The 72089-nt window shown below is 47.4% G+C and overlaps 1 protein-coding gene across 1 annotated transcript; it reads right to left on the reverse strand.

The window, feature by feature from the left end:
* Positions 1 to 13983: 13983 nt before the first annotated feature.
* On the reverse strand, positions 13984 to 57699 carry Arhgef37 (Rho guanine nucleotide exchange factor 37). The gene is given in 14 exon segments (XM_052742271.1): positions 13984 to 15723; positions 19155 to 19315; positions 20876 to 21071; positions 23863 to 23991; positions 26532 to 26861; positions 27982 to 28092; positions 28730 to 28834; positions 29485 to 29615; positions 31188 to 31320; positions 31322 to 31388; positions 39294 to 39441; positions 42351 to 42474; positions 45041 to 45237; positions 57597 to 57699. Coding segments are annotated over 13 exon segments (2031 nt in total). The 5' UTR covers positions 45227 to 45237; positions 57597 to 57699; the 3' UTR covers positions 13984 to 15513.
* Between the last annotated feature and the right edge of the window lie 14390 nt (positions 57700 to 72089).

Here is a 72089-nt window from a genome sequence, read left to right on the forward strand (position 1 = left end):
ACATTCTCAATGATCTCAAGGATCAGGTGGCCCATCTAAGGGTTGTCCAATTCTGACCATGTGACAGCAGCCTCAACCTCTAACCTTATCACCCATTACAGCCCTCACACACCCATGCCCCTGCCACAAGGAAGCAGCATCAAAGCCACCTGCTGTCTCTGTTGCTTTTTGGTTACCAGGACAGAGCACAAGGACAGATGGACCATCAAAGAGACTTGCAACTCACATGACTGAAATGTCTTGAGTTTTCTGGCATCAGGCTCAGCCGGACCCAGTAGCGTAGGGTCTCTCCGCCTCTTGTAGTAATTCCATTCCTCAACCAGCCTTCTTCCAAGAAGTTTCAAGATGGTCACTAAAAGAACCAGGCTCAAACATGGCAGCTTGAGAAAATGAAACTCCCACTCAAGGCTCTGAGCCCAAGGCCTAGGACATGGCTTTTCACAAGAACAGACCAGGGATGTTGTCCATCACAAATCAAATCTTGCAGAAGAAGTGTCAAACACAGGGACTGGATAGGCCTAAGTCATACAGCCCAGGCACACTCTTCCTTGTAGAAGACCCCCATAAGAGTTATGGGTCCCCATAGGGTCTAGGTTGCTCATACCACAGGGCTTGAGAGTGGAGGTGTGGGTACCTTAAGGGTAGTGCGCCGCATTCCGTCATCAGAAGCAGGGAAACACGTGACAAGTAGCCACAGCACGTGCCTGCCACAGTATTGGCCCTCTTGGCAACCCAGTGACCAGCTATGAATCCAACAGGAAGTGAGCTGTGCAGAGTCAGAAAGAGGCTGGCAGTGTCTGAGGGCAAGGTTTCTTCAGGTTGCCTTATGGGCAGCGTTGGCGGGCTAGGAAGACGGGAGCCGTGGGAGATGGTTGAACACTGACGGTCGATTTTCTTTTCAAGGCCCACAGCTACTGAAGAGGGAATAAAGGAGATCATGCATGTGGCTCTATTACAAGTTGTTGTAACAACCAGCTTAGAGAAGGACTGTGTGGGCTCACAGTTTTAGAGCTATCAGTCTATGATCAAGTGGCCTTATTGCTTTGTGTCTGTGATGACATGTCATGGTAGGGGCATACGACACAGCAAGCCACTCACCCCGGGAAGTAAAAGACAGAGGAAGGGTCTGGAATCACACAGTCTCCTTGAAGGCCACTCCCTGATGACCTAAAGTGGTTCCCACCTCCTACAGCTTCCTCCGTCTCCTAGTAATACTTTCAAAACATTGGCCACAGAATCCTTCGCTCTTCCTAGGAAATTTTCAACGAGAGTGACTAACCCGAGTAACACTAAACACGTCTCGCACCACAGTAGGGCAAAGACCGGAGAAGATGGAGCGCAGCCTTAGGGCAGACACACCCCAGCAATGCTGGTCCTCTTCCTTCTGGAGAAACTCACTTCCTTTAGGTATTTTGCCTTGTTTTAAACTTTCGATTATTATGTTTGTTTGTTGCATGGGTGGATGAGGAAGTGGGTGTGCGGCACAGCTTCTGTGGCGCAGTCAGTGGAACTGAGTCAGCTCTCTCCTTCCCTCACGTGGGGTGCAGGGATCAAATTCAAGTCATCAGACTTGGTGGCAAGCACCCCTACCGACTGAGCCATCTCACTGGCCCCTGGTTCTAATCCGTCCCAGCCGGGAGCAACACTTTTCCGGATGTCCTGTGAAATTTTTGGGAGAAATGCAAAGATCCTATCTGCAGGACACACAATTTACTAGAACCCCAGGTGACAGCCCAATGAGCTGATGTGAAAATAACAACAAAACAAACGAAAACCAGAATTTATTGTGGAGATGAAGGTGAGGGAGGCTGGATCCAACCGGTTCGCAGCAGCAGCAGCAGGCAGCCTGTCTCTGCGTGTGTCTGTCAGCATCCCCTGTGTCTGTCAGCAGCCCCTCCCTCCTGTCCTGATTCGCCTCTGGGTTGGCTCCCTTCTCTGCTGGCTTTTCCAAGCTGACAGCCACCAGCCTAGGACCTCTGAGGGAGGAGGGCGTTTCTCTCTCTCTCTCCCGCTATGACTCATCTCGGGGGGGCTACTGCTACACGCTGGCTCTGGCCTTGGCCTGTCACCTTCATTTCGATTGGCCAACGTCCGGGTCACACTTGTCCCCTCAAGTTTCGGGGGACCAGTGAGGCTCTCCCCTGAAACCTTGTGGATTTAGGGGGAGTTAGGAATGCCTCCCTAAGCAAATGGGTGCTCAGCAGGAAGAAGTGGTTACTAGGCTCACAATATGTATTTCTTTCATTGCCGGTTGATTCTGATCCAGAGGCAAGGTAGAGGATTAGGACATATTGTAGCAATGGAATCTCTTTTTCCCTAGAAAATCTTCAGCAGGAGTAAATAAACTGAATAGACCCCAAAATGGTCTCTACTGTGCTAGAACGGCATCCATCACCTCCCAAGGCACTTAGGTCTCCTTTCCTCTCCTCGCAAGCCTCTGGGGTTGGTCCCCACCCTGCCTAGGAAGCCCATAGCAAGGGAGTAAACAAGGACAGAAGGAGCTGGTGGCTGGCTCAGGGGCACTGCAGACACTCCTGTTGGATGCTTCTGGCTTTGAAAGCCTCGTCTGGCCTCGGGCCAAATAACATTGTGGGCTTTGCGGAAGAGCACTGGGCCCTGGGGCTGCGTGGGCATTGATGACGCTCCAGTCCGCCGGTGACGGAGGAGGAGATGTCAGGACGCACTGCGTCTGCCGGAGCACAAGGAGATGCCACAGGGACGGGCTGGCTGGGGAGACTTGGTGGAGGATGAAGTCAATTTCACACTTTATTAGTCAGCTCAGGGCCGATTGAGGCCATTCTGAGATGAGGCTGAGGCCCCGACTCTCCCTCCTCCCTTACTAGCAAGCAAGGCCTCTGTGGCCTGAAAGTCTTCTTGGTGAAGGAGCGGTAGTATTTCCACTCAAGACCCCCCAGTAGTCAACCATGAACTTGGGCTCCTTCTTACTCTGTAAGAGGGTGCTGAAACAGGAAGAGGCCCAAAAGTCAAGAGAAAATAATGAGGCAGGGTGTGGGTTGGGCTGTAGTACTACTCACTCATTCATTCATTCCTCCACTGAATGCAATGAGTGTGTTTGGGTGCCTACTATGTGCGGCCAATATAGCTTGGTGCTAAATGGTGGGTGGTGGCAATGGTAGAATCTTTACTGGTGCCTTTGTTCATCTACTTAGTAGTGTTTCACCGAGCACCTGCCATGTACCAGACAGGATGCCAGGCACCAGGGCTGCAGCCCGAGCCATCAGACAAACCCTTGCCCTAGCTCTGTGGGAGAGATCCTTAAGGAAAATTTCACCCCAAAAGGAGAAGAGCCCCATAGACACTCACATAGGAAGGATGCCTAAGGCAAGCAAGGAAAGCTTCCTGGAGGAAGTGACAATTACTGAGATTTGAGAGGGGCCTACAGTGAGAAAGCAGGGATACGGATGTTTCACTCTGAAGCACGAGTGTGTGGTGAAGAGGCCAGAAACAGCAGTGTAGACGATTCTGCTCAGCCAAGAATACAGTTCAAGGAAGGAACGAGAATGGAAGCCAGAGCATGCCAACATGGTCAAGAGCCCTGAAAGGATTGATAGTGAATCTGCATATCCGAGGCAGACCTGGTGGTGGTCCTCTGAAGACCAGAAGGTAGGCAGAGGGACCAGAACTGGGAAATACACACAGGCCGTGTGGGAGTCTGAGGGAGTCCTAATGAAACCCAACCTTAGAGTGTGGGGAAAGAAAGGTAGGTGCTTTGGTGCTCTATTGGGGGGATGTCATCCTCTGGGGAATCTCTCTAAGGGTACAGTGGACAGACTGAAGTTGGAGTCAGATGGAAAGTATATTCAAATCCTGCACTATTCTTGACTACTAGATGGCCTTCGACATGTCCCTGGCCTCTAGGACTCCTTCACAGTTTGGGACTCTTCATACTCATCAAATGGGACAACAGTGCATTGAAAGCTGTGGAGACCCATATGTCAGGGACATGAGGATGCCAGGGAAGAAACTGAGACCAAAGCTAAGCCCACAGGAAAGGCTCCCCATGTGATCAGTCTACTTTCGAACCTCATCAAAGCCAACACTACCACAGACCAGAGCTGAGAGCCCAGTTCTGGGCTTCTTTCCACGACTTTCTGGTCACTTGATTGCCTCAAGTCTCAGTTTTCTCACCTTTATTTTTTTTTAAGATTTATTTATTTATTATGTATACAGTGTTCTGCCTGCATGTCTGCCTGCATGCCAGAAGAGGGCACCAGATCTCATTATAGATGGTTGTGAGCCACCATGTGGTTGCTGGGACTTGAACTCGGGACCTCAGGAAGAGCAGCCAGTGCTCTGAGCCATCTCTCCAGCCCCCAGTTTTCTCATCTTTAAATGGGAGCTAGCAATTCCTATATGACACTGATATCATGGAGACTGAGATGCGTATGAGGTGCTCAGCACAACACTTGGATATGGTAGATGTTAAATCAACATTAACAATTTTAGTTAACACTCCCCCACGTCATCCTCACCCACCAAAGCCACCCAAGCACTTGCTTTGTGGCAGACCCTATGCTGGGTGCAAGAGATGAATAAAAAAATAATAATAAGTACCTGTTAATATTTTAAGGACTCATGAGAGAGAAAAAGAGAGTCGTAACACCCCGAGACTAGCTCAAATTACATAAGAGAAAGCCAGGCTCAGAGGAGGTAAAGAACTTACTCTGAAGTCATGGGGTGGGTTAGGGGAACTTAGATTTGACCTATGGTCTGGCTCCAAGCCCACACACCATCCTGCCCCTTGAGGCTCTGAACCCACTATGAAGCTCGTCCTTCTGCTGAGGCTACTTTACCCAACTGCCGTGAAAGACCTCCTTGGTTACTCACTCTGTAGACCAGGCTGGCCTCGGACTCAGAGATCTGCCTGCCTCTGCCTCCCAGCATGCGCCACCACTGCCTGGATCTCCTTGGATAAAGCAACAGTGAGTGCGTGGAGTGGCCAAGAGCCCTGGCAATGACAAGCAGACTCCCGAGGCTCAGTCCTGGCTTAGCATCTCTGGCACGGAGTGTGCTATTTAAAGTCTCCAGTCCTTAGTTCTCCCTCTGGAGGGAGTGTGCAGTAGCACCCTGAGTATCATTGTGAGGTAACAGCATAAGTGAGTTTGTGCATCTGAAGCACTTGGTTCAGCACTTGGAATGTACAAACACTCAAGAAATTGGAGAGATTTGTTTTTTTTTAATCAACCAGGTGATTTATTGATACCTGAAAAACAAACCACAGGCAAGCCGGGAGCAAGCTAACTTGAGACTTAGATGACGTCAGAGTCCAGCAGTGACTCTGCTTACCTCTCATCCCTTTCACCTTCTTGTTTCATGCCAACTTCTTTCCCTTGGGTGCATGGCCCCAAGACATGGCCCCACAGGCCTTGAGTAGGGTTGTCATTTAAAATACAAGGCACCTAGGTGTAGGCTTAAATGTCAAATAAACGATGGATAATTTTTCAGTCGAAGCCTACATGCCCGATTATTTGAATTTGGCATTGAATAAGAGATAATGCTCCTACTTTCAGGGAACCTGTTTTCTAACAGAGAAGTCACACAACAAACTAATGACAACTACTAGCAAATTAAAAAAAAATAGTCTGTTCTGTATTGATAGTTCATGGGTAGGGAAGGCAGGACATTCAGACTCAGTAATCAGTCTGACCGCCAGACACCTGCTACTTTCCCTATCCCTGAAAAAGTGCCCCAGGGTCACAGTGTCCGCCACCTCAGTATCACTTTATGAGGGAGGAGTGTGTGAGGGAAGGGACAGCTAATGGAAAGGTCCTGAGTCAGAGCTGGACTTGGAGTGACCAGGACCACAGAAGCGTGAGCAAGAACAGAACGGTACGAGTGGGATGACACTGTGGGGTGGGCATGTTGTGCACATGGCGTAGGATGACCCTCCGGTGACAGCCTTGTGGATCCGAGGAAAGAGTTTGGATTTTATTCAGTTTCAGCAGAGGCGCGGCAGTCTCTAACTCACTTTTCGGAAGAAAGCAGTCTGGTGACTCTCTGAAGAGTTGAGTTGTAAGTGAAGGACATGATGAGGCAGAGGCCATCAGGGACCACTACACAAGTCCAGGAAGAAGGTGTTGGAGAAAGCCGTGGAGAGTGAGCAGGTGGAAAGGTCATGGGATGATCTCTGGAGGTTTTGAAGGTAGAGCCGAAAGGACTCACTGAAGAACTGAGTAGAGAGAACTAACATGGAGAGGCACCAGGAGCATGTGCCTGGTTAGTGGCTTGGACAGTTTCCTGAGGAGAGGACTGTGCAGCTTGGGGGCCCTGGTGTGGGAGAGGCATCTCTAAATGTTGTAATTTTCAGAGGGCTAAAGGAGTCGGACACCCTCTGGGTGGAGAAAGTTAAAGAATTATAATTCAGTATTCAACTTTAGTAAATAAGTATTATAGGCATGTTTCAGTAAGTTATGAAAAATATCTTCACAATATGAACTATAGAAGTAAATGCAGATATGGTGATTTTGACTGCGGTTCTCATGAGGATGGGGGGGGGGGGAACTAGAGGGGACGCATGGCCCTGAAGGGATGTGCCACACTTGGGAATCTCTAGCCTAGAAGATGAGGCGAAGAGTATATGGGGGCAAAGGACAGATGTGTAGATGTTGAGATTTTTCCAAGTGTGTGTGTGTGTGTTTATTTCACAGTTACTGTTCTAGCCCACAGATTTTAAGAAGACATTTTAAAAAGTGAAATAAAAACATTAAGAAATTTGAAAAATAAATCAGAGCCCCCCCAAAAAAAGTAGGGGAAAGGAAGGACTTTCCTATTGTTCGAATCTTAGATGCTCTTTTAATTAAAAAAAAAACCCAAGCCGGGTGGTGGTGGTGCACGCCTTTAATCTCAGCACTCGGGAGGCAGAGGCAGGTGCATCTCTGTGAGTTTAACGCCAGCCTGGGCTACAGAGTGAATTCCAGGAAAGGCTCCAAAGCTACACAGAGAAACCCTATCTCAAAAGAAAAAAAAAAAAAGCAGAGCCAGATATCAAGGTGAAAGTTGAAAGATTAGAGAAGCAGAGCAGCCAGCCACTAGTTCTTACCTCTAGGAAATCCTCAGCCCAAAGAGAGTGAGTTCCTGTTTCCTCACGCCTTATATATCTTTCTCTGCCCAGACATCACTTCCTGGGATTAAAGGCATGTGTGCTTCCCAGCACTGGGATGAAAGGTGTGTGCTGTCACTGCCTGGCTCTGTTTCCAGTGTGGCCTGGAACTCACGGAGATCCAGATGATCTCTGCCTCTCGAGTGATAGGATTAAGGGTGTGTGCCACCACTGTCTGGCCTGTCTATGTCTAATCTAGTGGCTGGCTCTGTCCTCTGATCCTCAGGCAAGTTTATTAGGGTACACAATATATCACCACACTCTCCCTGCCATCTTCCACAACAGCAAAACTGTCTACAACTGCACCGTCCGCAGCTTGAGGAGGCCCTTCAAAGGCCGAAACAACCCAAGATGGCTGACTAGAGTCACAGAGCATTTGAGGACAGGGCACACGTACTTCCCAGGAGAACGACCCTTGGCTTCTGAGGACTTCTACATTCATGCAGCATTTCAGCATAGCAGAGTGAGTGGTCAGGAGCAGGGGCATCAGGGGAAAGGTGTCAAGGTTAGTTTGAAGCACAGTGTGGGGATCCTGAGCCTGTGACTCTTGGAGGGGAAGCTGGAGAGGGCTTGGTGACCGGGGAGTGACCAGGGAATATTAAGCCCTAAGCATAGAAGACACACTGCCCAGGACTACCATGCTTTATTCCGTTTTAACACCTCAGCAACCTTGTGACTTATCTACACAGAGGAAAATGAGGTTTTTAAAGGAGATTAAGTGACTTGTTTCAAAGAGGTTACTCAGCCCACAACTGTGGGTCGGGGTTTGAGCACAAGCATCTTGCATAGAAAGAAAAAAAAAATCAGGGTTCCTGCTGGCTCCATTTCTTTATTCCCATACTATTTCCCCTAGCCAGCTTCCTTGGCTCTGAAAACCAACCTGTCTCCAAATGCAAGGGTTTGGGGGGCAGCTCCAGGCTGGTCTCCAGGGACAATACAAAGTCCTTTGCACAGAGAGTAGGACCCCAGCCTTGGATCCCTTTCTCAATACTATCTCCTGACATTACGGTGGCATCAATAAGTTGCCTCTGTCCCCTATAGCCTTTGGTTTGAACTGGGGCCCAAAGCCCGGAACCCTGCTGCCCATGCTGAAACCTGGTTTTGACCTCTGTCTTGTTTGGACGCCATGGGATGCCTGTCCCCAAATGTCCCATTGCAGCTGCGTCCGCTGGACACCTGCTGCTCCCCATCCCTGGGGAGAGTGCCCAAAGGTCACAGTGTCCTCCTGCTCTTCCTGCTCTTTCTCCTGACCCAACCCTTCTTGCTCTGGCAACTGGATCTGTATGCTTGGGCTTGGCCCTGCCTCAGGGGAGAGGCCCAGAGCCCAATCCCAAGGCCTGTCTCTTGGGGTACCTACAGAAAGAACTCCACAGTGGCTGGCTGCCATGGTTGCTGTTGAGGTCTGTTTGTTAGTTTGTTTTAAGACTGTTGCTCTATGTGACAGGCCCCGGATTAATCAGATAACGGAGATTCCCTTATGTAACCTCCCCAGACCCTTGTGAGTGATGAGGAAAAGTTAGTTAAGGCTACTACCATGCTGGCCTGCTCTGATACTCTATTGATGGGTCCAGGAGCCAGAGACCCTGAATCAAGACAAGCAGGCCCTTCTCTGGTCAGAAGCCTGCCATACTTCCTTTCTCTCAGACCTGGGGTTCGCTGCTCCTCCTGAGACACAATGGCCTCGGACTCTTGTCCCTCCTGTCTCTTTCCTCCAGAGCGTGGCCTCACCCACAGTTCTGCCCTGACACCGTGGCCCATAGATCTTCTCATGTCTCTCTGCTCTGGGCTCTGCAGTGATAGGCCCAGCTAAGACGGGACCAGCTCAGCAGATTCCTCCAGCCGCTACGCAGCTGTCTGTGGCTGAAGACACTTCAGTAGCTCCAGGTGAAGAGGGATGATGCTCCCTTGGCCCCGGACAGTGCAGGCAGAGCTGGTGAAGGTCCCCTAGTGTCCCTCCTAGGCTGGGCTAATCTGAGAGGCCTAAGTAGTTGAAGACCCAGCCTCTCCTTGAACCTGGGCTTCTGTGATATATCAGTCTAGGCAGAAACCAGAAACTACTCTGTTGTGTCTTTCAGTTAGGAGGAATTTATCATAGGCAGTGGATTTTACAGGGGAAAGATACACTCCAGGGATTAGCAAGAGCGTGGCATTTGAGCGCCTGGACTGAGGAGCCTTGAGAAGAGAGTCCCTCTGGTAGTGCAGGATTTGGAGTCACCCAGCAGACACTGGAAGCGTAGCCAGGCCTGTTCAGAGTGACTAGGGACCATGAGACAGGACCACCCTCCAGCAGGTAAGAGGAGATGGGCAGGGGTGACCTTGGCTCCTCCCACTGGCCAGGGCCTCCTGCGGATCCAATCTACCAGCTGAGCAGAGGGCAAAGGAGCCTTGGAAAGGTTTCCTGCAGTTCACATCTGCCAGGGCAGGACACCAGACGGGAGCAAGCTTCTCAGCAAGCATGGCTGCGCTTTCCGTGTTCCCTCTGCCTGAGCCCCCCGGGAATCAGGGATGGCCCCCCCAGCCTGCAGCCACTGTGAAGCGTTCATTCAGATGCCACTCAGGCTCCAAAGAGACCCAGATCCCTGAGGACCCATGACACGCACACAGAGGGGGGCTTCTACCTGGGGTGTGGCCGTTCCTCCCTACCATGGCACATACAGGAGGCAGACAGGCTCTACAGCCTTTACAAGTGTCCTCCATCTCCCCCACAACAATGACAATTATGTTGTTGAGCACAGACGAGCCAAGTGCTGGGCAAGGGGATTGATCAGTGTGGCATTCACTTTCTCAGGGAATCTTGGTGACTGTGAATCTCTGTGGCCCCTGCTGGTAATTGCAAGGAGCTGACAGAAACTTGACATCAGGAATAATCGTAACAGGAATGACATCAAGGGAAATCATACTTCCCAGAGATCCGAGGGAGAGAAATTCATGCCCAGTGAAGTCAAGACACGAAACTATTTCTTCAGAGAAAATTCTCCACCCAGGGCAGTCAACCCACATTCAGGCACAGGTACAAAGGTGGGCCTGTTGTAGACCACATAAAGATTTCCATATGAAAAGGAGGACAAGGCTGGGCATGGCCACGCATGCCTGGAATCCCAGCACTTCAGAGGCTGAGGAGGGAACATTGCCGCAAGCGTGGGGCCAGCCTGGGTTACAACAAAATGAAACAGGCAAAAATACCAAGAGCCAAACAAAACCTCCGGCTTCTGGCTTCTTTCGAAAAGTCAGCCAGTCTGAAGCCACCAGTGACAGGCAGATGTAGTAGCCGTTGGCTCGGAGCCAGGAAGCGGCAGCCCTTCAGAAGCGGTGGGCACGCTCCAATCCAATGCAGTCCCCACTATTCCCTAATGTCCCTCTTCCAGCCTTCCTCTCTGCCTCGTTTGCCCAGCTAACTGCATAGGCATTTCAGTTTGACCCCAAAGGTGCCCCTCCAAAAACACCTCCATGGATGAATGGAAGAGCCCTGCTGCCCCCTGGTGGTCACAATTCACACATTTCCTCTATTAGCATCAATACCGCGACACTGGTCACACTCTTTGTGTCTCATTCAATTTTTTGTTGTTGTTGTTTTTCAAGATACTCCTTTAATTCTTTAAATTTTTTTTAGATTTATCTATTTTATTCTATGCGTGTGAGTGTTTTGTCTGCACGTATATGTGTATCACCTGTGTGCCCTCAGAGGTCAGAAGAGGGTGTCAGATTTCCTGGAACTAGAGTTACAGACAGTTGTGAGTTGCCATGTAGGTGCTGGCAATCAAACTCAGGTCCTGTGCAAGAACAAGTGTCCTTAACTGCTGAGACATCTCTCAGACTCTTGTTTAATTCTTTTTTGTTTGTTTGGTTTGGTTTGGGTTTTTTTTGAGACAGGGTTTCTCTGTGTAGCCCTGGCTGCTGTCCTGGAACTCACTCGGTAGACCAGGCTGGCCTCGAACTCCCAGAGATCCACCTGCCTCTGCCTCCTGAGTGATGGGATCAAAGATGTGCATCACCACCCCTTAGCTCTGATGTTTCCCTCTCTTAACAGCTATCAATTTCAAATAGCTTCTTGGTTAGGGGTGGGACTTGGTGCCCACTTCCGCTCCTCCATGCCGGGATTTTGTCTGGCTTGAGTTTGTTTAGGTCTCGTGCATACTGTCACAGTCTCTGTGAGTTTGTGTGCACATCTGCCCTGATGTGTCTGCGTTGGGCTTCCTAAGACCAGGCTTCCTCTACCTGGAGACAACCTCTTGCCTACTTCGTTTCCCAATCCTACTTCCCTACAAGATCCCGAATCTACCCCCATCTCTTCCAGCAAGTTCCTCATGACCACCTCAGCTTTCTCAAATCTCCCCCTTGTCTGAGCACCTCTAAGCCTGGTGCAAGCAAGTTCTATGATGCCAATAGCACTATGAGCCCTGCAGGGCCAGAAAGCTGCATGACCTCAGTATACCTCCAGCCTGGAGGGGAATTTCATAAAGTCAGAGTTTCAATGTTCCCGCACCTTCGGTGACATTTATCAATGCAATATGTATTGGACACCTCTAACTTGGGGCTCATGACAGAGGCTTAGAAGGTTCTCGAAGGAGGTAGCACGCCCTGTCCTTGTAGAGTGTAATCATTTATGGGCACATCAGGCACCTAACCAGAGCCAGGTGATTTCCCAAAGACTGCAGCCCTGGGCACTTCACTCCTCTCCTTCAACTGCTTCAGTGGCTCCCATGCGCAATCTGAAGCTCTCTACCTTGCTGGTTTGACTAACGCGTCTCTCCTTCTCAAGGTTTACTTATTTATTACGTATACAGTGTTCTGTCTGCATGCCGGAGGAGGGCATCAGAGCTCATTATCGATGGTCGTTAGCCGCCATGTGGTTGCTGGAAATTGAACTCAGGACCTCTAGGAGAGCAGTCAGATCTCATTATCGATGATCACGAGCCGCCATGTGGTTGCTAGGAATTGAATCCAGGACCACTAGGAGAGCAGTCAGTCAATGCTCTTAACCTCTGAGCCATCTCTCCAACCCCCGACGAACGTGTCTCTTACTGCCTCTGCCACACCCTTACATCCCTGCATTCTGGCTCCGTAGTATTTCAGGTCTGTGATCTGCTGTTGCCTCTAGCTTTTGCATTTGCCCTCCTGACCACCTAAGCTCTGACGGTCACCTCAGACGTCCATTGGGTCAGAGGTCATATATCATTTCCTTTAGGAAGCTTTCCTTGGTCACCAAGTCCAGGTCAGAGTTCAACACCTCCCTTGGGCTTCCTATCCTGACACCTATACTCAGAACTGAATGTTGACTTGTCTACCTCCCTGCCCAGACTGTGGGTTCAGAAATGACACAGCTCATCTGTCTGATGTCTTGCTATATACCTGGCATCTATGCCCAAATCTTAGAGGCACCAAGGGTGTGCCGTCGACACTCAAGTAAACACATGAGTGAACAAGGTGCCATTTTCAAATCTAGCAAGACCGGTGGATGAATGGTGTACCAGCCAACAGCAGGAGTCACAGAAAGTCCTTTATTGCTGGTAGTTCACATCATGCTCATCACGTTTATCAAGAATTCATTCATCTCCCCTTGGATGATACAATCTTCTCCTTGTATCCTGAACTACATTGGTGCTCCAAGGGTTAACAAGTTCTGACTTCACTCGGAGAAGCAAGGATACCGTGTGAACTATCCTTCAACTCCTGGGAGTTTTGTTCCATTCTTAGGCAACTGCCTTCGTGAGTCTGCACGTGACAGCCCAAGAGTGAAATAAATAAGACACAGTGCAATGGCTCTAGGCATTGGGGGTAAAAAGGCACATTACACAGAGTCCCCTGGAGAAAATCCAGGCCACGCTCCATCTTCTCGGCATGCCTTCGCTCACTCTCCAGTGACTTTTAATCTCACCCCTGGTCTGAGAAACCATAACCCACATTTCCTGAATCCATTTTTATTTCCCCTTCATGAGATAGCCTTGGTTCTAAGTGTATTTCATTTTTCTCCCTTATGCCTACAAGAACATCCAATTTCGCTCAGGTCCCTTTTAATGGCACTTAATAAATACATATTCTGGGACCTGACAGAACAGGCTGTCCTATTTCAAACGGCCTCTAAAGCTTCCTGTTTAGACAGCTAGCGCAAAGCTCAGCTGGAGCACAACCTCACACCCTTTCCTACCTCTGCCCCCAGGCCTACCTGGTTACCTCTGTGTGTCTAGGGCAGAGGTTTTTGAGGTGGCTGCATGTGAGATTCACCTGGTTACCTTCCTGAAGCCCAAAGCCACAGCCACGCCCAGGTCAAAGACAGCAGCTTTCTCTGGGCGGGCTCCCGGTCTGCCACAGTTTAGAGCTACCTAGGTAATTGCAGTGAGCAGCCATGCTAAGAACCCCAAGCGAGAGGCTCCATGCACAATGAGCTGTCAGGAGGAATGTGTGGTAGCCGCAAGCACAGCCCCTGCTTTGTCAACTGTTTGTGCTTCCTATTTTTATCAGGAGGCTGAGAAGGAAACGGAAAGGAAAAGTGAACAGAGAGCATCTTTGTGCGAACCTGAGACTGGGAAAGGGACCAGGGAGTCTTGCTCTTGCTTCTTACAGCGTCTTCGTGCTTTAACAAGCCCAGAGGAGGCACATTACAGACCGTCCGACACAGACAAGGACGTCTTTCTCAAGAGCCCTTCAGAAGTCAGCACGAACAAACAGGCACTTGAGCTGTAAAGCAGATGTAGTCTTGACAACACTGAAATGGTCGCCCGTTTTACACTGTCTCAAGAGGGTTGATTCCAAATTGGTCAGCTGTACAAAGGTCACAGTGGGTCACCTCCCTCCCTCCCTCCCTTCCTCCCTCCCTCCCTCCCTCCCTCTCCCTCCCTCCCTCCCTCTCCCTCTCTCTCTCTCTCTCTCTCTCTCTCTCTCTCTCTCTCTCTCTCTCTCTCTCGGGATCTTCCAACGACTCTTGGCCTAAAGCAACAGCCTAGGGATATTACCCAGTAGTGACTACACCCAACACGGCCCCAGTGGGTCCGCCATCCTGGAACAGGATCTCCTTTTTTGTGGGGGATTCTGTTTCCAGATTTGAGAAATGCCTTGCTCACCACGTACTCGGCACTGGGACTAGAGCTACCTAGACTGTTGTCCTGTCGTGTGCCAGGCGACAGCCAGCTACAGACAATGGCTGTGTGTTTGTCATGGTCCCATGAGATCATAGCACCTAGTGATGTCATAAGTTTGCTAGCTCACACACTCCATGATGTTCACAGAAACAAAATCCCCTCATAGGGCATGTCTCAAAGTGTTCATTCATGCTGACTGGACCTGAGACAGAGCCTGGGGTGAAGAGAAAGGGCACTGTTGGCATAGACATGAGAGGGGGCAAACATGACTGCTCCACTCTAACCCAGGCCAGCCAATGGCCGGGCCATCCTGACACTGCTAACCATATTGGTATTGGTGTCACACTTCCTGGTTGACAAGGGGCCTCCGCATCCTCAGCCTCGTGCCATCCTTACTGCATCCTATGACTTAGTTCTTTCTAGGTGGAAAACTGCAGTTACGTCCTATGTCTAAGGCCCCGCATCCACTAACCTCAGCCCTCTGCTGCCTCCAGAGCCTCAGAGGCAAACCTAGGCCACCTGGGCTCCCCCCACTCCTCTTCAATCCAGAACTGGAAAACCAATCTATTCCTCACCTACCCAGCCCAACAGGCCAGTAGTCACCCATCTCACAGGGCTTCCTCCATGAGTGACTGCCAAGTCCCTTTTTCTCCCAGTCCCAAGGAAACAGCAGTAGACTACACCATTGCCTCACACAGCCAGCTAATCCACCTCAAACCCCGCTCTTCCCTGGAACTGCCTCTGGGTTTGTACACACATTCCGGAACTGTGCATAGGTCATACCCATTCCCAGAGCCGGCGGAGATCGATCGCCTGGGCCCAGGGCTTCCCATTGAGCAGGATTCTCCACAGTTCGCTGTCTGCAGCAGCTCAAGTCAAGGCAACAAGAAAGAAGAGGTGACTAGCTAGCAATGGCAGCTCCCAGCAGAGCTGTGGGAAGCATGCCACCGGGCCAGGCAGCTCTTCTTCAGGGATGCCCCAGCCTGCAACAACCTGACACACGGGCAACATTCATCTTAGACACAAAGGAGGCGAGAGGCACAGGTGGGACCAGCTTTGAGCTGTGGCAAGCCCTAGCTCATTGGCGGTGGCATTGAGATAGATGGCCTCCTTGTGTAGACAGGATAATGCTGGCACCACCCACTGTGGCCACCCACACCAGACATTCTGTAAGGCCCAGTCACCACTTCCTGCTGCCTTCTGAATGCCCTTCTCGCCTCTCCCATTCCCACCGTGCTTTGCGTCATGCCCGCTAGGTCACCCAGCCTTGACGCCTCTCCCTTTCGTCGGGAATGGGGGGGGCCCAAAGAGGGCATGCTAGGAGGGCAGACTCCAGCCCCAGGGAGTTGGGCTCGGGGTCCTGGCCAGAAAGTTGGAAGGCACATATCCCCTCTGTCCATTCGCTTCCACCAGGCTCCATTCTGGGTTCCCCTTCTTGTCCCAGGCTTCTAGGATGGTTACAGGCTGGCCTGCCTGTAGGCTCAGTTCATGGGTGCTTCTGGCCACAAAAGGGTACGCTGCTACCACCTGAAACACACGGGAGTGACCGGGAAACATTCAGGGTGGTAGATAGGGAAGCTCAAACCATCAGGGGTGTCCCACTCTCTCATACACACTCTAGTCTCTATTGCTGGTCATACATCACTTCCCAAGCACATTCTTAGCACTAAAGACCCTATGCCTGCCAGCACTCTGGCTGATAATTACTATGTGGCCGCCACTGGTCTAGCACTTTTCTAGGCTTTGGTTTTTACAATTACATCCCTGTATTTGCCCCCATTTTTTTTCCCCAGAAATTGAGGCTTAGAGAAGTCAGGGAATTCCTCACCAATTACAACAATCACAAAGCTATAAGGTCAGGCCTGCTTGATTTCAGAACAGGGGCTTCTCCCCCCACCCCCCAGACAGGGTTTATCTGTGTAACAGCCCTGGCTGTCCTGAAACTCCCTTTGTAGCCCAGGCTGGCCTCAAACTCTCGGAGATCCTCCTGCCTCTGCCTCCCGAGTGCTGGGATTAAAGGATCAAAGGTGTGTACCACCACCTGCCGGCAGAACAGGTATCCTTGAACCCCTGCAGCCACATCAGTGGGTAGCCTCAGCAGCCTCTCCCTACCCACATCTAGGGAGGTTCCCAGATCCAGCCCAGTTTCTAACCTAGGAGTAGTGAGGTTTGGGAGACATGGCTCCTTTTTCGGGCAAAGCATTGAAGAGGGAAAAAACAGTAAGAAGGGAGGGCATTCAACAAACCACTGCCTGACTTCTCTGTACCTCATTGCATCATCTCCAAGTGTCGACAACAGCATCCTACCCTCTGGGTTATTGAGGAAGCAGAATGGATGAGTGCCTGAGCAGGCTTTTCACAGTGCCTGCTACAGAATAAGGAGGGGCCCAGTCAATGCAGCTTCCTTTAACTCTTCACCATTAGCGTGACTGATGATGGCCAAGCCTCAGAACAATAAGCATCATGGGAAGGTACCCTAAGAGTCCCACGGAGAATCCAGAAAGGGAGGAAGGGCCAGATGGACCACTGAGATCCTAGGCAGAGCTTCCTGGAGATTCCATCCATATCTACCAGAGCTGGACGACTGGATGATGGCAGCTACCTCACTTTCCTTGGTGGGGGAGGGGCGCTGAGTAGGCTAGTCAGGTCCCTAGTGAGATTCTCGGGGGATTCTTTGCTGTCCTCGGTGCACTATGTCTGGCTGACACTGAAGGAGGTAGGTATGGTGGGAGCTGTGGACCTCCCCAGACACTGGCTCTCAGCTCCACAGTGCCCTGACCCAAGGCATCCCGTACCTGTCCTCAGCACCTCTGGACCCACCCCTCTCTGTCCAAAGTCTTTCTGTCACTCATTTCTCACCTTTGTGGCTCTCCCTTGACTGCTAAAAGCAGACCCTGTGAATGTCTACAACGGGACCCATTTGGCTTTACTGGTCTGCCCAGTCCTCCCAAGACACCCTAAGGGGCTGCTTGAGGGGGTCAAGGACCCTGGCCCTGCAAAGCCAAACCCTGCAGTACACTGGGGACTGAGCACCAGGGCCTCGGTAGCCTCTTCCTCCCCAGATCTGAAGGGCTATTCTGCTCAGGCCAAGCACTCTGCCACTGATCTGTACCTCTACCACACATCTTTCTATTTTTTCCTTCTTTCCTTTTGATGGCATTCATATACCATCATAGCCATCCCTGGAAAGTATGCAGTTCTGTAGCTTTTAGTATATTCACAGATACATGCAACCATCACCACTGTATCATTTCAAAATACATCACTCCCCTCATCTCAGCCTCTGCCAACAAAAAACCTACTTTCTAGCCAGGCAGTGGTGGGGCACGCCTTTAATCCCAGCACTCAGGAGGCAGAGGCAGGAGGATCTCTGTGAGTTTGAGGCCAGCTTGGTCTACAAAGCGAGTTCCAGAACAGCCAGGGATGTGACACAGAGAAGCCCTGTCTCGAAAAACAACACACACACACACACACACACACACACACACACACACACACCAAAAAAACAAAAACAAAAACAAAAAAAAACACCAAAACTTTCTTTCTTTCTCCACCAATTTCCCTAGTTTGAACATTCATTTGAATCATAGGATCCTACCCATGTGTTTCGGCCTTTCTTTCACTTAGCATGCTCATCCTTGTCGTAACATGCCAATACTGACCCACTTTGTTCATTTTTATCTCAATATACTAGTCCACAGTGCCATAGACCCCCTACCCTCCAGTAATAAGAGCTATTGTCTTCATCAGAGCAGCTGTAATGACTTGCAAGAGGCACACAAGTTCATAGGAGTGTGAGGAAGGACCCTGGAGCCTCCTCTGAGATTCCAGTGACTTTCCCCCTGTACCTCACGGCCATTTGGATGTGACTCTGCCCTAACTGCACATGGTGTCACGGTGTCTGGAGGTGCTAAAGTATGTAGATATCGGACAGTTAACTGAAGGGGGGATTCCACCTCTACAGCTTTGGGGAAGTCATCATCTACAGTGGGGTGAGACTTTCCAGCTGCTTTGGGGTCACCCACGTTCCTAAGAGTAACAGCTCATCCATCTCCTATAAGTAAGCCCAGTAAAGTCACAGTTCCTCACTTTGGACTTTGGTGGGACTAGACTTTGGTTGGCCAATGAGGAGGGAGTACACTTTTGCTGGCATCTCCCCAGGGAAAGAGTTCCAAAAACACATGACTCTATCATAGCTGGTTTACCTGGTTATATCGATGGATGCTTGGGTTCTTAGGAATAATGCTTCCACGAACAAGTGTGTCTGTGCTCCCCACTGCTTTCATGTGGAAGACTGACACCTTCTTCAAGGACCACAGGGTCCTGCTAGCCTGGCCCTGCAGTCTTCGCAGGGAGCACCTCACTACATCCTGTCCTCTCTATACCCCCAGGCTCTGGTTTCATCAATTCCTCGCCTATCACTGGGCCTCCTCATGTACTGTGTGTGCTCTCTGAGAACTCATACCCCAGGCACCCCACCTGACCCCCTTTATCCAGTTAACTCCTCTGTACCCTTCCTAGGTGAGGCAAACACATTCTTCTTAGGAAGGCCTCTCTGTGCCTGGAACTCTGGGGAACCTTGCATTTACTCACACCGATGATAATCGAATCACTGTTTCCCTGAGGGTTGGAAGCTGGAGCAGGACCATGACTCCTGGTCTATCACTCTCACTTTCATTTAGTACCACACCTGGCAAGTGCTGAGTGAATGGAGGACTCCCCTCTGCTAGGCTGATGGAGGTGATGGATTAACTCCCTGGTATTTACATGGGAAGTCCCTCTCTCTGGGTCCCACCCCTGGCCAGGATAAGAACTTATCACTGTTATCACCAGCCACGGCTTGACCTCACAAGGAGGTGGGCCCACAGGGAGCAGGCCCCGTAACTGTAGAGAAAAAAATCCGAGCCCTCGTCTAAGCAGATGAGGGAGGCAAGCCCTCAGCCCTCTTCCAGACTCACCTGGGTTGTGAGCGGGACAGTGGGGACAGAGGGTTGGGTGGGCTCTGCAGTGGGAAGACAGGGGTCTTCACGTATGTCTGTCTGGCCCCTGGGCTCCTTCTCACTGGGAATGATATGGTGGTATGGCTGAAGTTTTCCTGCTGGTACGTACCCCCGATGACCTAGGAAACATGCAGAGGGTTCAATATCTGCCAGTCAGCCCCCTATGCTTAGTAAATGTGAGTGCCTGGCTTCCCAGCATTAAAGGGATAGTACAAGGTCATCCAGGAACCCTGCGAGTTCCCTCCCACCCCACCCCACCCCCCACTCTGTTTTCACTGTTCCTAGCTGCTGCTTGCTCATCGCCAGTGACAGAGGCTCTCTCCACTGGGACAGCCAGCCAACAGGATTTGAAGCATCTGACAGATGAAATTCATCCTTGGGCTGGTATGACAGCTGTTTCCCATTGGTGGCGCTACTGCTATGGCCCTCTCGTGGCCGCCCGGAGCAAGGCTGTTTCCCCAGCTCTCCTCAGGACCAGGACTGCCTTCCACTGGTGATGCCGTCCTTCTGAATTCCTTCTGGCCAGCACCTACCCTGGCACTGGCCAGATGCTGCCATCATGAGTGTCCATTGCTTCCCGCTTCCCAGATGGTTACAGTCTTCACACCAATCTGAGGTCAGGCTGTGACACTGTCACCGCCTCTGTCTCTTGCTCATGCAGCTGAGCTCAGAGAAGCTCCACGCTCCTTGAGCTCACCCAATTAGGAGAGCCCCAGGCCTCCCTCGAATACTCCTTGTCGTGTTTCTCCACCGACGTGGTTTTCAATTGTAGCATTTCCTATTTTATTTATTTCTTAAAATTATTATTATTATTATTATTATTATTATTATTATTATTATTGTAGACAAGGTCTTACTGTACAGTTCCCAGATCTCTCTACATGGCTAGGCTGGCCTTGAACTTGCGGTCAGTCTCCTGCTTCTGCCTCCCAAATGCTGGGATTGTAGGTCCGCCCCACCACACATTGCTCGACCCAATTTTTAAAAAACTGGCTTGCTTTTTAAAGCTTGGCCTTATGCCATACGATAATAGCAATGTAATCAGGAGTTTATGGACTAGCTGCGTTTTTTTTTATAACACACATGAAAGTACTTAAGTAACTATTATATCACCGTGAAGCCGTGAAACGACTGCCTGTGGGTCTCCGACAATAATCCTGTGCAACCCCCACATTTAAAATACGCCGCTGGGCTATTCTGTTATCCTGGGCTCACAGGACAACTTCCCTTCATCCCAGTTACACATGACCCCCAGGCCTTAGTGGCACATGCCAAGGCCATGACCAGTAGAGCTATCTTACTGTCTGAGTCCTATTTCAGATTCTAAGAGTGTGGCTGCAATCCAAGCACGCCTTCTCAGCACACAGCTGTATTTTTCAAGGTACTGTTTGAGTCCCTTCCACACATTGCATCACCCAATAGTTTGTAGGTTCTCGAAGGCTTGTCTTGCTTGCACAGCACCCACGAACTGGACGGGAGAGGCTACCCCTGATTCTTATCGACATTTCATGCACCACCGAGTCACGGTAAGCTGACTGAGCTACTGCGTCTGTCGCTGAGCTCATCCCTCCTGGATCTGCACAGCCAGATCGGCACACAAGAGCATCCATGCCTCCCGACCAGCTTCTGGCAGCTGGCTTTCTCAAACGGAGATGAAGGGGTTACAGAGGCCCACATACCCGCTGAGTCCACCAGCCAGCGACTGTGGTTGCCTTTGGTATCCTTGTTTTGTAGAAGGGCCACGATGTGGCCCCGTGGTAGCGTCAGGTCCAGAGTCGCAGCTCCACTGATGTTGCTCGTCACCTGGTATAGCTTCCCGGGGCCGTATCTGGTCAGGAGAGCCTGAAGCTGGTGTTCAGAGCCTGGGAGGAGCGGCTGGGAGGACAGAGACAGGCACAGGAGCTTGAGTTTAGTGTCAAGGCTGCATGAGCTGTAGACTGGTGGCTGTGGAGCCCCCATGGGACTGGACTAGGCCCTCTGGATACGGAAGACAGTTGTTTGGCTCAAACTGTTTGGGGGGCACTCAGACAGGGGGATCGGGACCCGTTCCTGGTGCATGGGCAGGCTTTTAGGAGCCCAGTGCCGGTGGTGTGACGCCTTGTGCAGCCTTGGTGCAGTGGGGAGGGGCTTGGACCTGCCTCGGCCCAGTGTGCTGGGCTCTGCTGACTCCTCATGGGAGACCTCGATTTGAGGGATGTAGGGATGCGGGGTGGCTTGGGAGGGAGGGCTGGGGGGTGTGAGGAGGGAGGAAATGGGATCTGTGGGTGGTATGTAGAGTGAATAGAAAATTTCTTAATAAAGAAAAACGAAAAGTGTCAAGGCCGGTGTCACCATGAGCTGAGAGCTGGGAATCCTGTCCAGCCCTGGCGCTGTCACCGAAGGGGCCACTGATGGGGACAACTGTGCCCTCTACCACACGGCTGGCTCTCAGCTTCCAATGGCGTTTTAGAAGAAACTTCCAATTAATTTAAGTGTGGATATCTGCCAGTTACAGGACTGGTAGGATTGGGCCCTAAATTCTGTGCATAGCCCCCAAGCTAAGTCATTCCACAGGAAATGTCTTATCCAGGTCTTTGCGCCACACCAGGTTGTGGGCTTCATGGTATGCCCGGCCTTAGCCATCTGGCATCTTCAGAGGCCAATACAAGACCATACTAGCCGCTGGCACACCATGGATGAAGGACAGCTAGCTGTGACTCGGGGAGCTTCCACTCCACAAGTATTGGGCACCTACTGTGTGCAAGGCACCAGAGTAGATTTTGTACAGCAAAGACACTGTACAGCGGCGCAGCAAGGACGCTGTACACCGGCGCAGTGAGGACACTGTACACCAGAGCAGCGAGGATGCTGTACAGCGGTGCAGTGAGGACACTGTACACCAGTGTAGTGAGGACACTGTACAGCGGTGTAGCGAGGACAGACAGTAGAGTTCTGCTCAGACAGAAGTTACCATCTAGCTGGGGAGAGAGATTTGGGAGTGAGGATTTCAGTTCATTCCCAAGCTGCATTTCCTTTGTTTTTCCACTCACTATCTTCATCAAAAGTACTATCAAGAAGGGGTTCAGGTGTGATTATCCCCTTTTGTTTACTTTTTTTTTTTTTTTTTTTTTTTGGTTTTTCAAGACAGGGTTTCTCTGTGTACCTTTGCGCCTTTCCTGGGACTCACTTGGTAGCCCAGGCTGGCCTCGAACTCACAGAGATCCGCCTGGCTCTGCCTCCCAAGTGCTGGGATTAAAGGCGTGTGCCACCACCGCCCAGCTGATTATCCCCTTTTGTAAAACCAAGGAGAAACCAAATGTGTGAATATATACATCTACCATATTCTCTACTTACACTGTATGTATGCACTGCTTTGCATATGGCTATTTTGGAGTAGGGAGGTGTCGGGTATAGGGCAAGTAGATATCCATGTCCACCAGACACATCTGGGCATAGACCCTCGTCCTAGTGTTGATGAAGAGTCAGCATTAAGAACCAGGATGCACGCCTTTAATCCCAGCACTTGGGAGGCAGAGGCAGGCGGATCTGAGTTCTGGGACAGCCTGGTTTACAGAGTGAGATCTGTCTCAAAGGCCAACAAAAAACAGTCACTACAAATCACAAAACCAGGGACATAAGACTTGGTGCCTTCTTTCTCAAATCCATCCAGTCCCAACCAGTTCAGAGTAGAGCAGCTCCCGGGAGTCCCCAGAGAAGGTACACAAAGATAACCAGGACTGCCCCTGTCCAGGGCCACCCAATTTCTGTCTGCTTTTATGCTTGCAGTCAGAAAAGGGAAGAATTCAGAGGTCTGTGGTGCCGGGAGGGAGGATGGGCGAGGGCTGTCCCTCCCTACAAACTGCAACACAGGGGACCACGCGTTTCTTCCTTTTACTTTGCTTTCATGTGACTTGTAATTGTTTTCTACAGCAAGGACAAATTGCTTTTCCAACAAGCAAGATTTTAAGAGGAAAGAGAAAGAAGTCACGTCCCCTCCCTTTCCGCCTGGTTGCAGGGCCGGTGGCCTCCTTGAGAGAACTCCACTGGCCTCACTGAGGAATGAGGATGGAACAGGGAGGTTCAGGAGGGAGCCTCCCCCAAGTGGCTGCCCTCAGCCCCCTACACTGTACCCTCTGCCTTCTGACAGCCATGAAGCCCGTCTTTACCTACCCCACTCTGCTAGGCCCTTCCCTGGCTTCTCTGCACCCTGGAGCCTCTGGTCCCTTTTGGGGAGTCATGGTGCTGGCGTGGGATTTCACATTTCGTATGTGACTAAATGCACTTTCAGTCTTCTCAAATACAGATGTTGCCAGACTCCTGGAGCCCTATCCCAGCTGTCTTGTTCTAAGCCCTAGCGATGTAGCAAGTTCGAGGCCAGCTCGAGGGATATGGAAATCTATCCTTAAAGAATAATCAACAGAACGTAAAATAACACGCAATAGCACAGGCTGCCTAGGTATGCTGTTCAAGCGGATTGGAAGATAGCCTCTGTGTGTGTGTGTGTGTGTGTGTGTGTGTGTGTGTGTGTGTGTGTGTGTGTTGAAATATGGGTTTTATTTTCACAAAAGGAGAGACAAGAAGAAATGTTTCCATGTGTAACAGGGGAAAGAAATAAGAGAAAAGAGGGATGATGCTTCACCCACTACGTCATGAGAACAGCTGATGTCAAGAGATGAGAGACACTCACCTGAGTGGTGGGGGGCGGCAGCACCTTCTCAAAGTTCTCTTGAAAGAGGCGGAGCTGGCTGCTGGTCTGGCCTAGTGAGTCCTCCAGCAGCTTCTGGAAGTCCGGCTCCGAGACATGGTGGTGAGGCAGCTGGGTGGGAAGACATTGTCAGCAGAGCCTCTGCAGGAGAAGGGGCCAAGGGATCCCTGGACACCTACCCTCTAGTCCCAGACGTCTGGCTGCTGTTTTTGTCTGCCTACCAACCCCCTTTCCATGAAGAAAGCATCTCTCCATGGGGTGGAGTACCTCTGCCGTCATGACAGGCTAGTCTTGGGTCTGGCATCCCGTCCCCTAGTCCCCTAAGCCACTGAGATTAGATCAAGGGAGAACAATGGACTTGGGCCAGGCCCCTTCTGTCGGAGGCAGTGTGTGAAGGCTCAGAACATGGGTGTTACTCTTCCTTCGGATTCCAAGGGGTAAAGGTACGGGCTTGGAGTCTTTCCCATCTTCTACCACACAGAATCAAAGCCTGCCTGAAAACCAGCCGAGCCAGAGAGGAAAACAGGCAGGAGAGGGAGAGAAAGGCAGAGTCCTGACATTACAGGTCGACAAGTGGCTGTGGTTGAACCCTCACGCTTCCTGGGTTCAGGTCATTCTGTTCTCTCTGCTTCAGCTACTTTGGCATGGCTTATATTGCTTATAACCCAGGGAGTTCTGAGTTCTCCCATGAGGTCTCCACCCTGTTAAGGCTCTCCCACATTCTCATCAGACAGCTCAAGAGTGAGACTCCACAGCCAACAGACGTGTCCAGCCCTCTGGGTTATTGCCAGACTCGCTGCTTTTACTTGTGACACAGAACCTGTCTCCTGGGCTGCAGAGAGAGGACTGCTTTTACCACGCAGGCCTTGCACCACAGGAGTGAGGCCAGGTGAGTGACCCACTGGACACATTCAAGGGAGGTTTGGCAGCAATCCTAGGCGGGCCCAGGCCGTCCATAGCACAGACCAATCAGGAGACACCGCCACCCACCGCTCCCCACCCCCATCCCCCACCACCACACACTTCCTATGGCTGTAAACCTCCCTGCTACTGGCATCCTTAGGCCTGCCCACCCACACTGCAGACTGGTAGGGAAGGGAGGAATTGGAAGGTAGTAAAAGATTATCCAATCAGATTCACTCTTGTTTTTGCACAGCCCTGTGCCTACTTAAACTCGAAAAGTATGCCTGAGGCAGAGCCCTCTATAGATATATATATATACTAAATACTGAGGGCCAGAAGAGGGACCACTCACATCTTTGCCCTCCACAACCCCGACTGAGGGAAACCATGACTCCCCATCGCTCCAGCAGAAGGCAGGCTCTGGTAAGCACCAAGCAGTAATGTGTCCTGAGTTCTGCTGGTGTACTGAGGGTCGGGAGGGGAACAGTTCCCACTGCTCCAGAGCCGCAAGAATTCTGAATTCTTCCTGAAAAGGCTGGCTCATCTGTCACTGTGTGCCAGACACCGAGAGAGGCCTGGGGGACAGCTGAGGAGGTATTTCCAAGCTGAAGAGGAGTCAGTAGAAAGAGGCACAGTGACATTCAAGCCGTGTCGTGGAGGGAGGGATGAGGGCCCTGGATTGGAAAGTTAGCAGGAGTGGGGAGGAGATAAGGAGGTAGGAAGTGGGGATGAGGGAGAGTCGGGGGTGGGGAATCAAACGTTGGAATGGAGAGCTTGGAAATGGCTCCCAAGGCCTGACTCGTGAGCCATTCAGCTATGACATAGACATTACAGAGCAAGATGTGGAACCGCGGGCTGGAGAGATGGCTCAGCGTTTAAGAGCACTGGCTGCCCTTCCAAAGGTCATGAGTTCAATTCCCAGCAACCACATGGTGGCTCACAACCATCTGTAATGAGATCTGGATACCCTCTTCTGGCCTGCAGGCATACATGCAGGCAGAATACTATATGCATAATAAACCAATCTAAAAAAAAAATCTTTAAAAAGATGTGGAACCGCCACCAGTTCCCTCCTGTACCAACTCAGACCTAAATACTCCACTGTGCGTTTGCACGTGGTGGTTGGTGCAGGAGCTCTTTGAGTTCTGTTCATGCCTTCAGCTGATAGCTCCTTTTGAAAGACTCGAGAGCACTGTGTTCAGAGTCCAGTCGCTACACAGTCAGAGACCAGAACCTACTGTCACCTGCGCATCTTTGCAGGAGGCATTTTTACCTCTCTGGGCCTTGGCTTGTTACGAAAGGACCACACGCTGTGTAGAACTGCTTTGAGGACTGAGTGAGGCACCACCTGGAAACGGGTCCAAACAGCCACAGAGCAAGTGCTCTCCAGGAAATGGCTGCTACAGGTGCTGGTGGGAATCCCAGCTGGACACATCTACTCCTGACTAGATAGAAGAGACTCCTGTCTCTGGCACCATCTCGTCATAACCTCCAGGGATGGGTCTGCTGCTGTTTTCTCAGTAGAACTTTCTCTGCTCCTGAGTCCCCGGATGACCTAGGATGGCCTAGAGTCCAGCCTGGCCTCTGGTGAAGCAGAGAGAAAGGGCATGCGAGACATCTCAAGGGTCCCCACTGGGTCCTGGGTCCCAGCAGCCTATTTAGCTCCCTTTATCTCTGGTTCTGCCCTGACAACAGCTAGGGCCTTGCATGACTAGGCTCCACAGCGGCCTTAGTCCCAGTAGCCTTACCAGGGCCATGCTGCTCTCTGCCCTGCGTAGCACCTGACCGGCCAGGTCCTTCTGGAGGACCACGAACGTGCACAGGATCTGGCTCAGCCATTGCATGGCTAGTTGGTTAAACCGTGGGAGCTCAGCCACTAGCAAGGAGTTGAGTGCCTGGTATGTGTGCCGGGCCGCCTGCTCCTCATAGGTCACACTGCCCACATCCAACAGTTTCTCTTCCACTCGCTCAAAGTCCAAGACTTTGTCCAGACGCTTCTTGATCAAGTTCTGAGGGCCAGCCAGGGCTCTGGCCAGGCTGCACAGTGGTTGCCACACCAAGCCTTTCAGTCGCTGCTTCTGCAAGGAGAGGGGAGCTTGGGAGCTGGGGTAGGAGATGGCAAAGGGTAGGGGCTTGGCACGAGGGTGCTGGAGGCAGGGAGCTGGGCTTCCAGGCCCCCTCCATTGACCAGCTGTAACTTGTAGCATATCCTCATCTCCGGCTGCCTAAACTGCGGATTGCCATCCATGTAAGGTTGTGACTGAATACAGGTATTGAAAAGATTTGGCAACGGAGAAAGTTTTCTGAATGTACAATGACCCAAAATTAATTCTGAAATGTGTATTTATGTGAAGTGATGGTCTCAGCATTGATGATTATACAATCAAAATGTTCATCAACTCCGAAACCCTTTGGAGATGTTCTGTGTCTAGAGATCTTATAGACGTATCAAATATTAGGCCAAGATGTAACTCCATATATAAAAATAAACAGCACATCATCTCATTAGTGTACAGATTTGCTTTCACCTTTAATCAATAGTAAAAACAATTGTTTTCAAATAAAATTCCTTACGATTTATTATCAGTAAATTTGTATGCCTATTATATATACCTATATATCCAGAGCACATCAAAGTTCCTCAGGTAATGAGGTTGATATGGAAAAGCTTCAGAAGCCTTTGCTCTAACCTCTCCGAGTCTCGGCTTATGATTTGAGAATGGGGATGGTATGTAGCGTACACAGAGTGCAGCCCAGGGAAGTTCTCAATCCCTGGCACTTCTTAGTGTTGTTATTATGTAAAGAGCTTGAAATAGATTTTTGCATAGAATGTTACTTGGGGAATCAAACACCATCTGTGTAAATGACCCAGAAGATGGCGCTCTCTGGGCCTCGAGCTCCCATTAGCAGAATGGGGCTATTAATAGTATCTCACCCAAAGCACGCGTCAAGGGGTAAATGAGGTCAAGAATGGAAAAGGTGGGCATGGCGCCCAGTACAGGGTGCAGCTCACTGCACATCGGTTGGGCTATTTTTATCAATAAGTGCAGGAATAGCACTCCCTCCCTGCTGGATATGACAATTGTATAAGCGCCTGACTTCCAAATATTGCTCTCGTCAGCTCCTCCACCTGCCTATCAAAGGAGCGTGCATGCATGGGGAGGGGCATGGGGAATGGGAGATAGAAATCCCACTTACAAACTGCAGGAAAGCCCCCAGCTGAAGGTCCCTTGCTAGGCTGCAGTATTGCTCCGCAGGTCCTCCGGGGATGTCCAGACTCCTTTCGTGTGGCCGGAAGCTGAGAAAAGTCTGAGCCCAGGGCCAACAGAGACAGGTGGTTAGGTCCCACCATGGCCGTCTTACTCCTAACCCCCAATTCAGCAGCCCTCCCAAGCAGTTCTCCAGGCCCTCCACATACTGCCCCATAACAAGCAAGCGCATACACCATTCTGTCCCTGCCCACCCTGGGGGATTAGAAAGGCTTTTCTGAGCTGGAATCCTCATCTCTTCCCTCCTTTGGGGCTTGTGATCATCACACCTGGATGATTCTTTTGCCAGGTGCACGGTCTACAGATTTTATTCGTGTTTTTCTGTAAGCCAACGAACTGCTCCTATTCAAATCAATGCATTAAACATGAAAAGGCCAGGGACTGGAAAGATGGCTCAGTGGTTAAGAGCGCCCGCTGCTGTTGCAGAGGACCCAGGTTCGGTTCCCAGCACCCATGTGGTGGCTCACAACCATCTGTAATTCCAGTTCCGGGGGGATCCTCGACCCTGGCCCACGAAAACTCCAGTGGGCTGAGAAGCTGCCTTTAGCCCCCAGTTTTGTGGCTACGGGTCACAGTGTGCCTGCCAGCTCTCCTGGCTGACACCTCACCCCAGAGTCCCTGCAGTTGGTACCTCTGTAGCTTGTGGGCCTGGCCTTCGAACTCTGGAGGGTTCTCACCTCCAGATTATCCATGTAGGCAGTCACATTGCTCTTCAGCTCCGTCACACAGAGAGACACCCACTGGAATCTCTCCTCTAAGTCATCGAATTCCTTGTCCTCTGTCTGTAAAGTAAAGCCATGCGTGTGAGGGTCAGAAGATCCACACGGGGGCAGTGTGCAGCTGTTCTCCCTGCCTCGGGAAGCCACCGGGACCGTGGAAAGCTAGTTCGCCCAGTTCTACAACTGAGTGGGACAGTTAAAAAGCTGTGGAAACCACATATGGTGGCGCGTGCCTGTAAGCCCAGCCCCTAGGAGACTGAGGCAGGTGGATGGTGAGGTCAGCTGGATAGCACAGCAAGGCCTTATCTCAAAAGCAAACAGCAGTGTAGTCGGGTAGTTTTGCATTCAGACCACGGACGGAATCAAGACCCTGAAGTGTGAGGCCCTGGCTCACTTGCTTCCCAGCTGTGTAGCTGTGGGGGGCAGGGGGGGCGGGCTCTGCTTCTTTGTGTGAAAATGAGATAAGAATGCCTACTTAGCCCCATGGCTCCAACACTACTGCTGTGGAAAAAGTACTTGCTCAGCCTGAGCAGCTACTAGGAACTGCTCAGACTGGTGCTCTGCCCACGCTCAGAGCCTAGCTCTTCTATAAGTAAAAAGGTGGCGTGCCCCTTGGTGGTCCCTCACTCTCAGCCTCAGCTGTCTCACTTTCCACAGGTACCTCTCCCCCTGCTTTCATCCCTGTTGTCTTCTCCACCAACACACACTCTCACCCTGGCTACCAGCCCCGCCTCCTGCTTCAGCAGCTGGCTCAGTCTGGTGGTCTTCTTGGAAAGAGTGTGTGTGTTGATGCGGGCCAGCCGCTCCCGGAGGCTCAGCTGCTCCACCTTGGTATACTTTAAAGCTGCCAGGACACAGAAGAAAAGGGCATGGTGGGTGACTGAGGCTGACCCAGTGAGCCAACAGCCCCACATTCTCCTGACTTGACCCTCTGCTCCATCAAGTTATGTCCAGCAGAGTGGTAAGTCTCAAAGGAAAACCCAGGACCCGGCTCCTCATTGTCCTAGGTATGAGTCCTGGCTGAAGAGGGTTTTAACTGGACTTTTAACAGGTCACAACTCGTTGGGGCCCCAGTTTTCCTTTCTGTAAAATGAGGACTCCATCTTGCAGAGTTGCTGGGAGTAAGACAGTAGGTGTAAAGGGACATTTTTCTGGGGTTTCCCAGCCAGTTTTATCAAGACCAATCAAGACCATATTCCCCTCTCCTCACTCAGCACCTCTCCCTCTCCACATGAGTGATGAAGCAAGCATGGGAGAAAAGCTGAGGACCCCAGGCCTAAGTTTGAAACCCAACTCTGTTTCTTACAGTCCAGTGACTACAAGCAAACTGTACATACTCTGTTTACCCAGCGGGAAGCGGGATTAACAGAGCTGACCTCAGCAGCTGCAAGGATCAAATAAGATGCTGAAGGGAAAAGGCATGCCAGAAGTAGCCTCAAAATATATATATATACATACACTTAACTAGGTGGTGCTTGTGCAGGCCTTTAATCCCAGCACTCAGGCAGATCTCTGAGTTCAAGGCCAGCCTGGTCTACAGAGTGCGTTCCAGGACAATCAGGGTTACACAGAGAAACCTGGTCTCGAAAAACAAAAACCCAAACCAAAATAAACAAAAAACCATACTGACCACCACTCCATCTGATCCCTGGACATTGTATATGTGCATAGAAGTATCACACTCTGCCCCACAGGTATTTGTGAATTTGAGGTAATTATTTTAAAACTACACATGAGGGTCGGAGCACTGGCTGGTCTTCCAGAGGACCTGGGTTGGTTCCCAGCACATGCATGGTGGCTCACAACCACCTGTAACTCTCCTTCCAAAGGATCTGACACCTTCTTCAGGCCTCCAAGGCAAGTATATGGTTCACAGACATACATGTAAGTAAAACACGCGCACACACACAAAAAATAAAAAGTACTTTTAAAAAAGTAAGCATGAGCTAAATTTTCAGTATCATGCTTTTAGTGGGCAACTGAGTTTCTTGATGCATGGTAGCTGCTTCATTTTTTTTTTCCAAGACAGGGTTTCTCTGTGTAGCTTTTGGAGCCTGTCCTGGAACTTGCTCTGTAGACCAGGCTGGCCTCGGACTCACAGAGATCCGCCTGCCTCTGCCTCCCGCCTGCTGAAATTAAAGGTGTGTGCCACCACCGCCTGGTTACACTGCTTCATTTTGCAAACTTTTCTACTGCAGCAACCTAAGAGGTGGATGCACCCCACACATTTATACACACCACTTTACCTCCCAGCGGTGATGGGGGTTAAACCCAGGGCCTCACACATATTAGACAGGCACCCCATCAGCTGAACTTCACCCAAGCCCCACATTCTCATTCTAGATGAAGCTATGGCAGGATGAGTTTTGGAACTAGAAATGCTGGCCCTGACGCACCCCTGCACACAAGTCCTTACCCACTTCCTTGCGCATCTTGTATTCATTGATATTGCTGTTCACATCCTGGAGGGCAGAAGTAGCTCTCTGAAGGACAGGGTGGGCACTGGCATCCAGAGGTGTGTTCTCCAGGATTTTCTGCAGCAGGAGGGGGGTACTTGGTAATCCTCTGCAGAGGAATTACAAGTAAGAAACTGAGACCTGACGGTCCAGCTTGCGGCCTGAGGGAGAAGGTTGCTATTAGGCAGGTAAAAACCATCCTCTAGGGGACTAGGGGGCTTGGGGTGGTGGCCCAGCCCTTAGCTCAGTGTGTGAGATCAGGCAGTCCGTTGTCTCCCTGTGGCCCTTTCTGTAATTTACAGAGTCTAGAGACCAGGCAGACAGAGCCATTCCTGGGACTGGATTCTCGATCTATACAAAATCTAGTGATCTATCAGCCCTATTCTATAGCATGAATCTTAAAGAATCTTATTAATAAAACAAACCTGGAGCCAGGTACTGGAGTCAACACTGGAAGATCAGAGAAGCAGAACAAGCCACAGCTACCTCACCTTGCCAGTTCCTCAGCTGATCCTGTTTCCTCAGACTGGAAGCTTCTGAGTTCTCATCCAAATGGATCTCAGCTAAACTGCTTCTCAAAAGCCTGAAAGCTTAACCGACCAGTTCCTGGTTTTCACGTCTTTTATACCTTTCTGCTTCCTGCCATCACTTCCTGGGATTAAAGGCGTGTGTCACCATGCCTGGCTGTTTCCAGTGTGGCTTTGAATTCACAGAGACCCGGATGGGTCTCTGCCTCCCAAGTGATAGGATTAAAGGCGTGTGTGCCACCATTTTCTGGCCTCTGTATCTAGTGGATGTTCTGTTCTCTGACCCCAGATAAGTTTATTAGGGTGCACAATATTTGGGGGAACACACTATCACCACACTATTCACTCTCTCAGGAGCAAACATGGCTGGCCACATGCTCTTCCTCGGCAGGTGTTACTCAGCAGGACCCAGAGACCCTGTGTCCAGTGTCTTCTCATTCCGTGGGCTACTCTTCCTGTCGGATGCTAGAGCATTCCTCCCCATGCTTCCTTGGTGACCTCATGTGGTCCTAGATTTTTAATGTACCCCAGCCTCCGTTTCCATCTCTATCTTCTTCCCAGGGCTCCAGACTCACATGTTCAACTGCCCTCAACTGTGACTTCATGTCTCTACTCAGATAACATCCCAAGAACAACTCTCAGAGGTCATCCACTTGATTTTTTTAACCAACAAAATAGGTTGGTGCTTTTCAAAAGTTTGCGGGCCCGTGAGATGGCTCAACAGGTAAAGGTGGTGACCACCAAGCCAGAGGACCTGAGTTCAATCTCCAAACCTCACATGGTGGAAGAGAGAACTGATTCCCACAAGTTGTCTTCTGACCTCTACATATGTATGTACACACACACACACACACACACACACACACACACACACACACACCCATGCACTAAATAAATATAAATAAATGAATAAGTGTAAAATTTTTAATCTGAAAATGTTTTGAAAAACCACGGGAACATAATTTTTAGAATATATGGGGAAAACTCACGACTTCCTTGAAATAGTTTAATATAAAAATAGATAAAGATATTTACATGTTAACTTTCTCATTTAAGGTGGTAGGTGTGAGAATATTCGTCAATCATCCTCATTTTCTGTAAGTTTGGAATTTTTATTAGAAAATGTTATTTTGTTTAAAAACACTGTGAGGAATGGCTTTAATGCACCAGTAACCACCAGATTCCTACTGCTGGGTGTCTGGGGTTTCATCAGGATTCCCCAGGTCAAGGGCACCTGGGGAGCAGCTCCAGCAGGCATATAGAATCCCAGCCCCTAACTGTCTCAGTGTGTGTCCTACAAGCCCCACAAATGCTCCTAGGGGCCAGCTGCCAGAACCCTATAATGGAGCCCTCAACTTCTTTCTAAGGGAAAACCTTCAGACCAAATGTTCTGGAAAGAAGCTACTCAGAGGCTAAGAATAGACATGGCAGGTGGGAGCCCCGGGGTGGCAGCGGGTGGACTGTGCCTGCACTGTCCATCTGCTCTCCCCGAGGGTGTCCTGAGCTCAGATGACTGTGGGCAGGCATTTTGGAAACTCCGTTCTATGCTGACAATCCATGGGAAAGAGCCAGCTGCTTCCCAGGGACAACTGTCACCACAGTACAAATCAGAGGCCAAGGGGTCCTTAGAGAGATGACTGCATTTTTTTTTTTAACGTTATCAAGGAGCCAGTACAAAAAGCCACCCACATTTGTAGCCTTCTTAAAGTAACTTGGAGGAAAACTGTATGCAGTCTCTCATATAGACGATAAGAATGGCGCAATACAGCCAGGCGGTGGTGGCGCATGCCTTTAATCCCAGCACTCGGGAGGTAGAGCCAGGTGGATCTCTGTGAGTTCGAGGCCAGCCTGGGCTACCAAGTGAGTTCCAGGAAAGGCGCAAAGCTACACAGAGAAACCCTGTCTCGGAAAACCAAAAAAAAAAAAAAAGAATGGCGCAATAGCCCCTGGAAGGCTGGGGGAGCGTGACAGAAGAGGGCCTCTTACATTCTCATGGGAGCGTCACTGGCTGAGATCTTGGACAGTTGGGCAATTTTTGAAACACACAAATCCTTTGCTCTACCAACCCCGGCCTACACAACATCTACCCACAGAAATCTTGGCTCAAGCAAACAAGGATAGAGGTAAGCTGTTCAGCAACTCTATGATTGCATAAATACATAAATAAAGATCTAACAGTAAAAGAATGGGTGAGTAGAGTCTGTGTGAGCTGTCCTGGAAGGACCATGAAGAATTTTTCACACTGTCGTGAGACAATAGTCACAGCTACCATTAACTGAAAGTTCTACAATAGCCTAGGAGTCTCTTTAAAAATAACAACACCCCCCGGCTGCTTCTCTGCCCGCCTCTGCGTCCCTCTGTCTGTAACTATACAGAAGAAAACTGAACAGAGGCTGTTAATCCCTCAGCCAATGGAAAACGGACTTCACGTATTTGAGTATGATTTGAATATGACTTTCATATTTAAAATAAATACAGCTAGCTGATAATGGAAAACAGAGGTGATTTGCCTTCTGCAAACACCGCTGTACTAGGCAGCCTTCTAAAACTTCGGCTCCCAGTGCCGAGCGGCCTCTGCCGAGCCTCCTTTCCCACACCACTCTGTGAAAGGTCCTTCCCAATACAGCCCTCCCTGCCTCGTCTGTTTCTGTCTTAAAGCGCAGGTTACCCCGACTGCTAACCCACACAAAGGTGAAAAGTCGTCAGTACACATTCTGAAATCACAGAGAATCTCGAGGCACTGTCTTAATTTTCTACTACTGCGATAAAACACCACGACCAAGGCAAATTACGGGATAAAAAATAATAATAATTTGGAGCTCACAGGAGTAGAGTGTTAGAACAATGGCATGGCAGCAGGAAGAGCCTGAGAGCTCACATCTTGATCTGCAAGTTGGAGGCAAAGAGGGAAAGCTAATTGGGAATGGCAGCGCCCTGCATACAGACCTGTGCTGCAGAATGGCGTGGGGTCTCACGTGTCCCTCTAAACACTCAGCGCCTGAACAGGGGGGCTCAGAATGTACTGTGATCTCCAGAACGGAATACTTCTGGGACTCCAGACTCTGTCCAGTCACACAACACAACACTAGGCAGATACGTGAGACTGAGGATAGCATCCGTTCTCATTTCCCTACCTCCCAGGCGGGAGAGCCATTGTATTCTCTTTAGTGCCCCCTACACAAGGAAGTCAGGACTGCCTGCCCTGTGGGTTGCCATCCTTGGGCACACACCCCCTCTGCTCCTTCATTTGCTTGTTCTTCTGGAGCAGAACAGCTTCGGGACTTTCTCTTCTGACCTCCAAGCTAACTTGCTACTCAGAGAGGCAAGCTAATTTTAGAGTGCTTCCTCACAGCTTCTGGAGTTGTGGTGCCTGAGTGCCCACTGAAACCCACATTACCAGAGAAAGCGTTCCTTCTCTTCCTCCTTCATATCATAGTTACTGTTATATTGACTTTTTCCCGGTTCATATATATATAGGTAGGGTCCATTTTCCAGGATTTATTGCCGGATAATGAATACATCTAATATTTGTTATAAAAGGAGGCATCGGGACGGACAGGACGGAGCACTGCAGTGTGACACAGTTCCTGCCTGGCTGAGCTGACTAGAATAGCTGGGACATATTTAGTGTCCCCTGTACCGTGTGTCTACGCTCCACCAAGTGCCGTTAGGACTCCCACCAGACCCATAAGGAAACTGGGTTGGAGATGCGAAATGGCTCTCCCTAAAAGGGGCTGAGCCAGATCTGCCACCATGCGAGCCTGGCTCCAGACCTGCAGAAACAGGGCAAACAGCAGCCTCGCCGCCACCTCATTATTGCTTTCACGCATGGCTGGAGAGAACAGAACACGTGGGAAGCGTCCCACCTAAGTTTCTGCTGCTTTGGAAACATCAGCGGCTCTGGTCAGAGGGGACTCACATTCCGAGACACAACATACACACAGATGGTTTGCAAAGGCAAAAGGCTTCAAATGTTGCATTTCCTGTAACTTTGAAGCCCCCTCAACCCGTGCTGTTCATTTCCCTGGTCCTTTCTGGACTGGCTATGAAACTGATCTCAATGGCCGAGAATTCCAATGGCTTGCCCTTCCCCTTGCCCTAGAGCCCTGTGACCATCAACAAAGCACCCAGGCCACGTGACCAGACCTGAGCTGACTCTGTGTCTCAGATACTTGGAGGAGCCCAGCAAAATCAGCAAAGTGGACCTGCAGTTGATGGTTGATACATGGGAATGCTCAGCCAGGAGCAGAAGGCTCATTTGCTGAGCCCAGTTAAACTGATAATATGCAAAGTGTAAGCTAAGTAAATGCCTTATTTTTAATACTTTTGTGTTTATTTGTGAGTGCATGTACGTGGGCATGTGTGAGCCACAGCACATGTGTGTGGCCAGAGGACAGCTTGTGGGAGTCTGTAGTCTCCTTCCGCTATATTCTGGAGAGTGAACTCAAGACAGTCAGGTTTAGCGGCAGGCAAGTACCTTGCCTTCGTTAGGGTTTCTAATGCTGTGAAGAGACACCATGACCACGGCAACTCTTATAAAGGAAAAACATTCAATTAGGGTGGCTCGCTTACAGTTTCAGAGGTTTAGTCCATTATCATCATGGTGGGACATGGTGGCCTGCAGGCAGACGTGGTGCTGGAGAAGGAGCTGAGAGTCCTACACCTTGCAGGCAACAGGAAGTGGTTGTCTGAGACACTGGGCAGTATCTTGAGCATATATGAGACCTCAAAGCCTGCCTCTACAGTGACACACTTCCTACAGTAAGACCACACCCACTCCAACAAAGCCACGCCTCCTAATCGGGGCCATTTTTCTTTCAAACCACCACATGCCTTTACCCACTGAGCCAACCTACTAGCCCAGTACTTGTTGTTTTAAGATACTGTTCGGGGTGGTTATCTGACAGCTACTGACAGCAACAATCTCCTAAGGCCATGCCATGCTCTACACAGAGTCTGTTGTTTCTCTTTTCCCACAGTCTCCACTACCCTTATGCTGGGCTCTAGCTTCCCCGCTTCTGTAATCTGCCTCACTCCTATAACGGCCCTGCAAAAGCCGACATTTTCGAGACCTATGAGAAGAAAATATCGGGTTTTTTTTCTTCTTTTTTTGGACGTGGGATCTTGAAAAAGAGACTCTGGTAGCAGGACAGGGGTTGAAAAGTGGAAGATAAGGAATGAGAAAGGCTGGCGGGGCTTCACAGGAAATGACGTCACCTGCACACACCTGCTTCAACCCTCTTTCTCTCCAGCATAAAGGAACACCTGAGGAAGGTACCGATGACCCCTTTGTCCTCCCTCCACCAGCCTGGTTTCTAAAAACTGACCGTCAATTACCACTTGGCAAGCTTTTTAAATGTTGTTTGGAGGTTTGTGGTTGTTTCTGGGGTTTCATTGTTGTTGGCTTTGTAGTATTTTGTTTTGTTTATAAAAAGGGTCTTACTACGAACCCTGGCTGGCCTGGAACTCTCTATGGAGTCCAAGGTGGCCTCGAACCGAACTCACAGAGATCCTCTTGTCTCTGCATCCTGAGTACTGGGATTAAAAATGTGTGCCAACATACCCAGCCAAGTTTGGGTTTTATGATATATGGTCTTGCTATGTAGGCCAGGTGGGCCTTGAACGCACAGCAATCCTCCTGCTTTGGCTTCTTACAAAAAAAAACAAAAAACAAACAAAAAAAAAAACACCAACCCTCTAGATGAGGCGCTAAAGGCAACCAATGGCTGCCAAGAGAGGAAGAATCAGACCTCTCCAGGTGTGAGCCCCTGAGAGGTTGTCCAGCTCCAAGAGGTTAACCCTCATTTATACACATGATCTCAGCTCATAGCCATATGAGCAACACTAAATACATTCAGCAGGATATATATATGTATATGTATTGTATACATATATTATTGTTATCTAAAGATAACATTAGCTGGGCAGTGGTGGCGCACGCCTTTAATCCCAGCACTCAGGAGTCAGAGGCAGGCGGATCTCTGAGTTCGAGGCCAGCCTGAGCTACAGAGTGAGTTTCAGGACAGGCTCCAAAGCTACACAGAGAAACTCTGTCTCGAAAAAAAACAAATCAAACCAAACAAAACAAAACATATATTACTGTTACATGTATATAACATACATATGTACCATATGTGTGTATATATATATGTAACAATAATAATTAAAGAAGAAGAGGTCATGAGTTTGAAAGGGAGTTAAATGGGACCCAGAAGGAGCTGAAGGCAGGGGAAGGTGGGGTGAAATGATGCAAATACAATACTCATGTATGAAATTGTCAAAAAATGTAAAAATTTTTTAAAGGACTACTAAATTTGTGATAAAAGGGAAAAAGGTCAGATGAGAACCAACAATAAATAAATCAAATAAGCAATGAGGAATTTTATTTGTTTTGTTTGGGTTTTAGTTTTTTGTCTTTTTTTCAAGACAGAGTTGCTCTGTATATTCCTGGCTGTCTTGGAACTCACTCTGTAGACCAGGCTGTCCTCGAACTCATAGAGATCCACCTGGCTCTGCCTCCTGAGTGCTGGGATTAAAGGCGTGCGCCACCACTGCCCAGCTGAGAAACCTGTTTTTCACACATACAAATTTTTAATACAGAAAAGGAAACAGAAAGATTCACAAGAAAATACCCATAAAGGACCCTTAAATGTCCAAAGAAATGGCCAACTTGTCATAAGACAAATGCAAAATAAAACCAGACAGAGATCTCATCCTGACCTAACCCAGGGCAAGCATCCTGAGGTTTGGGGGCGAGCACACCACTCTGGACAGGCTGTGGGGAGACAGGCAACTGCTGTTGACAGGAACAGAAAAGGACATGCCTTTCAGGGGAGGTTTCAATGATCAAAATTATCCATACATAACTCCTTTAATCTATCCATTCCACTTCTGAAGAATGTACCTTGCAGCAGAGTAAGATGACTGCAGATCCTGAAAAAAAATGCGGTAGACCCGCTTATAATATTAAGAGAATGACAACAAACCAAATGTCTACCCACAGACATGGGCCAAACAACTGGCATGACCACCTGGAGGAAGAGGATGCTGAGGGTCAAATGATGATGAATGACAGGTGTTTAAATGGAAGGACCTCCAAGAAAGAGAGAGAAGTAACCAACCGGCTTCCGTTTAGACGTTTAGCCAGGTGTGGTGGCACACGCCTTTAATCCCAGCAATCAGGAGGCAGAGGCAGGCGAATCTCTGAGTTTGAGGCCAGCCTGGTATACAGAGCAAGTTCCAGGACAGCCAGGGCTACACAAGAAAACCCTGTCTCAAAGAAGAGAGAGAGAGAGAGAGAGAGAGAGAGAGAGAGAGAGAGAGAGAGAGAGAGAGGGAAATAAGATTATATATTTGTAACTACATGTAATGGGAAGGAGCATTAGAAAGATGTGGCGTCTTGTTTGAGATCATGTGAGCACTGCTTGGCACTAAAGCCCTCCTGACGGCTAGACGCCTGGCTGCTGACACAGCCCCGAAGCAGCCTGAGCAGACCTGAGCAGGATCCAGACTTGAGCTGTCTCTGGACATGTTACTCACACTGCTGCTTCAATGATGCTCTGGATCATCTTCTGCACTTCCGGCTCCTCCCGGTACGCCTTGACCAGCAGCAGGGCCTGGTCGTAGTTGGCACAGTAGACTTTGTAGACTTGTTCAAACTCCTCTTGGAATGCCAGGAACAAGTTACCTGATGGCGAACAAGCAGCAAGAGTTACCAAGGGCACCTGTGCAAGTCTCCTGCTTGGAATGGGGAGGCTGCCCGCATGCCACTGTGTACAAGCTACCTAGCCTTCCTGTTTCTATTTTTCATCTGTTTCATAAAGTTGCTGAGTGGGTGAGTAACAGTCCAGGTTCTTTGTTTGTTTTTGTTTTTCGAAACAGGGTTTCTCCATTTAACAGCTTTGGCTGTCCTGGAACTCACTTGGTAGCCCAGGCTGGCCTCTAACTCACAGAGATCCACCTGCCTCTGCCTCCCAAGTGCTGGGATTAAAGGCGTGCACCACCACCACCAGGCTGAGACCAGGTTCTTAAACTGTAGGTCATGATCCCAGATGGGGGCTGGCTGCAGACCTAAAAGTGGGGTCTAGAAGAGTTTGGGGAGAGTAAAAGGTTTCCAAACACAGGACAAGCCGAGTCTAATTCTGAAGCCAACCCCTAATGAATCTGGGGTGTTTCTGGACACAGCCACCTGTGTGGCATCATGAAACGTCACTGCAGCCTTGGCTTTGAACACACAACTTTGCCACACAACTCCAGTGAACACTGCCTGCCACACCTTGGTGCGGATTAGAGACCACCACCTGATAGACACTGCGGTGTCCTCACTGGGTGTACTAAACTTTCTGCTCTGAGTGAAACAGAAGGGCTGAGTTCTGAGAAACGACAACTTCTGATATTTTCCTCCTGTCACTCCATATGTATCACATTAGTGTGTCTTTGCATTACATTGTGCTAGAATACCTGATTTTGGTGTTTTCTGCTTGGCAGGGCTCGAGAAATGGTTTAGTAATTTATAGCACTTGCTATTCATTTAGAGGACCTGAGCTTAGTTCCCAGCACCCATACTGGGTGGCTCACAACCACCTGTAACTCCAGCTCCAGGGAATCGAATGCCCTCTTCTGGCCGCTGGGGGTACCTGAACACATGTGGCATAGACACACACAGACACATATATACACATAAATAAAAGAGCGTTTGTATTGAACATGTGAGGACTTTTTTTGCGATCATTAATCCCTGAACAATACAGTATAACAGCCTTCTGTATGTCACTTACATAGTGCTAAATGTCATAAGTGGTCTAGAGATGATTTCAAGTATACAGAAGAACTTCAGGAGGTATGTTAATACTATGCCATTTTATACAAGGGACTTACTTGAGCACCTGGGGGGTGTGTGTGTGTGTGTGTGTGTGTGTGTGTGTGTATATGTGTGTGTGTGTGTGTGTGTGTGTGTGTATGTGTGTGTGTGTGTGTGTGTGTGTGTGTGTGTGTGTGTGTGTGTGTGTGTCGTGGAAGACCATCCCTTACAGACACCAAAGGATGATTTGTATTACAGGAGTCAAAGTAAAGGCAAATAAACACCAAAGACTGGGTGGCGTTGGCAGAGGAGGGTGTCTATCCCAGGAAGGCTTCCACAGATGATGTGACCATCTGCCCCAGGAAACTCAGAGGAGGGGCAACTCCCAAGCTTGTGGATGGCAATGAATGGCAAGGCCCAGAGTCAGGTAATCCTGGCCCAAGGACAGCCACAGACCCTGGTGTGTCTGGAACAGAGTGGGCCAGGCACAAAGGGAGGAAACAAATGGGACACTAAGGCCAAGTCGCATGGGGCATCAGAGTAAGTGGGGTGCAGCCAGGCACTCAGCTGGTATACCAATGGGGGCAGGAAGCCATGGGAGTGGTTTGAGTTGGGCTCTCACGTCAGCTTAACTTCAAGAGTGAGTACAGTAAAGGTAGAACCTTGGGGATGAAACAGACCCAGAGCAATATCCTAAAGTGTTCTGTGTCTTTAAACATGAAACCAGTTACTTACAGGGAACAGCAGGAATAGGAAGGGAAAAATAAAGGAATAGGGGTGGTACTATAGAGACAGAGAAGATGGCTTTGTTAAAAATAAGGTTCAGGGTGAGGGGGGGGGGGCTCTAGAGAGTTGGCTCAGTGGTTAAGAGCAATGGCTGCTCTTCCAAGGACCCAGGTTCAACTCCCAGCACCCACATGACAGCTCACGGCTGTCTGTAACTCCAGTTCCAGGGGATCCAACACCTTCACACAGACATACATGCAGGCAAAATATGAATGTACATAAAATAAAAATAAATAAATTATAAAAAAAATAAGGTTTGGGATAGGATAATTCTGATTCTTGGTTACTGTGGCTGTTTTTTTCTATAAGCCTAACAGTGCTCTAAAAAATAAAATCTACTAATTAAGCCGGGCAGCGGCGGTGGTGGCGCACGCCTTTAATCCCAGCACTCGGGAGGCAGAGGGAGGCAGAGGCAGGCGGATCTCTGTGAGTTTGAGGCTAGCCTGGTCTACAAAGCGAGTTCCAGGAAAGGCGCAAAGCTACACAGAGAAACCCTGTCTTGAAAAACCAAAAAAAAAAAAAAAATCTACTAATTAAGAAAAATTAGGGGCTAGAGAGATGGCTCAGCAGTCAAGAGTACTTACTACTCTTCTAGAGACCTGGGTTCAATTCTCAGTACCCACATGAGGGCTCACAACCATCTGTAGCTCCAGTTCTAGGAGATTCTCGACGCCCCTGCAGGCACCAGGCACTCAAGTGGTGCACAGACATGCATGCAGGCAAAATATTCATACATACAAAGAAATAAATCAGTACCATACTGAGACTAAACTGGGAGGCACTGTGGTTTCAGCGCATCCTCCCAAGTTCATGTGTTAAAAGCTTCATCTTGAGGGAGAGCTGAGTAGGCTGAGAGGATCAGACACCCTACGAGGGCCCTGCTGCCTCTGGCATGCCCCAGTTCCCCCTTTGCTGCTTTTCCCTGGAGCTCCAGCCAGCTCTGCAGTAAGCTCAAGCTAAGATCAAAGCTGAGGGAAAGCAAGGCAGGGATCGCCGGGCCTTTTGCTTACCAATCAGGTACGCCTGTTCCTCTTCCTTGCAGGCTGTCTCCTGCAGCCCCTGAAGGAATCTGCTGCTCACTTGGATGATGTCATCAATGTTTGAGAACAGGACATCCAGATCTCCTGGTGGCAGCTGGAAGCAACAAAAATGCTATGGGCAGAGACTGGGGGTGCTTTAGGGAACAGTCCTGAGCACTCGCGCTATCTGGGGTCCTACTGCTCTTGGGAAGACTGACTGCCCAATGCAATGTTTGGAAAGATCTGGGAATCTTGTAAGTCAGTTCTCCTCATTAGTCTACAATAAAAGGAGAGACATCAAGTCCAGCATGGAAGGAAAGCTGATGGTGCCAGGGGTGGAGGTTCCAGGGGGTGCAGAAGAACGCATTGTTAGGGTTGTGATTTAAATGTGAAATGTTCCCCAGAGGCTCATGTCTTTAAACACTTCTTCCCCAGCTGGAGGCATCATTTGGAAAGGCTATGGAATCTTTAGGAGGTAAGCCTTGCTGGAGCAAGTAGGTTATTGGAGGTGGACTTGAAGGTTTTCTGGCCTGCTTCCTACTCTTTTTTTTTTTTTTTTTTTTTTTTTTTTTTGCCTATCCAATAGCTCATTTAATCCAGCATTTTCTGCTCTTGCAGAGGACCCAGGTTCCCAGCACCAACATGGCGGCTCATGACCATCTGTAACTCTGGCTCCTGGGAATCCCACGTCTTCTCTGGCCTCCTCAGGCACCAGGCACACACAGGGAATAATACACAAACATAGTAAACACACATACATCTTGTATAATAATAGAGGGACCAGCCTTAATATTATACATTCCAGGGGCTCAGGAGAGAGAACTACTAACGGCGAGGACTATTTTTGGGAAATAGAATCTCAGCACACCGAGCTCTATAGTTCACTTGCTTTAATTCCTCTGGCATATTATCCTATTTACACAGCTTCAGTTCTGTTCTCGTGCCTAGCTCCTTTCTTGCCTGATTTCTCTCTCTATTTATCTATTGCTCCCTCTAAGTTCTATCTTAATTTTCTCGTCTTAATTCTGCGTCATCTAGGTCCTTTTCAGCTTGTTCTTACCCAGCTAGGACTTCCCCATCTGACTCTTCCTCATCTTCCATCTCATCCACATGTACTCTCTTGTCAAAAGCCTTCTTATTCCTCCCCATTCTCCGTCCTTCTGTTCTTCACATGCCCTGAGAGACCCGGTATATATACACTTACAAGCAGTAATCCCTTGGCAGTGCAAAGCCAGGCTTTCAGGGTCAAATGGAGGGGTGATAAGAATCACATAGAGGGGCAATAACCGTTAATTATCATTTGCAACCCCAAAGGGAAGTGACCAATGGGGAAATGAATTAACTAAAGGCTAAATTCGGGTAATATCTAAGAAGAGGAATCTTATGTGCTCAACTATAACCTTAAACGTGATTGGTAGAAAATGTTAAGAATCTATAAGTTACTAGGTCAATGGGAGAAAATAAAACTGCCTTTTTTTTTCCTGTGGCTCATATCTGTCCAAGCTATCTGCCATTTTTCTTCAGGGTGGGAGAAAGTATGCTTAGTCGCTGGGAAACCTGTGTACAGCTAGATGCTTCTGGTGATAGTTAAAGGGAGATCTGGAACTAGAGGTAAGATTTGGGAAAGGAGGAAGTTAGGCTTAATTGGCACATCTGCCAGGTCTTCTCAAACAGGTAGCCTGGACACTTAAGTCTGTTCTTAGAGAGTACAGAAGTATCTCTGATAAGGTACTTTTCTCCAACCGGGGATGGACCTGGCTGGATGCTGCCAATGATGATAATTACAGGGAGACTTGAATTGGGGTTCTGGCTGAGCATAGCTGTTAGCTCACAGGTTATCCAAATACTCCTAGAAGTGGTTAGGTAAGGAGTTAGAGGTCTATAAGAAGGGAGGGTATGAGCTAAATTGTGTAAAGCTATTACTTAATGTCCACCTGACCTAGGCAGTGTCTCCTTATGGAATTTACCTTAAATCAGGAGACTTGCATGTGGACTGTTATTACTGCTAGTCCTTGAAAGTGGCTAAGGGAGATATCTGATTCCAGAGAAAGCCTTCCCTGAGGCTGTTCTCCAAATACCTGGAATGTGTATGTCCAGAGAGTGATCAGTCCACACTGTTAGCCCTTCTTAGGGAAAAGTCAATTGGGAAAACTATGAAGGCACACATGATTTTCATAACAGAAGACAGCTGATATATAACAAGCCAAATAACACCAAAAGCTCCTTGGAATTTGGCTTCCTCTGAAGGAATTCCTTGATTCCTCCAGGTAGTGACTTTGCCATAACCAGCTGAGTTCTTATGATATATTCCTGTGGCCCGCAGCACATACACATAAAAATAAATCTTAAAAAAAAACTATAAAATCGAGTTACAAAGCATACAACAATGATATTTTCATAATATTTTAAGTAAGTTTACCATTTTATGCTGGGCTGTGTTCACAGCTATCCTTGGCCTCAACTGGCCAATAGGCTATAAGTTGGACATATGTAAGTCATTCAAGGGCTTGCTGAAGGTTGCATGGGCAATAAATAAAGTCCTGGGGCTTATATCCAGGCTTGTCAGGCTCCCCCCGCCCACCAAAGGTCCTTTCTAACAACCCCGCCCAGGAATAATGAGAGACCTTAGAGGCAGCCACACCTGCTCCTTTAAAGACAGGTGGTAGGGTCTGCATCAGTACCTGCCGTAGGTGGCTCCTGATGTCAGAGGCGCAGAGTCGGAGCATGTGCAAGTAGGAGAACTCTGTGTCAATGAGCTCTCTCATGGCCAGCCTCTGATGGAGCAGAGTTCTGTCCTCAGAGCTCCTGCCCTCCGGCTCAGGACTCTCTGACCTGGAGGAGGGCTCATCTGCTTCGGAGTCAGCCATGTTCACAGGTTCTAGGGAAAACCAACCAAACCATTCACGTGTAAGGTAGGTCTCCTCATTTCCTCTCCTGGGAAATGCTGCCCCTAACTTGAAGACTACTCATCATGTGGGCTGAAACATCATCAGCTGCAAACAGAGTCAATGAACTGTTGGCATTTGTGGGCAGTGTCTCGACAATACGAGAGAGGATAAACAAACAGCTTGGGTTGTTGCTGACATTTGAAATTCATTTCCCAGGACTCAGGCAGCGTGCTTTCCTAAAATTTCTTTTATTTCCCCCCCCCCCAGTTTGACCCAGAATCATTTATGCATCATTTATTCATTTTAAAAATATATTATGCTGGGTTCGTAAGGCCATGCCCATGCAGATATATACATGTATTCTGATCACATTTCCTCCTCGTAACTGTTAGGATTCTGCCCCCACTCCAGCTGCATGACTGCACATGCCAGTTCAGGAGCTAAGCAAAGGATCTTGTGTCTTACGTCATCAGTGTGTGCTGGTGATTACGTGCGCACGGCATGGTTATGCAATCAGTAATCAGCAATCAGGGCATGCATGGCGTAGCTCCATAAGCCTACCTGAGCATGTGCACGGGAGTCCTTAAAGAGCCAGACACAGACCCCTCCTCCTCTCTCTCTGTTCCCTCCTGCCCCCACTATCTCTCTCTCTCTTTCCCTCTCTCCACTCTCTGCACCTGCTTCTTCCCCAGGCCTGGTTCACCCCTCCTCCCTCCTCCTAATAAAGCTCTGATACTGGGTTTTGTCGTGGCTCATGACCTTTCCGCACGGTAACCAGTGCCGCTTATCATTTTAAACAGTAACAAGCAACCCTTCCCTATCGTGTTTTTCTCTTTGTACCTATATGAAACCTAAGACCCAAGAGTGAGCGAATGCCCGTGATACCTTTCTTTCTGAGACCCACTTAACGTGACAGCCCCAGGTGCATTCGTTCTACGGACATCACAACTCCATTCTTCCTTAGGGCTAAGAAGAAACCCTACCGTATCTAAGCCATGCCAGTCCTCAGTTGGTGGACATGTAGCTTGTTTCCATAACTTAGCTACCACGAAAAGTGCTGCAGTAAACACTGGTGTGCATGGATCTCTGGGAGGTACTGACTCGGAGTATTGTTGGTGAATGCCCAGGAGTGGCGTAGCTGTTGACCTAGATTTCTTTTGGATCAGCTAAGTCCTCTTCCCTTTGTTCTCCATGGTTCCTGGCTCCCATTCTCAGTCACAACATAGAGCCCATGGCTGGGTGATTTTCTTTCTTTTTCTTTTTTTTGGTTTTTCAAGACAGGGTCTCTCTACGTTGTTCTGACTGTCCTCGAACACATTATGAAGACTGGGCTGATCTCGAACTCAGAGATCCACTTGCCTCTGCCTCCTGAGAGCTGGGATTAAAGGCGTAAGACACCATGCCCAGCTTTGCCAGGTGGTTTTCAAAGGTTCCAGGACCATTTTCTGAACGGAGACCTCTCTTCACTATCCAGGATGTGATTCCGGGTTAAAGTCCCTGCAGCAAGCTGTGTTCGTGGCATTCATTCCCTGATGCCCACAGCATTCATGGCTCCCTCCTGCTCAGCCTCACTCTCTCCTCCAGCCAGAAAGAAGGCAGTGATTGTCTCTACACCCCTGTGCTTCTACACCTGCTGTGCCCCGCCCCAAGCCACCGCCCTTTCTAAGCACATTCCTGATCCTCACCCTTTGAGTCTCTGAAATTCCTCCCTATTCATTGCCTGTAGATTTTAAAACTATTTAAATGGGGCAATCATAATGAACAAGATGACCTGAAAAACCTTTCTACGACCAAACACTTAGAGATGCCAAAAACAGATGTAACTTTAACTGCAGGGCAGGGCTTACAAAAGCATGGGAGAAATCTCCAGGGAACGAAATCAGAGCAGGGGTGAGTGAGCTGGTGCCCTTGTGTCCCCCAGTGGAGGGGGACAAGGAAATGATGGAGGCCCATCTCAGCCAACCGGGAACTTCGCAGGAAACAAGTTCCTTCCGTGAAATGATGAGTGAGGAGTCCAGGGGGAGAATTCACCCACCAAAGAAAGAAATCAAGAAAGAGAAAGCTGGAGAATATTGATTGACATACTGGAGAGGAGCCAAAGGAATCCTCACGGGGGCGGGGCTACTAGAGTTGACCGCCGGGTCCATCCAGTCAGGGCTAGAGACGTTCGGAAGGTTCGAAAATATCTTGAGAACAGGTTTATTGCATTAGTATTGAATTTGGTATTTAATTGGGGGGCACAAAAAATGTTATAGCAATTTTTGTGCAGAAAAGACTAAAGAATCTTGTCCCATTGCTGGAGGGAGAAATATTGCGCACATAGAGCTTGTGACTGAACAGGCCTCCCGGGGTTCCCCTTCGGTGTATTCTCAATGGTTCCTGTCTTGTTCTTTCCAGTCACATCTTGACATGGGTATTAAAGTCAGATAGCTTCCCAGTCTGGGGCCTCCATGTCAGGTTAAAACTATGACCAAATACACCTGCGGAGATCTCCTCCTGTTGATCCATTGGCAACTTACTTCAGAAGACTCAAATAGCAAACCTTCCGAGGGATGTGAAATACTTTTTACCCCGTGAGCCTACTTCTCAGCCCAAGTTACATTTTTATAACCTTGATGCAAACTGAAACTGAACGGGAAAAAAATGAAAAATTTTCAATTTTTCTGTAAATTAACAATTAAAAAAAAAACAACTTATGAGCTGGATCTATAGCTCAAATTCACACGGAGTGACAAGAAACAGAGGACCAGTGAGGTGTCTCAGTGGGTAATGGCCCTGGTTGCCACATCTGAAGATGGAAGTTCTGTTCCCAGGTCACATATCGTGAAAGAAGGGAACCGGTTCTTACAAGATGTCCTCTGACTTCCACATGCATGCAATAAATGATAAAAAGATACACGTCGAGGAGTTACATGGGCCCTTTATACAAAATGTCTCACACGGTCAGTTGCAAAACTGCATACAGCACAGCTACTGGTCTAGTCTGCTGACGTTGACAGAGCCAAGATCTAGAACATTCCACCACAAGAACCCTTCATCTGCCTTTTCCTCATGGCTCCAACTCCTCCTCTGGAAAATAACTTCTAAGTTTCTTTTAAAATGAGACATCTACTTATCACCTCCCCCCCACCCAGGTACCTAACCCTGAGAAAATAAATGTAGGTCCATACAAAAAATCTGCATGTAAATACTCATGAGCTTTATTTGCAATATCAGTGACTGAAGACAATAAATATGCCCTGTAACAGCTGAATGACTGAGCAAACTGGTACATCAGTACCTCAGAACGACCAGAAATGAACACCAATGAACTACTGATGCATGGCATTGGCTTGGACGGCTCTCAAGAAAATGGCACTGTTAAAAAACAACCTAGCAGGCCACTGTACTCGGTAATTCCACCTAATGACACAGGGAATGACAGAGAAAGAGGACAGATTCGTGGCTGCCTGGCTAGGGACAGGGCTAGAAGGCAAGTGAATGGGGCTACTACAAACATGAAGGAGCGTTATGCAGCGGGGGAAGAGTCTATCCAAGTTGAGGTGGAGGTAATGCAATCCATCGCGCGATAAAACGGTGTGCAGGGGCTGGAGAGGTGGCGCAGCGGTTAAGAGCACTGGCCGTTCTTACAGAGTACCTGGGTTCAATTCCCAGTACCCACATGGCAGCTCACAACTGTCCGTAACTCCAGTTCCAGGCAATCTGACATCCTCACACAGACATGCATGTAGGCAAAACACCAATGCAAACAAAGTAAAAATCAATTGATAAAGTGGTGTGGAATAATCATACTTTTTTTTTTTTTTTTTTGGTTTTTCAAGACAAGGTTTCTCTGGGTGTAGCCCTGGCTAACCTGGAACTAGCTCTGTAGACCAGACTGGCCTCAGACTCACGGACAGCCACCTGCCTCTGCCCCCTGAGTACTGGGATTAAAGGTGTGTGTCGCCACCGCCTGGCTTCATATACAGTATTGTACTAATGCTCATTTCCTGACTTGAGCGTTTCAGAGCGTTCAAATGAGACATAGCCATTAGATAAGCAGAGGGATGGAGGGCAAGATGGCTCAGTGGGTAAAGGTACTTGCCACCAAGCCCGATGACCCGAGTTCAGTTTCCAAGAAAAAAAGAAAAAGCGTGAGACCTGCAGTCTGAGAGTACGGGATGGTTCACGTGAGACTGTCCAGGGTGAAGGTTAGGAGCCATGATAGTCAAAGACCCTACTGAGGAATAAAGGGTGTGAACACCTACAGACAGTCAACAGTGGCCAGGTGGGGACCCTGGCTAAAGGGCATGGTTGATGAGATCCCTGTAGTTGTCAGAAGTCACATCCTATACTACAAGCTTCCAGCTCTCAAACTCAGGAGGGTCTGAGACTGAAAAAATGACACGATTACCCCTGTTATGACTACCAAGTGTATTCCTGTGTGTGTGTGTGTGTGTGTGTGTGTGTGTGTGTGTGTGTGTGTGTCTGTACACAGGCACACGCAGGTAGAGAGGTCAAAGGACAGCCTCGGCTGTCGGTCCTTGCCTTCCACCTCGTCTGAGGCAGGGTCTCTGTTGTTGGATACTAGGCCTTGTCCACCAGGCTACCAGACCCTTGAGTTTCCAAAGAGTCTCCCGTCTCCGCCTGCCACCCACCACAGAAGTGCCGGCATTCCCAGTGAGTGCCGTTCCAACTTCTTGAGAGGGTTCTGGGGGTCAAATTGAGGCCATTGGGCTTGGTAAAGGTGAAGCCAGTGCCCTTACCTGCTGAGCCATCTCTCAAGTCCCACAACTAAAACTGTTCTTAAGATTCATGCTCTGTGCCCGGCAGCAGAGGCCAACAGAAAACAGACGTGAAGGCATCTTTGGAGGTTCCTTGTTTCATAATGTCATGTCAGGGCTTCTCCTTTTTCTTTCTTTTTTTTTTAATTTATCTTATTTTTAATTTTAATTTTTATTTATATACTTTTCTCTCTTCTTACTCTACAGGTCCTTTGTGTATACATTATGGCTTGCAGTTTAGTGTTTTTGTGGGATTCCTGAGTGTGTGAATGAGCTCTTTTCCTATCGTTTGTTTGTCTGGTCCTATTCCAATGTATTAGTGATTTTTCTTTTTTCTTATTATGTTTTACTTTATTGCAGTGTATTTTATTATTATCCCTTAGAAGCTTGTTTGTATTCTAAAGAGAGACAGGAAGGGGGTGGATCCGGATGGGAGGGGAGGTGGAGAGGAACTGGGAGGAACAGAGGGAGGGGAAATCGTAATCAAGATACATCATATGAGAGAAAAAAAAATCTATTTTCAATAAAAGAGAAAAATATTTATACTCCCAAACAGGCACATGACTTGACGGTTCCTGCTCTGTCTTCTTGGTCCTAAAAATGATCGCGTGAGACAGACCGTGAAGGCTCGGAGCCCAGGCTTGGAGCCAAGAAAACCTAATTTCAAAAAAAAAATTTTTTAAGGCTTTTTGAGTCAGGGTCTCATGTAGCCCAGGCTGACTTGAGCTCCCACAGTCCACTCTTGGCCTGGACTTCTTGACCCTTCCTTCCATCTCCCCCTCCCAAGTGCTCCCAGGATTACAGGTGCTGCTCCACCACGCCCAGCTGCAGATTTGAAATTTTGATTCTGTGATCCATTTGCTGGCTTTCCCAGCAAGCTTATCTAACCATCCTTATTGGGTTCTCAGAAGATTTCATTAGAGAATGTCTAGTAGAGTACCTGGAACATGATAAGCTCTTGTCTGGTTTTTTTTGGGGGAAGTTTTGTTTTTTGGGGTTTTTTTTGTTTTTTTGCTACTATTTTTGGTTAGACTAGAAAACTAGTTATTATCATTGGCCAGGCAGATGAAAAGTTATATAAGGATATTTGCTGATTGATTTAGTTGTAACCATTTGAATTCAGGTAAATAGAGTCAGAACTGCTACTCATGACTAAAATGATAATCATCATCATCACCATCATCATCACTGGTAATAAGAACTATGAGCTATAACCTGAAATTGCAGCTATTGCCTCAAAAATCGAACTGAGAGATTGAGAGAGACTGAGTGCTGGGGATGTAACTCAATCCAGTTATAATGGAGACTGATTCTTTTTTTGGGTTTTATTGTCACAAGAGCTAACACATTTTTCTTTACTACCTCCACCTTGGCTTAAGGCACTCTGAACTGGATTTCTGCCACTTGATTAAAACGAATGGTTTTTTAGCCCTTGGAAGGAAGCAGGTCACTGGGAGTCAGCACGGACTAATAAAAGGGTTAAGAAAAAAAAAAAAAAAACAGGTCATGCCAGACTATACTCATTCCCTTCCTGATAGTCAGCCGCATCAGTAGATCAAAGGAATGCTGTAGCCTATGTAGTCCAGCAATCTGGCCCAGCCAGGTCTTGTGATTCTCTCAGGACATCCTTAAAAACAAGAAAAAAAAATGTGGTTGTGGAAGCTGGGGAAAAATGCATTGAAAGGCAGTCATGTGCACTAAAATAAAATGACAAAAGTTGCCAAGCAAGATGTGCCCCCTGGTACAACAGTGGTGTGATAGTTAGTGAGCAACCAATTGATTTCTGATTGCCTGTGAGGCCCGCCCCATAGGAACTAAGGCCTGGCACTGTAATCCGCTCAAAAGCCCATGGCTACGAAGGTCATAAGCTCTAGTGGGGAACCTACTACCTTTGCTTTATTAAATAAACATGTTGTCAAACTGCCTTCTAAATATTTACGTGTATACCCATACATTAGTGCTGTTCTCAACCTCAGCAAGAGAAGCTTCTTTCTACAGTGGGCCAAAGTGAACGCAGAGACTCATCACTGATCGCTGAGGATAAGGGACTGTTGAGTCCTAAATGCGTCATCCATATCACACTCTGCTTTGTCTCCTCTGCAGGAAGGCTCAGGGACCACAGCAAAAGAGAGTAAGAGCTGGAGGAGGGGGAGGAGCGCTGTGGAAAGTCTGCTCTGGACAGGACGTGCCTGAATGATAGGCATTCACAAACTCACAGCAGCTGTAGGCCACCCGCACAAGATCAAGACAGTCAACATTCCATCCAGGGTCGGGGAGGGGATCATGAGGCCCCACCCTTAGAAGAATTATTGGCAGTTGTTGCCTTTTTTTTCCCCAGGGGTGTGACTACTGGCAGGTTGCACATGCTCCAACCGGATGGTCCATACCCATGCACATGCAGGTGCAACTAACTAAACTCCAAGGAGTATTAAAAAACAGGGGGATAGCTGGGTGGCGGCGGCGGCGGCGGCGGCGGCGGCGGCGGCGGCGGTAGCTGCGCACGCCTTTAATCCCAGCACTTGGGAGGCAGAGCCAGGCAGATCTCTGTGAGTTTGAGGCCAGCTTGGTCTACAGAGTGAGATCCAGGACAGGCATCAAAACAACATGAAGAAACCCTGTCTTGAAAAACCAAAACCAAACAAACAAACCAACCCAGGGAGACATAAGCAGGAAAGGGGTTTGGGTTCTAGAGAGAGTGGAAGGGAGAGTGAGGTGTATGCATGATCAAGATACACTGTAGGCACATATGAAATGGTGAAATAGATTTTTATTTATTTATTTTTTTTAGTTCTTAAAGAAAAGAACTGGTAAAAACTTCTTAGTTCTGTCCTATTTACCAATATCCACTAATTCCTCCAATGTTTCCTATCTCAGGGACCATCTGAGTTCAAATTCCACCTTCCTCCTGGAGGAAGTATGACAGACTCCTAACTGAATTCATGGCAGCCATGGTCTTTAAAACGTGACAGCTAGGACTCATTTTTGAGAAATATCTTTAATAGAGGCTGGAGAGATGGATGAGTTGTTAAGAGCACTGACTGTTCTCCCAGAGCACTTGGGTTCAATTCCCAGCACCCACAGGGCAGCTCACAACTGTCTGTAACTCTAATCCCAGGGGATAAATACCCCCTTCTTGCCTTCTCAGGACTAGGCACACACATGGTGTATAGGCATACAAACAGGCAAAACACTCATACATATAAAAATAAATAAAATGTAAAAGTAGATACATCTTCAATAAAATCATAAGTGGAGAATTAGAGTCGGGCTGTATGCTCAAGGGGAAATTTTTGCCTAGCCTGTGCAGGGCCCTGAGTTTGATGCCCAACACACACACACACACACACACACACACACACACACCCCACAGAACAGAAAACCATGATATTGGTCACCTTATTCCTCTACCTAAAAGACAGATGAGGAGGGATTGGGAACATAGTCCACCTCACAAGCTTGGTGATCTGAGTTCAATCCCCGAAACCCATGTAGTCTGTAATCCCAGCACTTCCATGATGCAAGGTGGAGACAGGAGAATCACCTGGAAGCTCCCAGGACAGCCAACATGGAGAAACTGTCCTGGGAGTTTCCAGGCAGAAACAAGAGACTCTGCCTCCCAAAAGTAATAACCTGACCTCCACATACATGCCATGGCATTTTCGTGCAAGTGTGTGCACATGCATGCACACACACCTGCATACACACACACACACACACACACACACACACACACACACACTAATAAATATTAAAAGTCAAAAATCTAGACCAGTTTTCCTTGACTCCAATGCCCTTTCCAAGTAGTCAATCCTGTCCTCAATAACAAATACATTTATTTGTTTTATTATGCAGTGGTTCATAAAACAAAATATAAACTTCTCCAGGGCAGAGGATCGTGTCTTATTTTTTTCATTAGCATGTCACTTATTGTCTGCTCTAGAGTTAGCACAGGATATGTATGCTGTTAATAAACTGAGTAAGTGATAGAGATGAACACAAAGAACCATGATGAAGTTGTCAATGACATGTTGCAAGCAGAGTTAGAGTAATATGACCTTATACAAGTCTTTGGTTCTTCTTGGAAGACACCAGAAAATTTGAGGTCAGAAAAGGAATAGCAATTCCCCTTGAATTTTATACAAGAGGGAACTAGATGTTATGTACTCTCTATGACTGTCACTTTCTCTCAGAAAAATTACTTTGAGATCTGACCATGCAGGAGCATGTAGTAATACCTCACCACTCTTTACAACTGCATAATATTCTGCTATGGATGTACATATGTTGCTATAGATATACATGTGTTATGGGTATGTTTGTATAACATGATTATCAACATACTGGATAAACAACCTGTTGTTCCCTGTTACCTAACTTGTTCCTCTCTTACCACAGAGCTGGACTTAGTAGTGGAATGTTTGGGTCACATGGTAGGGTTCCTTAACGTACACGGAAATGTTAAGCTCTTTGTAAAGTCTTCTGGTTTGACATTCCCGCCGGCAGTGAGTTCCTCCTCTGCTCTGCTTCCTGGTAACCATTGACACAGTCCATCTTTTTCCTTGCTCTGGGGTTGAGAACCGTGAGTACCCTCTCAAGCACTTAACTGCTACTCATCTATTTTCTCGAACAACATCTTTAAATTTAAATTATATAGTCATTTCATTAATTAAATAAATGTATAATAAAATTATAAAATAGAGTTGAAAACTTAAATATAATTTCAATGTGTGAGATTTAAATCCTTAATATTTAAATTATGAAAGAGGCGCTTGTTCATGACAGAAGTAAGTACACCACACAGAGGAGGGATGTAAAGAAGAGGGTGCAGTCCTCCACACTACCCACCACCCCACAGCACACAGGTAACCACAGGGTACGAGCATCATCAGAAACACATTCATATGAGGCACAGAACTCCCCCTAGCAGGTTTGGATTCAGTGGGCTAGGCTGAAGCATCTTAGCATTTGTCTAGGAGCTTTTGATGTATGTGTTCTATAAATCATTTCTTGAGAAATTCTGTTCTACTGGGAATGGAGTAAGTGGGTCTTGGGGAGGGATGGTGGGGCACACACCAAGTTATCAAGTAAGGAGGAGACTTTTGCTGAAACACGAAGCATATTTGCTATAGATTGTCCTCTAAAGAAAATTCAAAATGTTAGAAACCACTGTGGGGGTGGGGGGATAGAGCAATAAATAGCTCAGCTGTTAAGAGCACTGGCTGCTCTTCCAGAGGACCTGCATTCAATCTCCAGCACCCATACGACAGTTCAAAACTAGCTTTAAAGCCAGTTCCAGGGGACCTGGTGTCGTCCTCTGGCTTCTGGGGACACTGCATACAGGCAGGCAAAACATCCATATACACAACATAATAAAATAAAAGGAAAGAAACAACTATAAAACAAAATCGTAGCATAAGTTACCAAAATAACCATGTCAAAGAAAAAGGACCCCCGTGAGTTAAGGAAACAGTGATACAGAGGTGGGAAAGAGCAAAGACATCACACACACACACACACACACACACACACACACACACACACACACACACTTTCTCCTCTTTGTAAATACAGGGCAGACAGGTGGTATGGGTCTTAACCCAAGTTAAACAACAACAGCTATTTGCCCTTCCCTGGCTCTCCTTGGAAGGCTGGAAGGCAGAGAAAGGAGACCATACAGTATTTTTTTTTTTTTTAAGAGCAGGTCTTTTTATAGATCTGTGGATCTGACCAGGCTGTGTCTTCATAATTCCAGATCCACAGATTTAAAGTTCTTCAGCCCGTCAATAAACAAGCACGAGGCTGTGGAGTGTCAAGCTTGATAAATGCCATGCTGCTTTGGTGACAGCACTCGGACACACCCCCTCCTCCGTCGTTAAATAAAAAGCCATTGATTTGAGCTGGAGCAGAATCAACCGAGGCACTGTTTACCACGGTAATCCGCTGAGCCAAGGGAGATGCGAGCCAGCTGTTGGTGAATCCTGTGCCCTGGAAGAAATTCAATGAGCCTGTGTGTCTGAACAAGAATGGTGCTGCCAGGTCCCAGTTCATGTCCTCCTTTCCTCATTTAAAAACACGCCATAAGGTTCCGGCTCCATTGGAAAGAGGCAAGGGATGCCTAGGAGCCATCCTTGTCAGAATATCTGGTAGTTTCCATTTTCACTTTTGACTTTGGGTCATAGAGTGAACTGAGGGGCTGGAGAGGGGGCTCAGCGGTTAATAATGCTTGCTGCTCTTCCAGAGGACCTGAGTTCAATTGCTCTGGCCAATGGCATACAGCTCATGACCACCTGTAACTCGAGCTCCAAGGAGATAAAAGGCATCTGACCTCAGAGAGTACCTGCACTGACATGCACATACCCGCGCACAGGCACACACATACACATAATTAAAATAAATAGAAGTACTTAAAAATAGTGAATGGAGTTCTTCACTGTACCCTTATTTGATGTACTCTCACCAGGGTATGAGCTGTGTTTTGCTAGTCACGATATCGTTGATTTTATTATAACTTTCATGGGTACATTTTTGTCTTTGGGGTGGTACATGTGAGTGGGGGCCAGAGGTCCTGGACCGATGTCTTCCTCTGTCTCTCTCCACCCTATTTTATGGCAATCTCCCACTGAACCTGAAGTTCGCCTGTTTGGCTAGGGTGGTTAGCCAGCAAGGCTCAGGGAGCCCTTTATCTCTGCCTGCCCCACCCCTTGGGCTGGAGTCACAGACTCCCCGAGAAGGGCCGAGCTTTTAAGTGGATGTAGTGGATGTTGGGGATACGATTTCAAGCTCTCAACGCTTGCAAGGCTTTACGAGTCGCGCGACCTCCCCAGCTCCACCCACGTACACACTTTTTTAAAGTTTTCGTGTTATTTTACTTTGGATAAAGCCCAGTTCCTTCCAGGTCGTTCCCAACTGGCACAGTCGCTGTTTGACAGCATTATCAGCATCAGCCCTTCTGTGGAGCATGTACTGCGTGCCCGGTGACCAGGCTTTCCACTCAAAACAGCCTGGAAGGCAAGGCCCTGGGCCTGGAAAAGGGCGAACTAGGCTTTCCCAGTTCACATAGGAGGTCAGGATGCTGCCGACTCCGCCACCGGCTCTCCCTCTCTGCAATGGAACGAGCTGTTCTCAGAAGTTCTGTCTGAATGTTCAGTGGACAGCTGTTCCTCCGGACCACTGACCTCCAGAGGGCCAAGAACCAGCACCTGCGCCTGGGGTGGGCTTCTCCACCTCCAACTGGCCAGCACGCAGGAGCCACAATTCTGCCTCCTGGACCCACAATTCTGCCTCCTGGACCCACAATTCTGCCTCCTGGACCCACAATTCCGCCTCCTGGACCCAGTTCTGACACCACTTTTCTATCGGGCCAATTCAATCCATCCATCTCGGATTTCTGATCCTTTCTTCCCTGGCCTTGCCGGTCTACTCAAAAGTATAGTTTTTAGCCTGGATTCCTTACCGTCGTTTTGAATCTTTCCTTTGTTTTAATGAATGGCTTCTTATGAAAAGCCGCCTCATATCCAACACAGGCAACGAGATTTAAAAAAAAAAAAAAATGCAAAACAGTAATCATTTGCTCTGGCCCAGCTTACCTTCCTGGACCTGTTTCCCACCCAGAAAGGGGCGCGGTGAGGCCACCTGGATCGGGTGGCTTGAGCTCCTAAGAGACTGGAGACCCAGCACCTTGGGGTCTGGTATCGGGCCGCACCCCGCCTCTCTGCCCCCCACCTCGCGCTCCTCATCTGTCCAGCAGCTGTTTCTCCCCCCCACCCCCGTCCCCCACCGCCCCCCGCAGCCCTCCTGGCGGCATCCCGTCGCCCGGCTGGACTCACCGCGCACGCGCCGGTTGCCCTCCGGTGTCCCTCGCGCCCGCCGGGCTCCGGCGGCGGGGCCCGGGGAGGCTCGGCTGCCTGCTGTGCACGCGCAGGGCGCGCCCCCGCCTTTGTCAGTTGCCACTCTGAGGCCAGGTTGTTTGCCGCGCGCGTTCCCTGAGTCACCCAGCGGCCGAGGGCGTGCCCCGGCCTCGCCTCTGCCGGTTGAGGGCGGGGCAGCGGCGTACCTGCCCACTCACCTGCCCGACCGCTCACAGGCACACACACACGCACACACACACACACACACACACACACACACACACACACACACACACACGCACGCACGCACTGGGAGGACGAGCCCGCTCGTGGGCCCTCCTCCTTGGGAAGGGGTCTCTGTGCTGCGACCCAAATCACGGAGCTTGAGGGCCGTGTCTTAGTTTGCATGCTATTGCTGCGATTAACACCAGGACCAAAAGCAACTTGGGGAGAGGACTGAAGTGTCAAGATCATGGTCCGCCCTCAAAGGAAGTCAAGGCAGGAACTCAAGCAGGGCAGGAAGCCGGCGGCAGGAACTGAAGCTGGGACCGTAGAGGAATGCTGTTTACTTGCTTTCTCCGCAGCCTGCTTTCTCCTACAACCCCGGGTTTCAAGCACGTCACCGCCCACGGGGCTGGGCCCTCCGACAGCAATCATTAATCAAGAAAATGCTCCCACGGACTTGCCTACAGACCAATCTGATGGAGGCATTTTCTCAGTTGAAGTTCCCTCTTCCCAGATGACCTTAGTTTGTGTCAAGTCAAACAAAAACCTACCAGCTGGGACTTTAATTGTGAGTTCCCCCTGTGGAACACCACTGGCTCTTGCCCCAAGGCCCTGTGCATGCAAAGCTACCAGCAGTTTCTTCTTGGACATGCTGGTATTTTATCTCATATCATACTGAATGAGAGTCCCTTTTAGACACTGAAGACTCAGAAGTTAATTCTACTGACAGGGTCTCCAGTAGCCTCAGCTACTAGACATTGAACTCATAGTTGGAAGTGCAAATTACTGTGAAACCACAGAACATAACCAGGCTAACCTACGCTTGTGTGTGGAGATGGCACTTGCCAGCTCTACCTAATATTATTTATCCAAAGACAGGATCTCGCTATGGAGCTGTGGCTAACCTGGAACTCACTATGTAGACCAGGCTGGTCCCAGACTCACAGAGACCCGCCTGCCTCTCCCAAGTGCTGGGATTAAAGATGTGCATACTATACCTGGCCCAGATTTTGGTTTTGGTTTTGTTTTAATAATGATTTCTTGAACATTTACAAAGAAAAGAACATCGCCTTGCCCCTACTGACAGCAACCCAAAGATAAAAAGAATTCTCTTTTACATCTTTCTTCAATAGTAATCAATCTTTAAATTTTACCTACTGAAAAACACACTTGTCTCATTCAAAATTCAAAAGCATGTTCTCAGGATTGTTTCTCATTGATCTTTGGATTTCTGCAGTACCTGGCATACTGCCATAGATACAGTGAGTGCTGACTTAGTATTTGTTGAGTGGGTGGATAAGAGAGTACAAAGTAAGAATTGTGAAAGTCGGGGAGAGATGTGGTTTGAAATGGGACATATTTCGAGAATCAAAAGACTGTTACCCTATCCTCGACCATTTCTTCTTTTTTCCTGAGGCATACAAAACTTAAAAGGAACCCAGATAGAACTCCCAAACCAGTTATGGTATTATTTAGAGATATTTAAACTGCAAGATCATACTTTTTTGGGGTTAAATATATCTAGAAATGATGGACCAGGTAGGCTGCAGCAAAATTACAGTTACAAAGTAGCAACAAAATAATTTTATGGCTGGGGGTCACCACAACATAAGGAACTGTATTAAAGGGTCACACAGCATTAAGAAGATTGAGAACCACTAGGCCAGGGGATCAGGTCCATGAAGAAACCACACCACAGGAAGAAACCTTCTGCTCTTCCAGTCTGAACACTGGCAGTGTGGCTATCCCATCACCAGACTCTGGCTCTGGTGACGAGCTGTCATAGCTGACCCAGCTGTCATCCTGCGAACAAGGACCAAATGACCCCTTCACTGTAATTCAGTACAGTTGATGGAATAATTTTATGACTTGCCTCCCTCTCTTCGATTCCCCCTCTCTCTTGCATCACAATCTAAGACGAACTGTGTATTGGTTTTATTGTTGTTGTTGTTGCTGCTGTGACAAATAGCTTAAGAGAGGACATTTTATTTGTTTACGATCTCATAGGTTTAAGTCAACGGCTGTTCAGTGCACTGCTTTTAGGCCCATGGTAAGGTAGAAGCATCATGGAGGAAAGTTCACGGTAAAGGAAGGCTCCTCACCTATGAGAAACCAGTAGGGAGAGGAAGAAGGAGTGGGAGAAAGAGAGACAGGAAGGGAGAGGGGGAGCGAGAACAGAGACCCACCCCCTCCAACTAGACCCCGCCTCCTGATAGCCCATTCTTCTGTGGACTCTTCAGTGGATTAATCCACAGAGGAGATTAATCCACAGAGGAGAGGAGGTCAGTGTTCTTGGGATCCATTTGCCCCCCCATTAAAAACAAAAGTGTGGTTTCATGTTGTCTTTATAGTTGCTGTGATAAAATATTCTGACAACTCATGGGAGAAAGAGTTTGTTTTGGCTTACAGTTTTGGAGAGATACAGTCCACCATGTCGGGAAAGGCATGACAGGGCATGGGAAGTGAAGGCAGGGTGGCTGAAACAGGAGGACGATTGGCTACCTTCCCTCTGTACTCAGGGAGCAGTGTGTGAGCAGGAAGTGGGGCCTCGGCTATGAAGCCTCAAGGTCCCCAGTAACTCCCCAGCCTCCAACAAGGCTTCACTTCCTAAAAGTTCCATAACCTTCCCAAACAATACTACGGGCTGGGGGGTGGGGAGGGGGGAGGGGGTTGGCTGCAAGTGTTCAAACATGAGCACTAATGGTAGGGGAGCATTTCACATTGAAACCACAGCAGACTCTGTGATATTGCAGCTGTCCCTTTCCAAGCTGTGCCTGCGTAGTGTTCAGAACCATCTATAGACCAGTCTTCTCTTCCTCAGTAATCGACATGGCACATCTCGTGAGGACAATAGGCACAGACTTGGGGGTAGAAGATGCTATAGCAAGAAGAGGAACCATAAGCATTTGGGCCACTTCTTCGTGTGACTCACTCCTGCCTGCAGGATGTACTTGAGCCTGATCACATGTATAGCACATCCATCTAATGATGGGTTGCTCCTGCACACAAAGCTGGGTGTCTCTGGAGTCCTTATCCAGTGCTGAAAGCCTGAAAGTACTCTGGAGAGGTGCTGGTATCGAACCCACTTTGGAAGGCTGACAATGCTGGATTCTGATGTTAGCAGAGGAGGGCAGCAACAAAGACAGACAGGCAGGCTCACACTGCTCTTACCTCAGACTTCTTTATATCTGGGCCACACTTTGTAGGGTGTCACTCACAAGGGGAGTAGGTCTTCCCCTGTCAACTATTCATCTGTAGAAACACTCTCACAGACACACCTAGAGGTGTGTCTCCTAGGTGACTGAAAATCCTGTCAAACTAATTATCAAGCCCAAGCATAATATTAGGGGGAGTATCTCTAAGGAGAAAACATTTTATCAGTGATCTGCAAGAAGTATAAAGAGCTGGGGTGTGTGTGTGTGTGTGTGTGTGTATGTGTGTATGCACGCCTTTGATCCCAGCACTTGGGAGGCAGAGGCAGGCCAATCTCTGTAAGTTTGAGGCCAGCCTAGTCTACAAAGCATGTTTCAGGACAGCCAGGGCTGTTACACAGAGAAACCTATCTTGAAAACAAAACAAGGAGCTGGAGAGATGGCTCAGAGGATAAGAGCAGTTCAATTCCCTGCTTTTCCAGAGGTCCCGAGTTCAATTCCCAGCAACCACAGGGTGGCCCACAACCGTCTATAATAAGATCTGGGGCCCTTTCCTGGCAAGTAGGCATACATGCAGACAGAACATTGTATACATAATAAATAAATAAATCTTAAAGAAAAAAAAAGACAAGAAAGAAAAAAAGAAAACAAAACAAAGTAAATTTAAAAAGGGGGGAAAGGTAAAAACAATGTATTAATCAGAGTTCTCCAAACAACAACAACCACCAAATAGATGTTAAGTACAGGCACAAGCAGAGAGGTGGGGAGGGAGGGAGAAAGATTTATTTCAACAGCTTGGCTCACACGATTGTGGAGATTTAGTGAGTATGAAGTCCTCAGTGTATGCTAGCAGGCTTGAGACTCAGGGAAGTCTTACAACTTTGGCCCAAGCAATTGTTTCCAGGTTGGTAAAGGTCAGTCATTGCTCTGTTTGGGCCTTCATCTGGGCTGGAACTCTGTATGTAGACCAGGCTGACCTTGAACTGGTAGAAATCAGCCTGCTTCTGCCTCCAGAGTGCAGGGATTAAAAGTGTGTGCCGCAAAGTCTGAATCTTGAGCAGGGTGTCTCAAACTTTTTCCATTTGCCACCCCTTTCTCCTAAAATACCCGATATATAGATACACAAAATAGTTACACAAACCGAACATGTATGGGTTAACAAATTATAAAGAAGTTTACTTTAAAATAATTCTTTAGTTTACATTTACTTTTTCATTTATCTATTTATTACATGTATCAGTGTTTTGCCTGCATGTATGTATGTGTGAGGGTGTCAGATCTTGGAGTTACAGACAGTTGTGAGCTGCCATGTGGGTGCTGGGAATTGAACCCAGGTCCTCTGGAAGAGCAGTCAGTGCTTAACCGCTGAGCCATCTCTCTAGCCCCTAGTTTACGTTTACTTTTATTGGTATAAATTTGTTAAAGAGAAGAAGGGAAGGGAGGTTTTTTCTGTCTTATAGTTCCAAGGGATACACACCACCATGATGAGGAAGGTATGGCCACAGGAGCAGGACTCTGGCTAGTCACACTATGAACACAGTCAGAAATCAGATGGCATAAATTTTAATAGTATAAACTTCATACCATTTACTAATGACAAAAGTAAATTTCTATGGTGATAAGATGGATATTCTTATTTATTTTACATAAAGAATTCAATTTGAGGGGCTGGAGAGATGGCCACGAAAGTTAAGAGCACTGGCTGCTCTTCAGAGGACCCCTGTCTATACCCAGCACCCACATCATGGCTCACAACCATCTATAACTCCAGTTCTGGGCACCTGGTGTCCTTTTCTGACCTCCTCTGGGTATGCTTGTGATGCACAGACATACATACATGTGGGCAAAATACTCACACACATCAGATAAAATGAATAGGTCTTAAAAAACATTTTCAATAAATACTAAATTCTAATCAGTAGGTTTGTTTTTCTACAAACTGCTCAGGACAGTTTCAAGGTGGCTGGCTGAAATGATCCAGCCTCACAGAGTACTCTAGCCAGGACTTGAGACAAGCCCTGCACTTCCCCATTACACAGAGACTGGACAACAAATGATACAGCTAGCTCTCCCAGGACTTGACAATTATCCCAATTTTTTTTCAGGGTCCCCTAAAGATGCTGTTGTCCCCAGACAGCAGGAAGTAATTTTAAGAACATGGTGCCCATATTCCCAAGAGGTGGAGTGTGCAGTTTTTGGTCGTTTAGTGAATTATGGTTATTTGTCATCGTTTGGGGGGTTGTTTACAAGTTGTTGTTGGTAATGGTCAGGAAAAAGTTGAACAAAGAAGATTAGATTCAGGGATCTCATTCTAAAGAGAAAAGGGGGGGATATAGAAATAGAATAAAAAAGGTAGATTATTGAATCTACTTTTAAAAAGAAACTATTAGTTTTAAATATTTTACATTGGCTTGGATTTTTGTCTATTGATACAAATTTGAGGTTATTTTTGTTATACTGTATATTTGTTATAGAAATGATAGGACAAAGGTAGATTATTGAATCTACTTTTAAATAAAAAAAGCAACTACTAGTTTTAAATATTTTACATTTATATGGATTTTTGTATATTGATACAAATTTAAGGTTATTTTGGCTAGAACATACTGTACATATGTTTCTACTCTTGTTCAAGGTATTGTACCTATACAGCTCATCTAACAATGTAATGTAAATTTCTAGTCCTTAAAAGTTATTATTACGAACTATTTAGGATAATAAAGAAATGCAGGTTAGTAGTTAGTCACCTATTATAATCAAACTTGTAGTCAGGTTAGGTATGTTTTCAAGGTCAAACAGGGATATATTTTAGATAGGCAAGTAGTCTTCAAACACTTCAGAGATCTACAGAAAATGGTGTTTAAGAAATTTTAATAATATTTTTTAAATGACAATGAGACATGTCTGCTCCTGGTAGCACCAATCTACTCTACAGAGAAGATGATGGACATAGAAGAAACTCCATATAGAGTTTACTTTCTTTGTGGCAAAAGTTATCCACTTGGTAAGAAACTATCCTTGCCTTGACTGACGACAGTATGCTGTCCAAATGGGACAAGCAGGACAGAAAAGAAAGTGACTGCAGAACTTTGCCAAGACAAAGCGGGACAGTCCTTCAAAAATTCTGCTTCACAATAAAGTCTGTCAGATACGCTAGACCTGCAGGCTCTAAATGGATGCCCCAGCATTGCAGAGGAACCTTGGGTGACTGTCCAGGCAGCCAGCTGTTTCTGTCATTTCTTATTTTTGGAGGTTGCTTACTCTCCATTTCCTGTTTACTCAGGTAATATTATATCTTTCTCAGGTCCCTGATGGGGTTTAAGACTTTATAGTTATAGTTTTCTTTTTTAACAAATTCAGAAAAGACACTCACAAAAGAGATGTAAAGTGTATAAGGTTGAGAGACAACAAAAGATAGTTTGGGGTTGGTAATGCAAGTTAGGATAGAAGGTGAATTAGGTTCAACACTTTGGACTCACCAAAATAGGATAAATAATGGAATATTTTCTCTGAATTTGTCAAATGCTAATGGACTAGACATTGTTAATGTAATTATTGCCTGTATATATCTGTATATGGTTATTGTACTTATTGTATATAGTTTTTCTATGTTAGTTAAAACCTTTGCTTTTTGTTTAGACAAAAAGGGGGAAATGTGTGATATTTTGTTTGTGTTCTGACACATAAAGCTTGCCTGGAGATCAGAGGGCAGAGCTAGCCACTAGTTAACCACAGAGGCCAGGTGGTGGTGACTCACACCTTTAATCCCAACACTGGGGAGGTGGAGACAGGAATATAAAGCAGGTGGAGACAGGATCTCAGCCCCCTTTTGATCAGAGGATTCATAGAGGTAAGAAGTCTCTAGTGGCTGCTGCTCTGCTTCTCTGATCTTTCAGCTTTCACCTCAATATCTGACTCCCGGTTTTTATTGATAAGACTAATTAGGATCATGCTTCATCGTGGTATAAGTTAGTAATTCTGAAACTATCCTCTGGACATTTAAGAGTTGAGCGAACAACTGAAGACAGAAAGGATGAAGAGATAGGGCTTCTCTGTGTAGCCCTTGCTGTCCTGGAACTTGCTTTCTAGACCAGGCTGGCCTTGAACTCACAGAGATCCACCTGCCTCTGCTTCCTGAATGCTAGGATTAAAGGCATGCAGCACCACACCCTGCTAAATCTGTCTTTCACAGAGTTGATTGACAAAAAAATGAAGTAATGTATAAGGAAAATATAAACGTCAGAATGCTACAAAATGGAGTGATCAGAAAGCCGCCTCATAGTATTATGTGGGATGCATTGAGTTTATACCAATTCTGAAGCCATAGACAAAATGGCATTTCTTAGTCAGAACATATCTTGGATTAAGATGTCCTCAGCAAATAATGAAAGCCTCCATCTAGTTGGTAGTAGAGTCTAAATCCAGCCTGGAAACCTCCTAAATGCAAGGAAATTAAAGCTTAGTATCATTTAGTATAGTGACTGGTCCACAGTGGTACTTGGTAAATAAATTCAGTGTTCACAGCCACAGACACATGCCTAATGGCCACCCTCCTTAGTGACCACCTAGAAGGCTTTGCACCTTTCCTGGATCTCGCTCAGTAGACCAGGCTGGCCTTGAACTCACAGAGATCCACCTGGCTCTGCCTCCCGAGTGCTGGGATTAAAGGCGTGCGCCACCACCGCCCGGCCCAATATGCTTTTATTTTTCATGAATATATGTAGTCTAATGAGTAGAGTACCGACTGATGTTGGAGTCTAGAAAACTGGCTCAGCCATGACTTTGGTCCTCTGCTCTCTATGTCCATCACTCATTTAAATCACAAAATACAAACAGACTTGATAGCCATTCTCATCGATCATGGTCTCCTGAGAGACAGAATGCGCTTCACAGTGATTATGACACAGTGGGATGGCATTGCATTAAGAGGAAGGAAGGGTTCTTTGGGCGTATGTATCGTCCTGCATAGTGTTTAATTGTGCTCTGACGTGGTCTTTTTCGTCTGCCCTGTTCTATAAACATCATGATTTTCTTCCAAAGTGAGCTCAACACTGTAGTTCCTCAGGGGTCATTTCTTCTCGGTGAGTGCAAATGGCCGTATATGTGCATTTAATGTTTGACTTCAGATAGGCAATCTAGACTTCGGCTAGGCAATCTAGCTGTGCACGTCCTGGAAGGCTGGCTGTAATAGATACCCACAAGATGGCAGCATTGTATAAATGTTGAAAACCAGGGTGCTGTGTGGGTTCTTGAAGATTCCCTTTTGTGGTGTATTTCCAGAATCTATTAAGTAGATGTCTGATTTTGTAGCTTCTCTCAATTATCACATAAATTTTCAGTTTCCTTCCTTGGCATGTTCTGCAATCCTGAAATGGAGGGACTTGAGTAATGAAAAGCATGTTCTTTGATGTGAAAAAGAAATTGAATTCAAGTAGAAGATGAGCCTCAGCTGTCCTATCAAAAAATTTTATACATTGAAAGTATTTTCCTATGCAGTTTTTATGGCATAAGATAATGTGAATAAGAATAATAATAATGCCACAAATAAATACAATATTTATGCCATAAATTAATGTGTGTAAGAATAATATTATACATAGATTGGATGTAGTGCCAAATGCCTCTAATCCTAGCACTCTAGTGGCAAAGGCAAGAGCATCTCTGTGAGTTTGAGGCCAGCCTGACCTACATAGTAAATTCCAGGCCAGCCACTACATAGTGAGACCTTGCCTAAAAAAAATATAAAAATAAAATAATATTGTATGAAGTTTTTAAATGTTGTAAAAAATGAATGCAGTAAGCAATGGTTGCCTTAACATGGACCAAAAAAAATCAGTCCACGTGTAGACCATGTGAACACCCAGTATTACCACACTGAGTAGAAGAAAGGTTCAGAGGCCTTTAGAAGAGGCTGGAAATTCTTATTTCTGTTTCCTGTGACACATTTAAACACCTACAAGGACCTTGTCAACAAGAATTGTCTACGTGGACAACGAGGTGGGGAAATGTCATAATTGCTGCCTTTTCTCATTTCAGACACCAAACAATAATCGTAGCATTCCTTTTTTAGCTGGCAGTCTCCTCCCACTGGGAGGTTAGAGAATGTCACCTTTGGTTTGTTGAATGGTCTAATAATAACCACAGCAGCACATATTTCTGTGAGGTTTATGGTTGAGACAGCGTGCTCTCATGAGTCTTATTTCAATAGATGCAGAGAGATGCGATCCTTGACACAGTTGGGGGGAGGAGATAGTTGGACTTGAAATTCTGAGTAACCTTTAACAGATACCAAATTGTAAATTTTATATGGGCTAAACGGGCTACCAGGTAAGCAGAAAGTCTCTCATTTGCCCACTGAGACAGCATGGGTAAGAATTACTTTTAGGAGTTATGACCAAGTTCAGAGCCCAACAGGAAGTAAGGAGTTTGTAAACGTAAACACTCTTCAGTGTAAAGGACTATTTCAATATAATTGGCTATTTTGTCTTGGTGGATAAGGGTCCTACAACCCAAACCACCACAGACACACACGTTACCATGCTGGCTCTGCTCACTGCACGAAGTCTTCTTGTAACTGTGTCGATCTTAGCTGGCACCAAATGGAGCCGTTATTCCATTTCCTGCGACAAACATCAATGCCTCCCGGCCTTAGCATGGAGAGTTGAGAGTTAACAGGATGTGGCTTTAGGACCAGCTCTCTCCGGGAATGGTAACTCAAGCGTCTCCAAATTTAGACTCACAAAGAAGAGTGGATTACTAGAGTGAGCCATGAGTCCTGGGGGAGCACAGCTTCATGCCCTTGCTCGTGAACAATGAAGTGGAAGACAACAATGCAGAGGAAAGAAAGGCACATAGACATTGCAGAAACTCTAGAATATAAGGCTAGTCTTCCCAATAAAAGTAGATAACAAACATCCCAAAGTGCCGGGCAGTCCATTTCCAGGAATTAATGGGTCATATACTTGGAGTAAAACTATTAAAAATATAATTTGATAATCTAAATATTGTCAGGTTGGTGTAAGCAGAGTTATGGGAGTGGGGTAGAGTTAGTTACCCAGTGACAGCACACTGTCCTTTGTTATCCGATGCTCAAGTCCTGGCTTTGGTCAGTGAGGATGCAGAGCAGGTCACCTTCTTGTTGTCAGCATGTACTTCCAGCTTTTGTGTATTATACTGCAGAACATTCATTTCAGACAAACAAGTCAAAACCTCCGGCATTGTTTCAGAATAATCCTGAGAAGGAAGGGAGAGACTTGGCTGGATCTCCATTGTTGAATTTCATCACTTTATTGTATTGAGCGGAATAAGTCATTTTCTCCTTTCCCTCTATATTAAGCAATATTTTTAGGCAGAAAGAAAAAAAAAAAAAAAAGGACTTTTAGAGGCTGTTTAACCCGTGTCCCTCTCCCACCTCCAGGGAAAACTATACTGAAAACGTAGTTAGAATTGCAGTCTTTCTTTTTTTTTTTTTTTTTTTTTTTTTTTTGTTTTTCGAGACAGGGTTTCTCTGTGTAGCTTTGCGCCTGTCCTGGAACTCACTTGGTAGCCCAGGCTGGCCTCGAACTCACAGAGATCCGCCTGGCTCTGCAGTCTTTCTTAAATGTCCGGAAAGGAGCAGACTTCCCCATTCCCTCTAATTCCCACCTGCTGTTATAGCTCCTCTCGGAGGACCTGGTTTTCTGACAGTTCAGGGTTGAAGATCATGGATGAGGATCTGGCCACCTGAGTTCTGTTTTACCTCGACTTTAAGAAGCTGTGGAAGGGGTCGGAGAGGTGATTCAGTGGGCAAAGGCACTTGATGTCAAGCCTGACTCCCCGAGTTCAATCCCTAGAACCCACACGCTAGAAGGAGAGACTGAGTGCACACAATGAAAAGGCAGTGATAAAAGAAGAAGCTGTAGGAGCAAAGGTGTGTGCCAGGCTCTTTCTTCTATACGATCATCCGGAAAGCCTGCAAATAACAATGTGTTTAAAGCTAGCTAGAACTTTAAGCTACAACTTCTCTTTTTGGAGATTACAGCGGGAACAATTAGGATAATACACAAGGTTAGGTAAAGCCACCGCTTAAATGTAGTCTTTCATCTGGCTTTTGTTTCTGCTTTTGTTGGGCTGGCCATTGAATCCAGGACCTAGCTCACGAGGACTTCTTAGGTCAAACACATTTCCTTATATTTAACCTATGAGTGAAATATACAACAAATGCATTTTTTGGTTTTTATTTTCTCACGAAAAAACAAGTCTGTGGGTTTTGTTTTGTTTTGTTTTACTTGAAATTTTGTTGTTATTTTTTTAATGTATGTGTATATGTGTTTGTCTTTATGTGTATGTTACACATGTGCAGGTACCTGAGGAGGCCAGAAGACGTTATCAGATCCCCTGCAGCTGGAGATAGTTACAGGCAGTTATGAGTTATCTGATGTGGGTGCTATGCACCCAGTTTGGGTCTTCCAGAGAGCACTCTTAATTGCTGAGCCATCTCCCCAACTCCCTCAAACTCCTTTTGACAAAAAAAGCAGTTGCCACTATTATTAGCTCTGCAGGCTTCTACTGAGTTAGAAAAACTTCCCTGTCCTCTACACACTCTGAAAGGAGACGGTTGGCCTCCTCATTGTACAGGCCCAAGAGCACACATTCTCATTTAACAGTGTTTACTGAAATGTCTAACTCAAGTACTGACATTTTCTGCCCTACGGTGTGAATTGACCTCATTTTAGAACAGCAACAAATGGAATTCTCCCCCATCTCCAAGGCTTTCCATGTTTAGTTTTCTGACACTCTGTGTGTGCGCACACATATGCACTTCATGCTCACGTGTGTGGGCACACTTTGATAGGGTGCATGTGGAGATAAAAGTTGGTACCAGGTGTCTTCATTAATGGCCTTCCACTTTATTTACTAAGGCAGGGTCACTTGCAACCAAAGCTTGCCAATTTGACTAGTTTAAATTTCCATCTTGCTTCAGAGATCTTCTGTCGTCCTGCCTCCAAAGCACTGGGAGTACAGATGGCCTGTCATACCTGCCTGACTTTTACAGAAGTTTTGAACTATGAAGTTGAACTCCACTTCTCATGCTACTAAGCTATCTACATCTATCTATCTATCTATCTATCTATCTATCTATCTATCTATCTATCATCTATATCTATACATCTATATATATATATGTAGGAAGATAAGCTCATGCAAAATATGAGATTGTATTCTTTTTTTATTAAGTATACATATACTTAGATAGGGCCACACTACATCTCCCACATCTTAAGCTTGCAGCATCCTTGCATCATCTCCTGAATGTGTCCATCACAAGTAAATGTCATCATTATAAGTCTTTACTGAGGTTCTTTTTGTTTGGTTGGTTTTGGTTTTTCGAGTCAGTGTTGGTTTCTCTGTATATCCCTGGCTGTCCTGGAACTGGAACTCACTCTGTAGACCAGGTTGGCCTCAAACTCTCTCTGACTGGGATTAAAGGCGTGCTGCACCACACCAGCCACCCCTTCCGGCTTTGCTGAGGTTCTTTGGTCTCCATTCCTTCCAAGCAAACTCATTTTCCTGTCCTGTTCAAATGAATCAAAACTGCTGTAGAACTCAAATGGCTGCTTCTCAAATGGACAACAAAGGCCTTCTCAGCCCTGTCATTTGTGTCAAAGGGGGACATTTTCACTAGCTCACTTGTAAACCAGGTGAGGAAATAAAGGGGTTTCAAAATTAAAATTCAGTAGGTTTTTCTACCAGTATGTTAGTCAGAAAAGAAGACCTAACATCCCCTCTTGGAGATGAAATGAAAATATTTGAATGTAAGTATGTAATTATAAATTTAAGTGAGAAGGTAGAATAGCCCTTGAGTGAACTAAATCACTGCAGATTGTATCAATATGGATTCAGTCTTGCTGAACCTGTTTGATTATACTACCAAGGGTTTTGAGGCCAGCAGCATTTCTAGAAATACATTCTTGCCAATTAATGTTGCATGATAACAAATATTTAGCTACAGTAATATTCATATTATAGCATTGTTTGTTTATCCTAGAAATGTTAGGGAAACAGCAGAATGCTCAATTGAGATTGGTTCAATGTTCCATCAATACCATTCATATTGCCATAGACATTAGAAGTGATACTATAGAGGCCTGGTTATATGGGACCATAGACATTAGAAGTGATACTACAGAGGCCTGGTTATATGGGACCGTATCACCCAACAAATCATTAGGAGAAAAAAAAACAGGTCTCAAGGCAGAACTATGACCATTTTGTTAATTTTAAGAAATAAAATTAAACGTGTACACACATGTATATTTGAAATTCTAAACAATCTTTAAAAATACCAAAATGTGAGTTTTATATAAGCTAAAAGGTAAGTAGAAGGATCTTAGATCTTTATCATTTGCCTAATGGATAGAGGTGAGAAGCACTTTTAGGAGTTCTTGCCAAGCTCAGAGCTTACTTCCCACTAGGAAGTAAGGGCCTCTCGTGAACTACAAAATACTCTTATAAGTGTAAAGGGCCATTCAGTATAGTTTTGAAACTTTGAGTATTGTGTACTGTGTTTACATCATTTCTACCCTTCTCCCCCTCCGGCTCCATTCCTGTCACCCCTACTCCCTCTCAACTTTATGACTTCTACATATAAATACATATATATGACTAACACACACACGCGCACACACACACACACACATGCACACACACACACAACCTATTGAGCCTATGTAGCGTGGCTTATATGTACATATGTTTAGGGCTGACCACCGCTTGGGATTGGATAACCTGTCTGGGAGCTCGACCTCAGAGAGGACTGCTTCTCCCTCTTTTAGTTGCCATTAGTTCCCTTCATCTAGAGGCGGGGACTTATTTC

The sequence above is a fragment of the Peromyscus californicus genome, unplaced genomic scaffold (genome assembly GCF_007827085.1).
Source record: "Peromyscus californicus insignis strain IS unplaced genomic scaffold, ASM782708v3 Scaffold_17__1_contigs__length_78620276, whole genome shotgun sequence".
Taxonomy (NCBI): Eukaryota; Metazoa; Chordata; class Mammalia; order Rodentia; family Cricetidae; genus Peromyscus; species Peromyscus californicus.